The sequence below is a fragment of the Ctenopharyngodon idella genome, chromosome 13 (genome assembly GCF_019924925.1).
Source record: "Ctenopharyngodon idella isolate HZGC_01 chromosome 13, HZGC01, whole genome shotgun sequence".
Taxonomy (NCBI): Eukaryota; Metazoa; Chordata; class Actinopteri; order Cypriniformes; family Xenocyprididae; genus Ctenopharyngodon; species Ctenopharyngodon idella.
The window spans coordinates 13,748,144-13,811,589 of record NC_067232.1 but is presented as its reverse complement, the minus strand read 5'-3'; the positions used below and the strand labels follow the sequence as shown (position 1 = coordinate 13,811,589).

Here is a 63,446-nt window from a genome sequence, read left to right as displayed (position 1 = left end):
AAAATGTATAACTTGATTTTTCTTTAAGCCGCTTTAGAATGTATAGCCTAAATGTAAATCAAATTCTTCTTTTCAGAGCATGCTGTGAATGTCCAAAATTTTTCTGGTCAAAAGTTTTAATTTGAAAAATTACTTGATGATAATCGTTTTGCCACAACAGCTGTTGATGCTTTAAATTCACACCTGTGCTTGAGGGCTATAGAATGGTATGCAGAAAACTGTAAATACATGCCAGGGTGGCATTAATAGATTTTGCTCCTTATTGTTTGAAAGATATCTATGGGTGTGTATGAAAGTACTAGTAGTGCGTCAGATTGCATATTTGTGTGAGTGCTTTCTTAGATCTGCCGGCAGCTGATAATGAGATCTAGTTTTAAAACTTGTTATATCTGCCGGCAGCTGATAATGAAAACTAGTTTTAAAACTTGTAAATCTGGCATGTTGTATAACACTGATTGTTTGCATGCTTAGTAATTAATAAATCACTTTTATTCTGTATAAATATAAGGGAGACAAGGGATTGTTGAAATATCTTTTTGCTTATGTCTGGGCCTCAGTTTTATTTTTATTTTTATTGTATCCCTGAACTGAAAATTGATCCCTAAACTGAAACAGAAACTCTGTTACTCTATTTTTTTTTTTTTTTTTTTAAGGGTCTTTCAAATCTTCTATTAACAGCATATGCGACATGCTAAACTATTATATTTTACATGTGGAAAATTGTACAAAATATTGGTGTGTTGTTTGGTAGACCATGCAACTGTTTAATATAATGTAATTTGTGATTCAAACAATGCCACTGTAATGTATAATAAAGGAGGTGTGCCTAATTTTTCCACATTGAGTGTGGAAATCCTTGTGTTTAATGTGGTGACACTGAGGCACATTCTTCACAATGTCTTTTGTATAGTTTTCATTACATAAGTTGCCAGCTGATACTGAGAAAAAATTGTGAGACTAGTCTGTTTAAACTAGTTTGTACATGTATATTGTGTACTGCACATCTTTTACATTGTTCTTAGTGGTAAAGCAAGCATTATTGATATGTCTGATTTAAAAAATGCCTGATGGTCATTATGATTATTTTTACCATGATCATTGGGTGAACTTTTTTTTTTTTTTTTTTTTTAAGAAGGCAGGCTCTTCCCCTAGTGGCTTTTTTGATGGATGGATGGATGGATGGATAATCAAATTTCATTTTTGAAAGACACATATATTATAGTTTCAAGGTGATAATCCACTTTTAATTGTGCAGTTAAAGTGTTTTTCTTTTCAAAATTACTTTTCTCAGAGTCTTAGCATCAGTTCAGGTGGCAGGTGGCCACAGAAATGAAGGTTTGTAGTGGATGCAGAGAGAAACAACTTGTTCTACAAGTTGACTTAGGAATGAGGCTGAGAATGAATTTTGTTTTTTATTAACACAGGGTAATTAAGATGGAACATGATTGTCACAGATGATGGCATTTGGAGGGAATGTTTTAATATTTACTTAGTATGATCATGCGATAAAGAGTCTTTGTGTGTTTAAACACATGAAGCAAGGGTACTGTACGAGTCTTTCGAAAAGTCTAAAGCCAGGGTTTTTTAATAATGGAGTCCCCGCAAGAGCGTTTCTAGGGGTCTGTGAAAAATTTGAAATATATTTATTGTGAAACCTACTGTACTATACAAGAAAATAATAATTCAAATTATTTCTTTTTAGTCGTATACATACAGTAACCAGTTACTAAAACTAATAACAATAATTTGTTATTTGAAATAAAGCTGATATGAAATTTAAATATTAGATTAAAAAAAATTAATTAGAAATTAGAAATTTTGCCTTGGCAAATACATAGTTCTGCCATGAAACTCTGTTGGCGCAGGCTGATGGGTCTTAACGCAAGCTGATGATAATTAAACCGTTAACTACTGACACAAGCTGATTGGTCCATGTCACATCTGCAGCCAATGAGCTTGTTGCTCACACATTTAAATGGCTGGTTACATTCACTATAGCAGTTTGCAGTGTGCTTCAGAGTTCCTCTAAAACCCTTCACCTTCCCCAGCTCCACCTGTATAGATCTGCTGTGGGTTATTAGGGCCCGAGCACCAATGGTGTGAGGACCCTATTGTAATTGCTCGGTCAATTATTATTATTCTCCGGAATGAATCACATTTTTGAGGGCCTAAACATGCTCAGACTCATGAAATTTTGCACATGTGTCAGAAGTGGTGAAAATTTACATCTGATATGGGTATCAGAATTAGGTGTGGCAAAATGGCTTGATAGCGCCACCTACAAAATTTCAATTAAGCACCCTTCGCGCTACAATTCACGTACAAGTATGAAATTCGGTAGACACATGTAACAGCTCAATACCTTTTACAAAACACATTTGTAAATCGTTAGCATATACCACTCATTAATCATTTAGGAATGTATAGTCATGTTTTGTAAATGATTCGTTCATCATTAACTAATAATTTATAAATGACTTATAAATGGATTAATAAAACATTTATAAAATGTTAGTATATCACTTTTTAATCATTTATGATGTTTTGTAAATGATTAGTTCATCATTAACTAATAATTTATAAGTGACTTATAACTGAATATTATTATAAAGTGTTACAAAAAGAATACCCTGACGATCTACTTGTATTGTTTTATTAACTCCATATCATCTTATTACTCCAATGCATTATACCTTCTTTGGAAAATGAGTGGTCTCATCCTCTCTGTTACCATCTTGTTATTGCTAACTAGGTTAGGTTACCTCTCCAGCACTCTTAAATAATTTAGGAGCTGAGACCTATTCTTAACCCTCTGGTATTGTTCATTTGGGAGTAACACTTGTGTTGTTCGTGGTCAAAAGTGATCTATCACCTGAAATCAATGTAATATATTTTTGTTCAATAATATATATATTTTTTTATTTTGTATTTTGAGAGAATTTTATGTTGCTAATTAATTTGTATGCAATAATTATGATTAGGGATGCACCAATACCATTTTTTAAGGACCGAATACCAATATTTTTTTTTTGGTGATGTGGCAGTTTTCCAAGCACACCAAGCTCAGTGAGACTAATGAATGTAGGACAGCTTCTTTATTATTACTCCGATGAAAAAAGTACTAATTTTTATGTGCTTGTCACAAACTTAAAGCACAAGTTTCACAGTTCAATAACCTTCAAAGGGCATAATTACCAAAGTCATAATAAAAAACAAAAGCAAAGATCAAGTCTTTTTTAACCTGCCTTTCAAAAAGTGCTAAACAAATATTGCAGAACAAATGTTTATAACATAACACTGTGAACCAGTGTAAACAACCTAGGGTGACCAGATTTCTCCTGGTGGAATACGGGACAAGTGGGCAATATGACCATGAAATGAGAAATTTTATTTCACGATATTTATATAAATACATTTATTTAACATCTTTTGTCGTTTTACTAACACTAATGACAGACAAATATTTAATTAGGCTACTGTCATTTTAAGAGCGAATCGATGGATATAATATACTGACACATATCCTTTTTTTCACCTGTTTACATCCACTAAAGCCATAACTGACTGTATTTACATGAATACTCCACACAATGGAGAAAAGTTGCAGAAAAGTTGCATTTTCTTTACGTTTTTATGTATTTAGAAGGTAGGACCCACTTTGATACGACAATAGTTGGTTTAATTACAGGTAAGAGTCACTGTGAATTCATCTATATCCAATGGAAAAAGAGCCTAGTATTTTGCTAGGGGGGTGTTACGGTAATGGAGGCCCCTCCTCCATGCCCGAGGCCCTAGGCAACTGCCTGCTCTGCCTATAGGTAGCGCCAGCTCTGCGTGAGGTATCGGTCTTTGGTATCAGGGGTATTTTTACGAGTACGAGTACAAGTACATGAGCTTGGTTTTGGGCCCAATACCAGTATCGGTGCATCCCTAAGATTTTTTTTTTTTTTTCTACTTTTCTAAAAAATTATTAAATTAAAGCTGTATTTAATGTTAAAATAGATACAAGGCCTTTAAAATCCATTTTTTGAAGGCAGATTAGTATCATCTTGTGGAAGTAAAAAAAAAAGGAAAACATCTGTAATGCCATTGTGTAACCACTATATTTCTCTATAGCTCTATATAAAGAGGCTTGTAAATTCTAGAATTGTTTTTATACATAAAAACATACTTTTATTAGGTTCTGGTTTTGGATATATATTTAGACATTCTCAAAGACTTTTTGTCAAGGTTTAGATAATTATTATTATTTTTTTTTTTAATGTTGATTTGAAATGTCAGTTTTTCCATTAATTTTACTAGGCCTATAGTCACACCTGAACATTGAGAAAGACATTTTGTTACAAAATCATAAAAATGTAAAAAGGAATTCTTTATCAGAGCTTAAACAATTTGGGTCTAATCTGTTTTCATTTCATTTCATTTATTATACAGGAAAGGTTAAAAAGTAACATTAAGGTACAATTTAAATGGGCCTGACTCAGTTTAAAAACTGGTTTCCAGCAGGTTCCTGTTCTGCAGAACATAAAACATAAAACACAATTTACAACACAAGGTCAAAAAACATTAGCACAGGCTAAACAAATACAAACAACTAAAAACAACAATACAAACAGTGCAAACAGAAGTAGGGCGATAAATAAACGATCAATGAGTACAAGTGTAACTGTTTAGAAGAAACAGTTTGTATGCCTTTTTGAAACATGTGATGGATGGTATTTTTCTTATGTGATGTGGAATATCATTCCAAACTTTGGTGTATGTATAAAAAAGGATTTCTGACCATAGTTGTTTTTATATGGAGGGACTGGTATAAGCGCCTGTGAAACTGACCTAGTGAGGCGTACTGGTCTCATTTTGTATGACGGATGAAGTGCAGCAAGTGTTGGTGAAGTGGCATTTTGAATTTGAAAATAAAATGTAATAGCGTGACAATTTTATATAGTGCTGAAAAGTCAGAGCGTTTGAACGTCTAAGTGCAATGCAATGATGAGTCCATTTTGGAAGATTACTGTGGATCTTAAGAGCTCGATTGTATAATCGTGCTATTGGTTCAGTAATTTCCTTAGTGGTAAGAGACCAGATTTGAAGACAATAAGACATTGTTGAAAACACAATTGCATGTAGATAAGTTTCAGAAACAGAAAAAGAAAGATATGATCTAATATTGCTAAACAAGTTTCTGATTCAGTTTTTTTGTTAAATTAGAAATGTGATCCCGGTTAATAAGATGTGTATCAAGTAACACACCAAGATATTTATAAGTCTTTGTAGTGACAAGATATTGATTTGCAAAAGTAATAGAATCAGCATAAGAAAGACTTTTTCTAGTTGAATGAAAGTACATACATTCAGTTTTTTTTACACTGATGGTCAGGTGGTTCTTTTTTAACCAATCATGTAAACACTGAAGATCAAATGTTAATTTAGAATTTATGACATCAGGATTTGAGTCAGAAAAAAAAAAATCACAGTATCATCAGCATACAGTAAGCATTCTGAGCATTTACACACTTGAGGAAGATCATTAATGTGTAAAAGAAAAAGTAAAGGTCCAAGAATACTGCCTTGTGGAACACCCATATCACAGACTAAAGATTGAGATGTTACATGATTAATTTTAACAGCTTGCGACCTGTTTGTCAAAAAAGAATAAAGCATTTCTATCACAGATGCAGACAAATCAAATGAATAAAGTTTGTTAAGCAAGATCTGATGGTTCACTGTGTCGAAGGCTTTACGAAAGTCAATAAAAACAGCTCCAGTGATGTGACCTTTATTAAGAGCGTTACGTATTTGTTCAGTAAAGAGTAGTAATGCCGACATGGTAGATCGCTTAGCGCGGAAACCGTGTTGACAGTCGCTGAGCCAGTTATTAATTTCTAGATAAGAAATTAACTGGTGCAAGGTTTTTTCAAGCAGCTTCGACATTGCTGAGAGTATTGATATAGGTCTATAATTTGAAACAAGAGTAGGATCATCAGATTTATAAATTGGATTGATTTGTGCTCTTTTCCTATCAGTAGGAAAGATCGAAAGCCTGATGCAAAGATTAATTAAATGCTGAAAAAGAGGTATAAGGCTATCAGCATGAGTCTTCAAAAATAAAGTATTTAAACCATAAATATCACAGGCATGAGAATTTTTTAATGTGCGCAATATTCTTATTACCTCGTTCTGCGAGATCTCAGAAAATGAGAACTGATCAGGTGTTAGAGAGAGAACAGGTGAGAAGAAATAAGTTGTAAAATTGGTTGCCAATTCTTTAACAGATGATACAAAATAATCATTAAAAGCACTTGCAATCTTTTCTGAATCTGAGATAAGAGTACCCTGTAGGGAAATTTTAATATTGACGTTCTTTTTCTTCTCATTTTCGCCGGTGATGACTTTAAGGGTCTGCCATAACGTCTTTGGGTTAGTAACGGATAAAGTAATCTGTTGTTGGAAACAGTTACGCAGTTCAGCTGTACATTTATTTCTAATTTGTATGAAATTATTTTTACTCTCCGGTTTTCGACTTAACCTGTATATTTTAAGGAGAGAGGCCTTCTGTTTAAGGAGTTGCAATATGTCAGAATTTATCCATGGTAGTTTACGCTGCCTAGGTTGAACCTTGCTGGTAGTGGTATATTTATTCTGTATTTTCTGAAGTTTAGTGTGAAATTGCGTTAGATTTTCCATTTCAAGACATCTCTCAAGATATCTCATTGCTCTCATGTCTTAAGACATCTCATCGCTCCCATCAGTAACACTAAATTCTGCATTAAATTGCGGTAATTTTGAAGTTGGTATTTTTGGTACAGAGTGAGGAGCATGAGTTTTTGAGGATTTTAAGATTGTCCTAACTGCATAAATGAGAAAATGATCTGAAATAGCCAAATCTATAACACCAGACTGTAACAACTTGTTTTTCTTTTACTGCATTGTGACTAAATTATTGGTTTTATTTCACACATTTGCAAAAACTTGTTATAGTCACACCAACATATGTTTGACCACGATCAACACAAGTTTTACTTTTTTTTTTTTTTTCTTTTTTTTTTTTAACAACAATTTAGATTTTTCGAATCAAGTCCACATTTTTTTTTTTTTTTTTTTTTTTGTGGTCACATATCGACTGCCACTAAAGTCACTAAGTTTTGTACCATTCCGATGAAGTAGTAATTTTTAAAAATTCTATTTTTTTTTTTTTCCTGTCTAAAAGGACTGAACAACACTAGAGGGTTAACACATATAGGAACCTTTATTAATCACACTTATTCTTAGGACTAGGTATAAGACTAAAATTTCATCATTCTTAGAATTTGCTCTGAGCAGCTTTATACATATGGCCCCAAGACAAAGAAATAGTCATTTAGGTAATGATTTGATTAATTTCACCTTTAATACCTTAAAATCAGCTTTTGCCTTAATTTCTTTTACGCTTTAAACCTTAAAACCAAATTTAGCTGTCCTGACCTTATAAAATACATTATAGAAGAAAGTATTGTGCTACACCACCTGCAGGGCAGTGCATGTCATGCCTTTACAAATCAAATCAGGTTTAATTCTCACTCATTTCTCACACCATAAGGTACATGAGCACCAATAACCCCATTTTGAAGGGCTCCGTCAATGTGTGGAGTCTGGTCGTCAAAGAAAATGTGAGGTTTGATTGCTTTTAGCACAGGCCCTTTATGGGCACCACACAGAAAGAATGCCTCATTTATCTCCAGCTTATCCCTCTGAAGAGTCTTCAGGGCTCTTAATCCAGGACTTGATGTGCCACGTGATGTTACCAAGTAGGTACGAATCGGACAATTTTGCAGACCGAATTTCTGCTGGAGATGTACCAATGCTTGAAAAAACTTACTTAGTGGGCCCTGAAAATAATTCCACACAAACACATTATTAGCATTTTTTTTAGAGAGAGTTAATTAATTATTACATTAAATTGTAGTGTGTTGAATGAAAGAACTAAATGTTTCAACCTAATATCTACAGTATGTATAGCATGTTTTTGATTTCCACACACAATTTCAACTCTCAACTTACATTGTGTACAGTTAAAATGATTCTAATGTCAACAAACTTTCAGAAGAAAGTTCCTTTAAATATTCTTTTAAATAACAAGGCTGTGTGACGTGTTGTGAATGTGAAATATAACAAGGGTTAACTGAGCAATCTGAGATTCAGCAGTACTAACATGGACCACATTCTTACCTGTATCAAAGGTTCGTCCTCATTATCACGTTCATTATCATAGAAACTTTGTAGCCCTTTCTCTTTGTAGACTCTCTCTGACTCGTCTGAAAACAGGACTCCATCACCATCAAAGGCCACACGTAACACTTCATCACTGGGCTCGTGGTAATCTCCCTGGAACATTGTGGCTGCTCCATGTCCTGAAAAACAATGCCATCATCATTTAAAAGTTATAGAAGTAACACTTGTGTTGTGTTTTATACTATAAGTACTACATGCAGGCAAAAGCCCTCTTTCTCACCTCATTCCACAGATTTCCCCCCCAAAATTAGCTTAGATGCAGAAAAAGCCAGTCTTATACATGGTCACGATCAGTGTTGGGGGTAACGCATTACAAGTAATGCTAGTTACTTAATCAGATTATAATCAGATTACTTTTTATGCATTGCTTTTAAATTTACAAAAAAATATCTGAAATACTTTTTCAAATAAGTAATGCAACTTACTTGCTTTCCCATTTATTAACTGACACCTGTACTGTAACTCATTGCTTTTAACTTAACTTTAACTTTCCCCAACACTGATTACAAGTACTTGAAAAAATGGCCAAAAAGTGAAGACATTGTTTTGAGGAAATTCTTTAATATTGCAGCGATGTGACATAAATGGAGAAAAAAAATCTTGATGCCTCACCTGCAGTGATGGCCTCTTTCACATTCTGTGGATTTGTGGACAGGTAGAGAACAGGCTCGATCTCATTAAGAAGATCAAGGAGGGGTTTTTCACCAGTAATCATACGGACTCGGTCACTTTTCAGCCCTGCACAGACAGCATCACAACATTGTGTTTAGTAGAATAACATTACAGACATCTTATTTTATTTATATTTATATTGAAATTAGGTGTTTTAGGGTCTGCACAGTAAGGGATAGTTCACAAAAATGAACATTCAGTCATTACTCAACTTCCAAATCCATACAACGTCATTCCCATGTCACAATGTCATTCCAAATCTATACAACTTTTTTTTTTTTTGGACCACAACAAAAAAAGTTTTGCAGAATGTTAACTCTGTTCTTTTCCATGTAATGAAAGCAGGCAGGTAGTCAATACAACTGGTGCTTCACTATACAGTAAGTGTTATAAGTAGCTTTGCGATATTTTAATGTGAATAGTTTCTATAGTTGACAGTCACTGCATGCATTTATTGTATGGGAAAGATCATTCTTTAGAATTATAATAATACAAAATAGAAAATCACTCCTCTACTCTTACCGTATTTTTCAATGTTCTTGGTCAGGTGATCAATGTCCTGACCATCAGAAGGTATCAGCACAATTTCAAACTGCTCTTCAGTGGCTTGGTCCAGCTCAGTCAAACGTTGATTCACCATTGTAAGAGCCTAGTGCAGAGTGATCAAAATACACTAAATACTAACACCTATGTCAAATTAAACAAATTAGTGGACTTAATCTTTGGGGATTCTTGCTAGTTATAACCAAGTTACAGTACTGAATTCTCAGTGAAAATAGATGCACATGATACAAAAAACTTCCTCTTTGCTTAAATGTTTAATATTAGTACTAGTGAATTACAAACGACCTTTTCGTTTCTAAACTGGGTTTACAGGTAAAAGTAAATGCATTATTGATTAACAAGGGAGAATAAGCTGCATGTTAATATATAGAGGAAAATATATTTCACTGAAATTCTGTTACCTTGACAAATGGAAAAGCAACTCCTTTATCCCCTGTCTCTTGTCTGAATAATGCACGTGATGACACTGCAATGGTGAATGATGTCACTGAAAACAAATGTACAGAGCATTTAAAGAAGAAAAATATTTAATTAAAGCTTAACTGTGAAATAATAGATTTTAGATGATAAGAGACAACCATATTTTTTCCTTAGATGTTAGGAAACTTGAACATACTTGTGAACTCAGAAGATGCGGTTGTTTTCCTAATTTTGTCTTTCCTGCTTTCAGTGCTTGACGAACGTTTTCTCTGTGTGTGGGCAACAAAACAATTATTCCATGCTCTAAATTAGTAGTTATTTCATAAAAGTTTTACTTTTGATAGGTCAGAACTATTCATGTAATCCTTGATTTGTTTAAGGATATGTTACTGATTTTCCTCAAACTAAAACATAAACATTGATATTGTACAAGAAATAGACATGAACACTGAAAGCATTTAAACAAATAAAATGTTTAAAAAAAACAGTTTAGATGGTAAGGCACAAACGTGACATTTGAGTGACCGATATTAGAAAAGCTTACCTTTAAATTGCTCATTATATCTGGTGTTTAACTGACACATCTTCAGTATTTATAGACAGTGGAACAATGCTTCTGAATCTTCAAAGAGTAGGCGTTTCATAATAATAATAATTTAGTCATTAGTTGGTTTAGTTCTTGTTTTACAGGATTGCATTACTTGCATTTGTCCTTTAATTGTGATACAATAATTATTCTTACTGCTTGCAGTTTTTATTAATCATTTCTTTTGCCTTTTACTCTTTTTAGTAAAAAGACATTGGTAACACTTTACAGTTTCATTAGTTAACAGTTAACTGCTTTAGTTAACATGAATGAACAATACTTCTACAACATTTATTAATCTTAATGTTCATTTCAACATTTATTAATATATTATTAACATCAAAAGTTGTGTTTGTTAATATTAGTTAATACACTGTGAACATGAACAACCAATGAATGACTGTATTTTTTATTAACTAACATTAATAAAGATTAATAAGTACTGTAACAAATGTATTGCTAGTTCATGTTAGTTAATACATTAAAGGGTTAGTTCACCCAAAAATGAAATTTCTGTTATTACTTGTGTCGCTCCAAACCCGTAAGACCTTCGTTCATCTTCTGAACACAAATTAAGATATTTTTGATGAAATCCAAGAGTTTTTTTTAACCTTCTGGGGTCTGAGGATTTTCGGGGCCCTGGAGAAGTTTTGACATGCCTTGACATTTGTGCTTTTTTCAGTTGTTCATAAACATATTAATGGAAAAAGTGTCATTACACTGTGTTCAGCACAAACTAGGCTACAATAATATGTGAGGAACATGTATGTACATGTTTGTGTTTTTGAAGGAATAACGTTTATGCGTGGTTATTGAAAAAACAAAAAACTTAAGTCACTGAAATAAAGCCAAAAAAATATATTACATCTGTGTTCACAAGACTTCTGGGTATTGGAGGTTGTAGACTAGAGTTTTTGCTTCAAAATTATGTAAAAATTATCCTGCCTACTTGTTCATATAAAACAATATATTGATTTAGTTTTTGTAAGACACGTTTTGTCAAGAAACACAGTATGCGTGGAGGCATGAATCATCATGAATAATGAGGTAATTCACACCTGAGAAGACAAAAGAGTCGCATAAAGACCTCTAATGACCTGCATAATAATGAGGCCTTTCAGTCAGGTAGGCTGTGAAAAAACCCTCTGTGATCATGTCTCAAGCTCATCATGGTGTATATCAAACATACAGAAAAAACAGCAATACTGTGAAATATTATTACAATTTAAAATAATGGTATTCTATTATATACTTTAAAATATAATGTATTTCTGTGATGCAAAGCGTCTGAACGTTCATGTTACCTCTATGGCATTTCATATAGCTTTTAGCTTAAAAGCATGCACATTTGGAGAAATATTGATGGATTCTCATATGTTTATGTCGATTTTCTATACAGAGGAGTAATATTTATTCAATATTTATTGTCATCACTATGAACGCTGGATACTGTGTTTTCAATTCATACTTGCAGCCGGAGGGCGCTCTGTACACCTTTAGTCCACAAATTACTCTAAAGAAGAACAGGACATTCCAGGAACTAACCGTCTTCCAGAGGTCTCTAACCATGTCTTTAACATACAGATAAACACTTTTCAAGACAATAAATACATGATTGAGATGATATATACATGTATTGCCTCAGAATTTGCGTCTGAATAGCGCTCGCTTCGTGGGCGTGGCCGCATTAGTGGATAATAAGCTGAATCACGGACTTCTGACGTGTCTCTTTTCATACAGATTACATAAACACAGAATTTTTGTTTTCGATTTGACTTACACGATTTAAAACCTGACATTTCAACGTTTCTTTAGACATAAGTCTAATTGTTTTTGTGATTAGTATTCACTAAGCATCATGTTAGTTTTCTTTATTTTGCAAAAAGCACAATATTTTGTTTTTACTCTGAGTGTACACAAATAAAAGAAGATATTCCACAGATTAAAATGGTGTATAACTCTTAATTGTATGTGCAACATTGACGGAGTATTTTGAGTCTCTTTCACACTGGTAAGAAAAAAACCGAGGTGGTATCGCTGGCGTGATCGCCGACCAGAGGGAGTTAATCCCCCATAGAAAGCAATGTAATTTCCGTCATTCAAGGTCCAGAAAAGTAGTAAAGACATCGTTAAAATAGTCAACGCGGCCAATACTGAGCCGGCATTCTGACGTAGAACCTGGAAGTGTTGAACGTAAACAGCAGAGGAAAATGACAGGGTAGAGAAGACATTGTTGAATAAAGTCATTATTTTTGTTTTGTTTTTGTGCACAAAAAGTATTCTCGTTGCTATATCTTAATTTGTGTTCCAAAGATGAACGAAGGTCTTACGAGTTTTGGAACGAATTTTTGGGTGAACTAACCCTTTAACTATTAACAAATGAGACCTTATTGTAGTGTTACCAAAACATTTTGAACTCATGTGAGCCCAAAGCCGTCCAGCCTGGCATTTCAACACAACATCAGTTCAGCTATATATGCTTGACATGACTTCATGAAGTAATGTTAAAAATGTATAACTTGATTTTTCTTTAAGCCGCTTTAGAATGTATAGCCTAAATGTAAATCAAATTCTTCTTTTCAGAGCATGCTGTGAATGTCCAAAATTTTTCTGGTCAAAAGTTTTAATTTGAAAAATTACTTGATGATAATCGTTTTGCCACAACAGCTGTTGATGCTTTAAATTCACACCTGTGCTTGAGGGCTATAGAATGGTATGCAGAAAACTGTAAATACATGCCAGGGTGGCATTAATAGATTTTGCTCCTTATTGTTTGAAAGATATCTATGGGTGTGTATGAAAGTACTAGTAGTGCGTCAGATTGCATATTTGTGTGAGTGCTTTCTTAGATCTGCCGGCAGCTGATAATGAGATCTAGTTTTAAAACTTGTTATATCTGCCGGCAGCTGATAATGAAAACTAGTTTTAAAACTTGTAAATCTGGCATGTTGTATAACACTGATTGTTTGCATGCTTAGTAATTAATAAATCACTTTTATTCTGTATAAATATAAGGGAGACAAGGGATTGTTGAAATATCTTTTTGCTTATGTCTGGGCCTCAGTTTTATTTTTATTTTTATTGTATCCCTGAACTGAAAATTGATCCCTAAACTGAAACAGAAACTCTGTTACTCTATTTTTTTTTTTTTTTTTTTAAGGGTCTTTCAAATCTTCTATTAACAGCATATGCGACATGCTAAACTATTATATTTTACATGTGGAAAATTGTACAAAATATTGGTGTGTTGTTTGGTAGACCATGTGACTGTTTAATGTAATGTAATTTGTGATTCAAACAATGCCACTGTAATGTATAATAAAGGAGGTGTGCCTAATTTTTCCACATTGAGTGTGGAAATCCTTGTGTTTAATGTGGTGACACTGAGGCACATTCTTCACAATGTCTTTTGTATAGTTTTCATTACATAAGTTGCCAGCTGATACTGAGAAAAAATTGTGAGACTAGTCTGTTTAAACTAGTTTGTACATGTATATTGTGTACTGCACATCTTTTACATTGTTCTTAGTGGTAAAGCAAGCATTATTGATATGTCTGATTTAAAAAATGCCTGATGGTCATTATGATTATTTTTACCATGATCATTGGGTGAACTTTTTTTTTTTTTTAAGAAGGCAGGCTCTTCCCCTAGTGGCTTTTTTGATGGATGGATGGATGGATGGATAATCAAATTTCATTTTTGAAAGACACATATATTATAGTTTCAAGGTGATAATCCACTTTTAATTGTGCAGTTAAAGTGTTTTTCTTTTCAAAATTACTTTTCTCAGAGTCTTAGCATCAGTTCAGGTGGCAGGTGGCCACAGAAATGAAGGTTTGTAGTGGATGCAGAGAGAAACAACTTGTTCTACAAGTTGACTTAGGAATGAGGCTGAGAATGAATTTTGTTTTTTATTAACACAGGGTAATTAAGATGGAACATGATTGTCACAGATGATGGCATTTGGAGGGAATGTTTTAATATTTACTTAGTATGATCATGCGATAAAGAGTCTTTGTGTGTTTAAACACATGAAGCAAGGGTACTGTACGAGTCTTTCGAAAAGTCTAAAGCCAGGGTTTTTTAATAATGGAGTCCCCGCAAGAGCGTTTCTAGGGGTCTGTGAAAAATTTGAAATATATTTATTGTGAAACCTACTGTACTATACAAGAAAATAATAATTCAAATTATTTCTTTTTAGTCGTATACATACAGTAACCAGTTACTAAAACTAATAACAATAATTTGTTATTTGAAATAAAGCTGATATGAAATTTAAATATTAGATTAAAAAAATTAATTAGAAATTAGAAATTTTGCCTTGGCAAATACATAGTTCTGCCATGAAACTCTGTTGGCGCAGGCTGATGATAATTAAACCGTTAACTACTGACACAAGCTGATTGGTCCATGTCACATCTGCAGCCAATGAGCTTGTTGCTCACACATTTAAATGGCTGGTTACATTCACTATAGCAGTTTGCAGTGTGCTTCAGAGTTCCTCTAAAACCCTTCACCTTCCCCAGCTCCACCTGTATAGATCTGCTGTGGGTTATTAGGGCCCGAGCATCAATGGTGTGAGGACCCTATTGTAATTGCTCGGTCAATTATTATTATTCTCCGGAATGAATCACATTTTTGAGGGCCTAAACATGCTCAGACTCATGAAATTTTGCACATGTGTCAGAAGTGGTGAAAATTTACATCTGATATGGGTATCAGAATTAGGTGTGGCAAAATGGCTTGATAGCGCCACCTACAAAATTTCAATTAAGCACCCTTCGCGCTACAATTCACGTACAAGTATGAAATTCGGTAGACACATGTAACAGCTCAATACCTTTTACAAAACACATTTGTAAATCGTTAGCATATACCACTCATTAATCATTTAGGAATGTATAGTCATGTTTTGTAAATGATTCTTTCATCATTAACTAATAATTTATAAATGACTTATAAATGGATTAATAAAACATTTATAAAATGTTAGTATATCACTTTTTAATCATTTATGATGTTTTGTAAATGATTAGTTCATCATTAACTAATAATTTATAAGTGACTTATAACTGAATATTATTATAAAGTGTTACAAAAAGAATACCCTGACGATCTACTTGTATTGTTTTATTAACTCCATATCATCTTATTACTCCAATGCATTATACCTTCTTTGGAAAATGAGTGGTCTCATCCTCTCTGTTACCATCTTGTTATTGCTAACTAGGTTAGGTTACCTCTCCAGCACTCTTAAATAATTTAGGAGCTGAGACCTATTCTTAACCCTCTGGTATTGTTCATTTGGGAGTAACACTTGTGTTGTTCGTGGTCAAAAGTGATCTATCACCTGAAATCAATGTAATATATTTTTGTTCAATAATATATATATTTTTTTATTTTGTGTTTTGAGAGAATTTTATGTTGCTAATTAATTTGTATGCAATAATTATGATTAGGGATGCACCAATACCATTTTTTAAGGACCGAATACCAATATTTTTTTTTTTGGTGATGTGGCAGTTTTCCAAGCACACCAAGCTCAGTGAGACTAATGAATGTAGGACAGCTTCTTTATTATTACTCCGATGAAAAAAGTACTAATTTTTATGTGCTTGTCACAAACTTAAAGCACAAGTTTCACAGTTCAATAACCTTCAAAGGGCATAATTACCAAAGTCATAATAAAAAACAAAAGCAAAGATCAAGTCTTTTTTAACCTGCCTTTCAAAAAGTGCTAAACAAATATTGCAGAACAAATGTTTATAACATAACACTGTGAACCAGTGTAAACAACCTAGGGTGACCAGATTTCTCCTGGTGGAATACGGGACAAGTGGGCAATATGACCATGAAATGAGAAATTTTATTTCACGATATTTATATAAATACATTTATTTAACATCTTTTGTCGTTTTACTAACACTAATGACAGACAAATATTTAATTAGGCTACTGTCATTTTAAGAGCGAATCGATGGATATAATATACTGACACATATCCTTTTTTTCACCTGTTTACATCCACTAAAGCCATAACTGACTGTATTTACATGAATACTCCACACAATGGAGAAAAGTTGCAGAAAAGTTGCATTTTCTTTACGTTTTTATGTATTTAGAAGGTAGGACCCACTTTGATACGACAATAGTTGGTTTAATTACAGGTAAGAGTCACTGTGAATTCATCTATATCCAATGGAAAAAGAGCCTAGTATTTTGCTAGGGGGGTGTTACGGTAATGGAGGCCCCTCCTCCATGCCCGAGGCCCTAGGCAACTGCCTGCTCTGCCTATAGGTAGCGCCAGCTCTGCGTGAGGTATCGGTCTTTGGTATCAGGGGTATTTTTACGAGTACGAGTACAAGTACATGAGCTTGGTTTTGGGCCCAATACCAGTATCGGTGCATCCCTAAGATTTTTTTTTTTTTTTTTCTACTTTTCTAAAAAATTATTAAATTAAAGCTGTATTTAATGTTAAAATAGATACAAGGCCTTTAAAATCCATTTTTTGAAGGCAGATTAGTATCATCTTGTGGAAGTAAAAAAAAAGGAAAACATCTGTAATGCCATTGTGTAACCACTATATTTCTCTATAGCTCTATATAAAGAGGCTTGTAAATTCTAGAATTGTTTTTATACATAAAAACATACTTTTATTAGGTTCTGGTTTTGGATATATATTTAGACATTCTCAAAGACTTTTTGTCAAGGTTTAGATAATTATTATTATTTTTTTTTTAATGTTGATTTGAAATGTCAGTTTTTCCATTAATTTTACTAGGCCTATAGTCACACCTGAACATTGAGAAAGACATTTTGTTACAAAATCATAAAAATGTAAAAAGGAATTCTTTATCAGAGCTTAAACAATTTGGGTCTAATCTGTTTTCATTTCATTTCATTTATTATACAGGAAAGGTTAAAAAGTAACATTAAGGTACAATTTAAATGGGCCTGACTCAGTTTAAAAACTGGTTTCCAGCAGGTTCCTGTTCTGCAGAACATAAAACATAAAACACAATTTACAACACAAGGTCAAAAAACATTAGCACAGGCTAAACAAATACAAACAACTAAAAACAACAATACAAACAGTGCAAACAGAAGTAGGGCGATAAATAAACGATCAATGAGTACAAGTGTAACTGTTTAGAAGAAACAGTTTGTATGCCTTTTTGAAACATGTGATGGATGGTATTTTTCTTATGTGATGTGGAATATCATTCCAAACTTTGGTGTATGTATAAAAAAAGGATTTCTGACCATAGTTGTTTTTATATGGAGGGACTGGTATAAGTGCCTGTGAAACTGACCTAGTGAGGCGTACTGGTCTCATTTTGTATGACGGATGAAGTGCAGCAAGTGTTGGTGAAGTGGCATTTTGAATTTGAAAATAAAATGTAATAGCGTGACTATTTATATAGTGCTGAAAAGTCAGAGCGTTTGAACGTCTAAGTGCAATGCAATGATGAGTCCATTTTGGAAGATTACTGTGGATCTTAAGAGCTCGATTGTATAATCGTGCTATTGGTTCAGTAATTTCCTTAGTGGTAAGAGACCAGATTTGAAGACAATAAGACATTGTTGAAAACACAATTGCATGTAGATAAGTTTCAGAAACAGAAAAAGAAAGATATGATCTAATATTGCTAAACAAGTTTCTGATTCAGTTTTTTTGTTAAATTAGAAATGTGATCCCGGTTAATAAGATGTGTATCAAGTAACACACCAAGATATTTATAAGTCTTTGTAGTGACAAGATATTGATTTGCAAAAGTAATAGAATCAGCATAAGAAAGACTTTTTCTAGTTGAATGAAAGTACATACATTCAGTTTTTTTTACACTGATGGTCAGGTGGTTCTTTTTTAACCAATCATGTAAACACTGAAGATCAAATGTTAATTTAGAATTTATGACATCAGGATTTGAGTCAGAAAAAAAAAAAAATCACAGTATCATCAGCATACAGTAAGCATTCTGAGCATTTACACACTTGAGGAAGATCATTAATGTGTAAAAGAAAAAGTAAAGGTCCAAGAATACTGCCTTGTGGAACACCCATATCACAGACTAAAGATTGAGATGTTACATGATTAATTTTAACAGCTTGCGACCTGTTTGTCAAAAAAGAATAAAGCATTTCTATCACAGATGCAGACAAATCAAATGAATAAAGTTTGTTAAGCAAGATCTGATGGTTCACTGTGTCGAAGGCTTTACGAAAGTCAATAAAAACAGCTCCAGTGATGTGACCTTTATTAAGAGCGTTACGTATTTGTTCAGTAAAGAGTAGTAATGCCGACATGGTAGATCGCTTAGCGCGGAAACCGTGTTGACAGTCGCTGAGCCAGTTATTAATTTCTAGATAAGAAATTAACTGGTGCAAGGTTTTTTCAAGCAGCTTCGACATTGCTGAGAGTATTGATATAGGTCTATAATTTGAAACAAGAGTAGGATCATCAGATTTATAAATTGGATTGATTTGTGCTCTTTTCCTATCAGTAGGAAAGATCGAAAGCCTGATGCAAAGATTAATTAAATGCTGAAAAAGAGGTATAAGGCTATCAGCATGAGTCTTCAAAAATAAAGTATTTAAACCATAAATATCACAGGCATGAGAATTTTTTAATGTGCGCAATATTCTTATTACCTCGTTCTGCGAGATCTCAGAAAATGAGAACTGATCAGGTGTTAGAGAGAGAACAGGTGAGAAGAAATAAGTTGTAAAATTGGTTGCCAATTCTTTAACAGATGATACAAAATAATCATTAAAAGCACTTGCAATCTTTTCTGAATCTGAGATAAGAGTACCCTGTAGGGAAATTTGAATATTGACATTCTTTTTCTTCTCATTTTCGCCGCTGATGACTTTAAGGGTCTGCCATAACGTCTTTGGGTTAGTAACGGATAAAGTAATCTGTTGTTGGAAATAGACCTCCTTAGCCTTACGCAGTTCAGCTGTACATTTATTTCTAATTTGTATGAAATTATTTTTACTCTCCGGTGTTCGACTTAACCTGTATATTTTAAGGAGAGAGGCCTTCTGTTTAAGGAGTTGCAATATGTCAGAATTTATCCATGGTAGTTTACGCTGCCTAGGTTGAACCTTGCTGGTAGTGGTATATTTATTCTGTATTTTCTGAAGTTTAGTGTGAAATTGCGTTAGAATTTGATCCGGATTTTCCATTGACATCTCATCGCTCCAATCAGTAACACTAAATTCCGCATTAAATTGCGGTAATTTTGAAGTTGGTATTTTTGGTACAGAGTGAGGAGCATGAGTTTTTGAGGATTTTAAGATTGTCCAAAATGCATAATTGAGAAAATGATCTGAAATAGCCAAATCTATAACACCAGACTGTAACAACTTGTTTTTTTTTTTTTTTACTGCATTGTGGCTAAATTATTGGTTTTATTTCACACATTTGCAAAAACTTGTTATAGTCACACCAACATATGTTTGACCATGATCAACACAAGTTTGACTTTTTTTTTTTTTTTTTAACGACCATTTAGATTTTTCGAATCAAGTCTACATTTTTTTTTTCGTGGTCACATATCGACTGCCACAAAAGTTTTGTACCATTCCGATGAAGTAGTGATTTTTAAAAATTCAATAATTTTTTTTTTTTTTTTCCTGTCTAAAATGACTGAACAACACTAGAGGGTTAACACATATAGGAACCTTTATTAATCACACTTATTCTTAGGACTAGGTATAAGACTAAAATGACATCATTCTTAGAATTTGCTCTGAGCGGCTTTATACATATGGCCCCAAGACAAAGAAATAGTCATTTAGGTAATGGCTTATTGATTAATTTCACCATTAATACCTTAAAATGTGCCTTAATTTTTTTTACACTTTAAACCTTAAGAAACAATACCACCTACAGCGCAGTGTGTGTCACAACTTTACAAATCAAATCAGGTTTAATTCTCACTCATTGCTCACACCATAAGGTACATGAGCACCAATAACCCCATTTTGAAGGGCATCCTTAATGTGTGATGTCTGGTCGTCAAAGAAAATGTGAGGTTTGATTGCTTTCAGCACAGGCCCTTTATGGGCACCACACAGAAGGAATGCCTCATTTATCTCCAGGTTTTCCTTCTGAAGTGTCTTCAGAGCTCTTAATCCAGGACTTGATGTGCCACGTGATGTTACCAAGTAGGTACGAATCGGACAATTTTGCAGACCGAATTTCTGCTGGAGTTGTACCAAGGCTTGAAAAAACTTACTTAGTGGGCCCTGCAAAAGAATTGCACACAGACACATTATTGACATTTATTTTTTTAGAGAGAGTTAATTAACTATTACATTAAATTGTAGTGTGTTGAACAAAAGAACTAAATGTTTCAACCTAATATCTACAGTATGTATAGCATCTTTGGCATGCTTTTCTCCTGCCGCCATTCGGCGCCTCTAAAATAGCATATTTCCGCGGTTTTACGACCGCTTGCTAAAAGAGTTTTTCCAGCGGTTCTCACCGCTCTAAAAGAGCCCCACAAACGCCGTTTTCATGGCGGCGGCATTGTTGCAAATGCCGCGCCACAGCTGTGGCACATGCAGGGCCCCTCTGCATGACGATGACGGGCACGGTGAGTGCGTCTTTTGCCTGGGCAAGTCCCACGCTGAGGCGGCGCTCACCGGGACTTCATGCTCTCACTGCGAGAGCATGAGTCTCGCCTCTCTGCGCTTGCGGATCACTTTCTTCAATGAAAGCGGTCCCGCCCCTCGCGCCCTCCCGTCTTCTTCCTCCCGCGAGCCGGCTAGGAAGAGAAAGCGGGGTAGAGGGGTTCAGTGCCCGGATTTGGGTGAGCTCTGCCGGCTCAGCACCCGCATGCCTCATCCTCTCCCACGAGAGAGCCGTCCCCCGTCCTGTTCTCCCGCCCTGAGCAGCGTCCCTCGGCTGAAGCGAGTGACCTCGTCTCTTTTGGCGGTTCAGAGGATAAGCCGCTTGATGACTCCATGTCACTGGCCCCTCGCCAGCACTCTGCACCGTTCTTCCCTGAAGTTCACGACGAGCTGACCAAGTCATGGCGCGCCTCCCTACTCGGCCCGCTTACGCACTGACTCTTCCACAGCTCTCACTTCAGTTGATGGCTCTCAGGAGAAGGGCTATGAGTGTTTGCCGCCCCTGGATGAGGCCGTAGCCGCTCACCTCTGCCCCCCTGCAGCTGTGGGGTGGAAGAACAAGAGAGCCCTTCCTTCCAAGCCCTGCAGGACGACCTCCGCCATGGCTGGCAGAGCCTATTCGTCAGTTGGCCAAGCTGCCTCGGCGCTACACACCATGGCCATTCTCCAGGTTTTCCAAGCTAAGCTCCTCCGCTCCATGGACGAGTCTGGTATTGACGCACCTGCCTTTCGCGACCTCCGCAGCGCCACGGATTTGGCCCTGCATGCCACGAAAGCTACGGCCCAGGCCACCTCTGGCTCAACTTGACGGAGATCAAGGAGGTTGACAAAGTGGCCTTTCTCGACGCCCCAGTCTCTCCAGCCGGTCTCTTTGGGCCAGCCGTAGAAGGGTTCACCGAGCGTTTCACTGCAGCACAGAAGTTGTCCCAGGCCATGCGACACTTCCTGCCCAAACGCTCCAGCTCAGCCTCTGCCTTGAGTCACCCCAGGACTGCGCTGACTCAGCATCAGAGCAAGCCTGCCCCTTCTACCTCTCAGGCAGCGCCCCCTAAGGAGCAGCGCCAGCGAGCTCGCACCGCTAAGCGCTCTACCTTACCGAGACGCCAGGGCCCCCTGCCAAGGATTGTGCTGGACCCGACGCCTCCAAAGTCTTCCTGATCCCACGGGAAGAAAGAGGAAGGGGCAAAGTCCCGCCACGACCGGACCACCCCAAAAGCTCTCTCGCCTAGTTCCCCCGCCACCCCGTTCAGTTCTGGGTGCTGGGGACCAAGTGTTTGTTCTGCGCCCTGGGCCCACTGCTGTTGCGCCCACGCAAAACGCCGTTGTTATGGCGAAAACAATAAATATATATAAATATAAATATTTTACATTCTCAAAAAGAGAGAGATTTTCCTCTTCCACACTCGTCAGCGTTTGGTCCTCTGAGCTATTCAGGCTTTCCACGACAGCCCCATGGCCGATCCCCCCGAGACGGGACCTCCTCTCTCAGGCGAACAGGACAATCTAGCATCCTCAGCCAGAACTCTGGGCTCTGCACCGATGGTCCCTCGATGGGAGCCTTTAAACCTCCCCGGGGACGTGCTAAATACCATTTCTCAGGCGAGAGCCCCGTCAACGAGACGCCTCTACGCCCAGAAGTGGTCAGTCTTTGTTGACTGGTGCTCTGCATGAAACGAAGACCCTGTTGAGTGTGGCGTATCCCCGATACTGTCATTTCTCCAGTAGCGTCTGGACAAGGGCCTCACCCCTTCCACGCTCAAGGTGTACGTAGCAGCCATTACAGCGTTCCACGCTCCAATTGCTGGCCATTCAGTGGGCCGAAACAGCCTCATTGTGCGTTTCCTGAGAGGTTCTAGGCGGTTGAACCCCCCACGTCCTCTCACTGTTCCCATTTGGGACCTTTCCACAGTCCTGAGAGCACTCAAAGGCCCCCCCTTTGAGCCGCTGCGGTCAGCTGACCTTCGGCCCTTAACCCTCAAGACCGCTCTGCTACTTGCACTAGCATCGGTCAAGCGTGTTGGCGACCTGCAGGCCCTCTCCGTGAGCCCTGCATGCCTTGAATTTGGGCCCAACAACTCGAAGGTCATTCTAAAGCCCAGGCATGGCTACGTCCCTAAAGTGCTCTCGACCCCATTCAGAGCACAAGTCATTTCCCTCTCAGCGTAAGGGTTCAACGGATCCAGCCTTCTCACTTGTCCCCTGGACCCCTACGGTGTCCAAGATAAGTCCAGTCATTCCCTCCCGTGGCACGGCGCGGTTGAATTCGTTCCCCATGCGCAGTACGAGTGAAGTATCGAAAGGGAACGTACTCGGTTACGAACGTAACCTCGGTTCCCTGAGATACGGAACGAGTACTGCGTTCTATGCCGTGCCACGAGGCTGCGGCTTCAGTGTCATCGCTTCAATCGAATGACCTGAAATCCTATGGCGAAATGCCCGCTTATATAGCCAGACGCCCCGCCCATTTTAGCTATGCTGTGCCGTCATTGGTTCAAAAAGTTTTCCAGTTTGAACCAATGGCCGTGCAGTTACACTGCGCTATTGAAAAAGGCTTCAGCATCGAGTAAAAAGGAGCTTTTCCCCATACACAGTACTCGTTCCGTATTTCAGGGAACCGAGGTTACGTTCGTAACCGAGTACGATTTCCACACACAATTTCAACTCTCAACTTACACTGTGTACAGTAGAAGTGCTTCTAATGTCAACAAACTTTCAGCAGAAAGTTCCTTTAAATATCCTTTTAAATAACAAGGCTGTGTGACGTGTACCTTGTGAATGTGAAATATAACAAGGGTTAACTGAGCAATCTAAGATCCAGCAGTACTAACATGTTGGTTTCGGACCAACATTCTTACCCATTTCAAAGGTTCGTCCTCCTTATCACGTTCATGATCATCAAAACCTTCTAGCTTTTTCTCTTTGAAGACTCTCTCTGACTCATCTGAAAACAGGACTCCATCACCATCAAAGGCCACACGTAACACTTCATCACTGTGCTCCTGGTAATCTCCCTGGTACTCTCCCTGGTACATGGTGGCTGCTCCATATCCTGAAAAACAACTTGTGTTGTGTTTTATACTGTAAGTATTGCATGCAGGCAAAAGCCCTTTCTCACTGCAGCACTGGATTTATGTAATGGTATTTCTTTCCTTTGCCTCATTCCACAGATTTTCCCTCAAAATCAGCTTAGATGCAGAAATTATACTGGTCACAAGCAGTGTTGGGAGTAACGCATTACAAGTAATGCTAGTTATGTAATCAGATTACTCTTTATGCATTGCTTTTAAATTTACAACAAAATATCTTTTTCAAATAAGTAACGAAAATGACTTGCTTTCCCATTTATTAACTGACACCTGTACTGTAACTCATTGCTTTTAACTTAACTTTAACTTTTAACTTTCCCCAACACTGGTTACAAGTACTTGAAAAAATGGTCAAGAAAAGCGAAGACATTGTATTGAGGAAATTCTTTAATATTGCAGCGATGTGACATAAATGGAAAAAAAACAAAAAAAAAACTTGATGCGTCACCTGCAGTCATGGCCTTTTTCACATTCTGTGGGTTTGTGGACAGGTAGAGAAAAGGCTTGATCTCATTAAGAAGATCAAGGAGGGGTTTTTCACCAGTAATCATATGGACTCGGTCACATTTCAGCCCTGCACAGACAGCATCACAACATTGTGTTTAGTAGAATAACATGACACCTTATTAGGGGTTCAAGCACAAAGTGCTGAAACCATCTCGGATTTTGTCCAAAACCTACTTTTGTGAACTAGTCCTAGGTTTTTAGTCTGGAACCAAACCAGTTCAGAAATATTCTCTAAAGTCTCAATATCAATAATTATCAAAAAAAGTTAAAATTTAGCTTCACGGTCGCTAAGGGGCACCAAAACGTTCGAAATGGGCGGGGCCACTTATACTAAAATGGCTATAACTCCATACTCAATACACATGTGTATGGGCTCAATCTTTGGTCATGATAAAAAAATTGCATCAATTGTACATTAGGTGGCACTATAACAGGGAAAAAATCATGAAAACGGCTATAACCACCTGACTGTTAGTCCGTTTGACTTGAAAATTGGTATGCAATGTCTTGGTCCAAGGGGGCATGATAGTCTATGAGCACATTGGCGTATCTCAAAAAACATGGCCGCCATTGGCCAATGAAGTTTGAGTACCTATTACACAAGGTTAACGGAGGCCGATTGGAACGAAACTCGGTGGGCATGTTCAACTCATGGTCCTAGAGGTCTGTAAGAATTTTGAAAGAAATTGGCCACTAGTTGGTGCTAACAAGTTTTACGCTTCTGTAATCATGTGGTGTTTCACAGATCCACACAATATGCATACCATTTGATAGATCTCCTAATACTGAACAACTTTGCCTCAAGAACCATTGCTGTCAATCAAATCATTCATTAAATATTCGCGATTATGTGAAAAACATACTTTTGCAAACTAGTCCTAGCTTTTTTGCCAGTGCAGTACTATTCTCTGGACTCTCTAGGTCAATAATTATCAAAAAAAAGATTTTTTTTTTAATTTTACCCTTTGGATAGCTATAACATGGTCATTTACAAAATGGGCATGGCAAAATATACTCAAAAGCCAATAAATCCTTAACGAAAACTCAGAATTTCAAGAAATTAAGTGAGCACATGCAGCATATGACTCTAAAGAAGCATGCCAACTTTTATGGAGATCGGACCATAGATGGTGCTATAACTGTTAAAAAGCTATAAAAAACATATATTTTTAATGGTTTTGGCTAAAAATGTATATAACTTTGGGTGTGGTCGAATTATTTTCACGTGAGTCATGTCCTTAGACTCCTGAAACCTTGCCGAGTCCAATACCAGACAAGCCAGGTTTCGGCTTATGGTTTGTGCAACGTTGTGATTTAGCGCTTAAAAAACCTTTGCGAATATATTCGAAATGGTTAGTCCGATCGAGACGAAACCAGCATAGGAAACACGGAACCTAAGTTGGTTAAATAAATGTAATAGCCCAAATGTCAAAATTTTGATAGAAAGTGGCAAAAAAAATCCAAAGTCACTCATGGGTCATTTTATGCTCTCATATATGTGTCTATAACTTCAAAACGAAATTAGATATTTTCACCAAAATTAACATGCATATGTATGGGCACACTCTGAGGACATCCAAAAAAAGTGGTGGAGATTGGGCAATAGGTGGCGCTATAAGTGTCTCAAAAAACCTTTTAAAAAATATTTTTCCTTAGTAAATTGCCTGTATTGGCTGTAAATAGTCTTTTCCATCTATGATCTCAGTGCTTACGTGCTTGCTAAATAAAATATAATACCTTTTTATGTGCTCAAAGGCCTTAAATGCTTGAACCCCGATAAATGCTGCTTGCAGGTTTAATTTTATTTATGTTTATATTAAAATTAGGTGCTTTAGGGTCTGCGGTAAGGGATAGTTCACAAAAATGAACATTCTGTCGTCATTTACTCAACTTCCAAATCCATACAACGTCATTCCCATGTCACAATGTCATTCCAAATCCATACAACTTTTTCTTTCTTTTTTTTTTTTTTTTTTTTGCATGGACCACAACAAAAAAGTTTTGCAGAATGTTAGCTCTGTTCTTTTCCATGTAATGAAAGCAGGCAGGTAGTCAATACAACTGGTGTTATAAGTAGCTAGGCCTATGTGATATTTTAATGTGAATAGCAGGCTGAAATGTTGTTTCTATAGTTGACAGTCACTGCATGCATTTATTGAATAGGGAAAGAGCATTCTTCAGAATTATAGTAATAAAAATAGAAAATCACTCTACTCTTACCGTGTTTTTTAATGTTCTTGATCAGGTGATCAATGTCCTGACCATCAGAAGGTATCAGCACAATTTTAAACTGCTCTTCAGTGGCTTTGCCATCAGTCACACGTTGATTCACCATTGTAAGAGCCTAGTGCAGAGTGATCAAAATACACTAAATACTAACACCTATGTCAAATTAAACAAATTAGTTGACTTAATCTTTGGGGATTCTTGCTAGTTATAACCAAGTTACAGTACTGAATTCTCAGTGAAAATAGATGCACATCATATGAAAAACTTCCTCTCTGATAAATGTTTAATATTAGTATTAGTGAATTACAAATGACCTTTTCATTTGCAAACCGGTTTTACAGGTAAAAGTAAATGCATTATTGATTAACGCAGAGAATAAGCTGCATGTTAGTACATTTTCACTGAAACTCCGTTACCTTGACAAGTGGAAAAGCACCTCCTTTATCCCCTGTCTCTTGTCTGAATAATGCACATGATGAAACTGCAATGGTGAATGATGTCACTGAAAACAAACATACAGAGTAGTTAAAAAAAAAAAAAAAAAAAATTAATTAAAGCTTAACTGTGAAATAATAGATTTTAGATGACGAGAGACAACCATTTTTTTTTTTTTTTTTTTTTTTAGATGTTAGGAACATACTTGTGAACTTGTCAACATACTTGTTGTTTTCGTAATTTTGTGTTTCCTGCTTTCAGTGCTTGAAGGATGTTTTCTCTGTGTGTGGGCAACAAAACAATTATTCCATGCTCTAAATTAGTAGTTATTTCATAAAAGATTTACTTTTGATAGGTCAGAACTATTCACATAAGCCTTGATTTGTTTAAGGATATGTTACTGATTTTCCTCAAACTAAAGCATAAACATTGATATTGTACAAGAAATAGACATGAACACTGAAAGCATTCAAACAAATAAAATGTTTGTTTTTTAAAAAAAACAAAAAAAACAATTTAGATAGACACAAACGTGACATCTGAGTGACAGACATTAGAAAAGCTTACCTTTACACTGCTCATTAGATTGGTGTTTAACTGACACATCTACAGTATTTATAAACAGTGGAACAATGCTTCTGAATATTCAAACAGTAGGCGTTTCGTTGAAAGAATTTAGTGTCTTTTGTTTGGTTTAGTTCTTGTTTTACAGGATTGCAATACTTGCATTTGTCCTTAAATTGTGATACAATAATTATTCTTACTGCTTGCAGTTTTTATTAATCATTTATTTTGCCTTTTACTCCTTTTAGTAAAAAGACATTGTAACACTTTACAATAAGTTTTCATTATTAACAGTTAACTGCTTTATTTAACATGAAGTAAAAATGAACAATTAAAAACAATTTATTAAAATTAGTTAATGTTCGTTTCAATATTTACTAATATATTATTAAAATCAAAAGTTGTGTTTGTTAACATTAGTTAATACACTGTGAACTAACATGAACAATGAACGACTGTATTTTTACGGGTAACTAACATTAATAAAGAATAGTAAGTACTGTAACAAATGTATTGCTAGTTCATGTTAGTTAATACATTAGCTAATATTAACAAATGAGAGCTTATTGTAAAGTGCTACCAAAACATTTTGAACTTATGTGAGCCTAAAGCCATCCAGCCTGGCACTTCAACACAACATCATAGTATGCTTGACATGACTTCATGAAGTAATGTTAAAAATGTATAACTTGATTTTGATTTAAGCTGCTTTAGATACATGCATACATGTAAATCAAATTCTTTTTTTTCTGAGCATTTTTTTCTGGTAATAAGTTTTAATTTGAAAAATTATTTGATGATGATTGCTTTGCCACAACAGCAGTTGATGTTTTAAATTCACACCTGTGCTTGATGGTTGTAGAATATGGGTGTGTATGAAAGTACTAGTAGTGCGTTAGATTGCATGTTTGTGTGAGTGCTTTGTTTGTTCTGCTGGCAGCAGACAATGAGATCTAGTTTTAAAACTCATGTCGTATAACACTGTTTGTTTGCATGCTTATTAATGAATGAATCACTTTCATTTTGTATACCTTGGGGAGACAACGGATGGTTTAACCCTCAACAGCACAGCGTTGTCCTCAGGCAACGGAAAGTTTTCTTAAGCCCTATGTTTAGTAAATTTTTTTTTAAATGATTACAACCAATTAGAAAGGTCGAGAAAGTACCAAAGAACAGTCCAGTAAGGTGTTGGAGTCAATCAAGCACCATTTCAAGGTGGGACATCCTGTTCTGACACATGGTCACAGGAGCACATGGTGTGGGAAGAAGGCAAGATTATTTGCTTTAAAAAAAACAATTGTTTTATCAATAGAATGTTCCCAAATGAACCAAAAAATTATGTGGAATATATATATTTTTTTTTCCATGTGCCATCAGCGTGTGCAGTAGAGGGTTAAACATCTTTTTGCTTTAATGTCTGGGCCTTAGTTTAAAAAAAAAAAAAAAAAAAACTATATTGTATCCCTAAACTGAAAATGTATCCCTAAACTGAAACAGAAATTCTGTTTTTTTTTTCTTTAAAGGTCTTTCAAATCTTCTATTAACAGCATATGTGACATGCTATATTACATAGCATTTTACATCTAGAAAATTGTACGATATATTAGTGTGTTGTTTGGTGAACTATGCAACAGTTTAAAGTTATTAATGTAATTTGTGATTCAAACAATGCCACTGTAATGTATAATAAACAAGGTGTGTCTTATTTTTCCACATTGCAGTTGGAAATCCTTTAATGTGGTGACAACGAGGCACATTCTTCACCACGTCTTTTGTATAGTTTATATAAAACTATACAAAAGACATGATGAATAGATTATTTTTACCATGATCAATGGGTGAAGGGCAGGCTCTACCCCTGGTGGCTTTTTTGATGGATGAATTGGTGGATATTCAAATTCCGTTTTTGAAAGACACATATTATAGTGTCAAGGCAGTAATCCACTTTTAATTGTGCAGTTAAATCTCAGAGTTTTAGCATCAGTTCAGGTGGCAGCACTAAGTGCACTGCATTTACAGCATTAGTTGGGAGATATTCCTGAAGAAAAATTGAACTGAAAATTAATTGACTAATTTCAATAAATACATAAAAAATCATTGATATGAAAAAAAAAAAAAATCATTAGTAGCAGCCCTAAACATGAGCCTTTTTCTACTTTAGCAGACTAGCAGTGGTTCGTCTGATCATGCTAAAGATAAACAGAGCACTTTATAGGCTCTTTATGGCCAACCAAAACACTCCCAAAATTTAGCAGTCACACTGGACCCCAGTGCTGGTGCTTTTCTTGTCAAAGAAAAGTACCAGTTTCTGTGTGTATGTATGTGTGCATTTGGAGAGTTATTATATGTTATTAGTGAACTTAAAGTTCCAGTAAACTCACATCTGGGTAATATTGTCAGAACATGTAAAGAGACTGTATTGCATCTTTGGCTTTTGATATTGAGTGTGTACTTACTGTGTTTTTCCACACAAGACCATACTCTTTCTTGGAGGGGATTTAAGCTGTACTCTCTGTTAAAAATGAGAGCTCTCACATCACTGTTTTCTCAGACTCAGAACAATGATGTAAGTACCCATAATCCTGTGGGGTATCTCTCACTTCACACACACTAGCACTCACTTACACACCTGGGAATCTCTTACACATAAATGGGGGCCGATTTCTGTCATCAGTCCTGATTCTGTTTCCCCGCTACATAACACCCTCTGTGGTGCAGCCAGCAGCTGCCGTTTATTTAACTTGTGACTAAGGCCACAGAAATGAAGTTTTGTAGTGGATGCAGAGAGAAAAGGGCTGCTCTACAAGTTGACTTAGGAATGAGGCTGAGAATGAATTTTGTTTTTATTAACCGAGGATAATTAAGATGGAACCTGATTGTCACAGAGGATGGCATTTGGAGCGTTCTAGGGAGTCTGTGAAGATTTTGAGAGAAGGCTAAGTTCACTGGAAAATTGCTGTGGAGCAATATTCATTGTGAAGCTTACTGTACTATACAAGAAAATTTGAATTAAAATGATTTCTTTTTAGTCGTATGAGACCTTATTGTAAAGTGTTACCAAAACATTTTGAACTCATGGCACTTCAACACAACATAAGTTCAGCTATATATGCTTGACATGACTTCATGAAGTAATGTTAAAAATGTAAAAAAAAACCAAAATAATGTCTTTTCAACAATATAGTGATTTCAAAACACTGCTTCTGAGCTTTACGAATCTTTTGTTTTGAATCAGTGATTCGGATCTCCTATCAAACGGTTAAACTGCTGAAATCATGTGACTTTGGTGCTCCGAGTCACTGATTCGATTTGTAAAGCTCCGAAGCAGTGTTTTGAAATCGGCCCATTACTATATTGTTGAAAAGTCGTTATTTTTTTTATTTTTTTTCGGGTGTGGAACGACATGAGGGTGAGTAATTAATGACAATATTTTCATTTTTGGGTGAACTAACCCTTTAACTACTGACACAAGCTGATTGGTCCATGTCATATCTGCAGCCAATGAGCTTGTTGCTCACACATTTAAATGACTGGTTACATTCACTATAGCAGTTTGCAGTGTGCTTCAGAGTTCCTTTCCACCTTCCCCTCCACCTTCCCCAGCTCCACCTGTATAGATCTGCTATGGGTTATTGATATATGCTATTTGTGCAGCAGCACTGTCTTACTCACAGCAGCGTATCGACGTATGTATTGGCAGTAGCAAGTTCCTGTACTTGCTCTGCAGCAGCAGCAATAATCTACAGCAGCAGCAATTCAGCAGCAGCGTAGCAAATCTATTCCACCAAGAGCAAATATATTGACATTGTCATATCCATTACCATGCTAACAATCTTCCGAGAGTTGTCATGATAGATCTAACTGAAATAAAGTACTGTAATTTGAAGTAGCTAAATAATAAAACTGAAATACAAATAAATTTCAACTTAATAGAAAAACAAAAATAACCAAATAATACAGTAACAGTATAGGCCGTTAATTCATTTTGTAAACATGTTGTCTGTATCACATTTTTTTTTCTTACACAGTATAAATAGAATAATATATAAAGTATATAATATATATAGTTGTCTTGAAGGGTAATAATTTTTGATCTTTGGCATCAAAAATGCTAAAAACCACTGGTAGAGAGTAAATAAGATGGTTAGGATAGTAGGGCCAGCTTTTGAGTCATTTTTGGGAAGGTCAAAGGACACATTAAATCTAAACTCTCATCTTCTCAGAATAAGTGGAGTTGACAACTTACTGCATTAACCGGCCAATAGAAGTTGATATATCAGCCAAAATCACTAATGTCTTTATTCTTTTACAGTGTGTAAGATTTCAAAGTCCCATCCAAGTCACAAGCGGCTGCCTTTGAAATCATATTCAGAGTATGTAGCTGGTCTTCATCAGAATTTGTGGAAAACCTTTGTAGTGTTTTCACCCTTCATCATCTTAGAACTCATTTGTGATAAGTTTGATCAACTGAAAATTCATAACATTTAAAGAACCACCTTGAAATCTGCATGATTCCCACGATCCGCCCAATGTTCTCTCATGAGGATGAAGAACCCGAATACGTAAAACAGTTAGAAGTCGGTTTGTCATGTAGCTAATAAAAACCAGCTTTAGCTGAGTTAACAAATGGGCTGGTTGACTGAAGTGGTCATGGACTGTCAGTGACTCTGGCCGGAGCTGAGCTGTGATTAATGATGGTGTTTGGTGGTTTTCTAACCCTCTCCTCACTTCTTGTTCTCCTATTTAACTTCTCAGGGTGAAGAGTGCTGGTCTGGCATCTGAGTTTTCAGTTTGTGTCCTGACAAACATAATCATATAGACAACTGGGAGCTGATTCTAGATCCAGAGCGGATGCTTGACAGATATGAGCCCAGTACTGATGAGGATCAACAGTGACCCTGTTAGCACTCCGTCCTCTGTTGTCTTTAATGTCCACTGGAGACTGTAGGCCTAGTGTTGATTGTTGAATGGTTTATAGTACTGGCGAAATGCAGCCTTACAAAATCAACCTTTTTGAAGGCCTGGAGTTAGTAAGTAGTAGTTTTGGAGAGTATGGATGGACAGAATAAGAACGTTTTTTAACATTGTGCAATTATTACATTATATGCACAATGTTCCCTTATATATTTACTTTTTATAAAACGGTTAGTTCTTGTCCTTGATTCTGATTGGTCAATAGCTGTGTTTTTTGTTCACGATAAAACACGGCTATGACCGCTTTACCCAACGGTTCTGTGTATCAGTACACAACACCCTTAGCAACCACTCTTAGCAACGTAAACTGTATGGTCTCAATTGATATTGTTCATTGAAGCTTACTGTATTATGTAGAAGAGTATTGTGAGAAAGAGATCGTGAGCGAGTTTAAATCTGCATTCAGATTTAGCATTTTCCTTCAGGTCAGTCCTATGTTCATAATAAAAAAATCTGTTTAAATGTCCGATGTATTATCTTGTCCTTTTAATAGTTAAGGGGTTTTCCCGGGACTGACAGCGCTAGTCAAAGCATTTGTCAGTTGCATCTTGTTCCGTGTTCACAACAATGTAAAATGTATCAATGTAAAAGTCTTCGCTACTGACTGACACACTCATAAAGACAGTCTTTGCCGCCATCTAATGGTGTAATAGTGTTGCTGTTCACGGTCAGGGACTATTTTTTCCGGCGCGTCGTGCCTAACAACGCCCTTCAGCCGTGACTTATTCACGATACAGCACAGCCTCTCGTACCTTATTGCTTACGTATATAGTTGACAGTGTATCTTTTTTCTATCCACCTTAAACATTTTCAATTCAAGTAAATTCAAAGTTATTCATTTGTATAGCACTTATTACAATAATCGAGAAAAGTTTTACAGAAAATTGTACCTGTAAGATAAAATAATTTTTTTACCACTATGTACAGTATATGCAGTTGTTTTTATTTCTTACAGTTTAGAACCAAAGCTGTCAATAGAATAATTGCTTTTACATGGTTTGAATTTGAATAAATTTGAATTTGCTAAATGTTTAGTTGTTGCATTACACATTTAAATAATTGTTTAAATAAACAAGTTAACTCCGAGACTCTGATACCAGCCATTTAATGAGCTCATGAGCCTGTGGCGCATGTGTCAGTGAGTGCTTGTGGGGGGCCTTGGGGAATCTCCGCTCAATGTTTCATGGTCTGTTCTGCTGATTGCCCCTTGGCTTCTGTACTGAGAAGATGCTGCCAGGAGCTCATCAGCTTCCATGGGACTCAGAGGCCATAGCAACAACCTATTTCAGTGTGTGTGTGTTTACATCATGGGAAGATGATCATATCTGCAGATGGAATATGTACAGGTGACCATGCAGAACTGCACTGCTTTTTCTGAAAGCAGGGAGGTCTGGAGGAAAGAAGTGGAAAAAATGTTCATCCATTCAGAAGTGAACATATGTTGTAAGATAGTGTTCCTGCTCTAAATCATCTCATGATTGAACTCTTATTTAAAGGAAAAATTTCACACCATAGTGATTCTAGAGGTGATTCTATGGGACACTATATCTATATACCGGCTATGTTGTGCTTTGTATATTGCTGTCCCCATCAGGCTTTTTAACTAGCACATCTGGTCTAAGGTTTTTTTTTTTTTTTTTTCCTCCAGCAAGGAAGACCCAGTGTAGGGAATGATCAAAAACAGGGTTTAGAGGCAAAAACTCAAATAACATCATGTGCAAGACATTGAAAAGAACTGAGTCTTGGTGTGATGTGAATACTGTAGTAGAAGCCCTATAAAAAGCCCTCTAAAAGTTTGGAAAACGCTTTAGACAATATCTGTATAAATCCTTATCGTTTTGGAATAATTTTGCATTGATGTGGGACAACACAAACAATGACAATTTTTAGATGAGAAAAATAGCTGGAGTATTAACCTTTACTGACAATCTTTAAAGGTGTGATGTACCAATAATCTTCAAAAAAGAAAAAAAAAAAAAAAAAAATCAGGCATCACAGCTGCCAAATGGGCTTGTCTGACTGTGATATCTATATATTGCCATTATTATGTACTCTGAAAGAAAATCATTATTACTTGTCTTCAATGACGATTTCAAGTTACATTAATGCATTTATGCCAAGAAATTATAAAGATTTATGCTGATATTGTCCATAACCTCAATTTGAAACCTAGCATACTTCCAAGTGTTTGGAGGGTAGTTACATTTCTTTCTTGAAACCAACAGTGGAAGGATCACATTTGACAGTAAAAAATTGAGGGATTCCGGTGTGTGTAAGTCAAATGTGGAAAAGGAGTGTGTGTGTTTGACTGTGCGAATGTGTGAATGAGTAATTGTGGGAAAAAGAATCTCATCTCAATCACATGCTTCTGCTTCTCTCATTTTTCTGTATTTCTGACATAATGCTACACCTGCACACTCTGCTCTCTTCCTCGCTCTCCAACATCAACATCCCTCTATTTTTCCAGCTTTAGTGGGTTTAATAGATGATCCAAGCGGAGCAGCGCTGGGGAACTTGACGTAGCAGCACTGAATCTGATTCTCGCTCATCTTATTTCACTCCACGCAGTCCAGATTTCGTCTGTTTATTTCCCCTCTCTGGCAACAGGGCTTGAGGTAACGAGTGTGGTGTTCCTTACTCTAACTGTTTGTGTTGAAGAATGAGGGAGAGAACAAGAGAAAGAGAGATGGATTTAAGCAGGCATGATGTAGCCACATTTTCACCATCCCATGATCCCCCACTGTGAAAGCTACAGCCAAAACAGTGATGTAAGCAATCTGAGCAGCTACGTAAGTTAGAGGGGAAACATTTATGCCCCTACAACCCTACATCCAAAAAGCTTTCTGGCAAAACTAGTTGGGTATCAATTGTCTTTATCCTCAGACTTTTTCAGTATTTATACTCGCTGTATTATTCTAAAAAGCATATCTAGCAGATCTCTTCTTATCAAAGACATTGGAAAAAAAAAAGTTCCTGTTAGGTGTACTTGAACCTTTTGGTAGCTGGTAATTCTTATATTTGGCCACAGAGGGGCGACAAACTCTACATTTGTGTTAGTATTAAAGTAGCAGGAAAATGGGGGGGGAAAGTAACAACTTTACTAAGGACACCATTTTAGACCAGCATGAATTTCCATGATGGTTCTGTTAGGTTTATGCTGGTTTGATGCTGGTCTACCTGTTGGACTGATATACCTGTAAAACTGAACTATCAAAGCTTGTCAACCAACATCATTTTTTCAATGTAGACATAAGCAAATGTAAAACACTAGGGCTGGGACAATACATCAATTCTTGATTTGCGATACAAAGAATCTGGAGCGATTCTAATATACTTGCTTCTAGTGCCTTTACACACACCACTTAAACCTAAAATAATCATTCATAAAGTTCGAAAAGGTTGAAGCGAATTACAAGGATGTTCACAGTAGGCTGTGTTTACACAAATCTTGCGTCATAAAAGCATTCTGAGCTGAGGTGTAAGTATATTTAACCACTAACATGACATGAGCCGAACGCAAGATCGCTGCCCAGCACTCTTCTTCGTGAGCATTTGAGTGAGTGGTTAAAAACTAGCCTAGAGTGCCATCTGCTGTTAAAACTAAGCTCAGAATCGATTCAAGAGAGAAAATATCAGGATCGATCCAGATTCATTGTATTACAAATCGAGAATCAATGTATTGTCCCAGCCCTACAAAACACAGTAAATCTGGTCTGAACAGCAGGAAAACAAAAATCATGGGTAACATGATTTAATATAAAAGTGAAGGTTTAATTAATGTCTGGCTCTGCTGTAGGAAATCTGTTAGTTGTTAGAAGGTCTATCAACTTTAGAGCGTCATTTCCTCTGTAAGCACTTGCTCAGTGGCTTGTTGATCAAGATTAACCTGTACGTCATCACTGTGCTATTTGGTTATGGAGTGAGATGAATTATAGTTTTTATTATTGTGCTAGCATGTGTAAAGGTACATGTGCATGATGAAAGATCACAGATCTGCTGAGGTCAAAAGCTCAATTGAGTACAGGAGTGTTATAATAAGAGATTCACGTCAGTAGGGTACAGCGGAGGCTTAGAGGTTAGAGGTCAGAAATAAGACATTGCTTTACACCATCTGTCTCTCGACAGACACTTCACAGATTGTTTGCTTCTTTCTTTCTGCTCTTTTCTTTTCCAGATTGGTCTCTCACACACACATATACAGTGGGCTTCAAAATCTGAGACCACATTGAACATCTGGGATTAAAAAATATAATTTAAACCTGACAATAAACAAAATTTTGAAACGTTTCACATTTTGAGTTTGAATTGATTTTGATTGAAATTCAGCTTTGAAAAGTTGTAAACAAAGTGACCATGACCATGTGAACTCCACATTCTCAAACCATGCTGTGTAACATGATCATCAGGTTTTACATAAACATCATGCAGCTTGATGCTGTTGTGAAAGCAACAAATTTAAATATTAAAAACAACTTTTAAAATAAATGTTTCAGTAATGAACTTTAAATAATTATTTACATTTAAATAAAACTTGTAATCAAATTGAAATGCTGACCTTGTTAAATACATTTTTTAAAAAGCATTTTCCCTAGTGCACTCATACTTTTGGACCCTACTGTATATTTATCTCTTTTTCACCTTTGCTCATTCACTATATATTTTAATAATGCAAACTGAGCGTTTTCTCTTTTGTTGTCAGTCCTCACATCTTTTATCTTGCCCTCTCGTCTTTTCCCTCTCTCCCGCTCTCCATCTCTCTTCTCATAATAAACACTAAATGTTTTATCTTTAGCCTCCACCCCCTGCCCCATCTGCAGCTGCGTGTGTGTCTGCGAGGAGCATGGGAGGTGGTAATGTTGGTGAATGAGTGCAGGATTGTTGTGCTCTCCTGGTATGGCACAGCACCTGGATTATATTTGAGACGGGAAACACTGAAGTAGATGTTTCGAGGATGTGTACGAACCAAACTAAACATTCAGTCATACAGGAGACACGTGGAGGCCTGTCAGCCAGCGAACCCAAATCACTGCACACACCCACAACAGAAATGACATGCATACCTTACATGTTTAAAAAGACATGACTCTTTCATTCACCAATGAAGACAGACAAACACAAACATTATAGATGAATAATAGATAAGATACGTTGAGTAGATGATGTGGACAGAAAGACCAGTTTTAGAAGGTTAGAGGCATTAACATTAAAGTCATGAAATTAAAAATATTTGTATTATAAATAAATTATATCTATTTTCTAAATGCATGTTATTGATCTTATTGCGAATGATTCATTCATGCATAAAGTTTGTTTGATTTTCTTTTTAAATTTAAAATATTTTAACTCAATCTTCCAGTAAAATAACAGACTTCTCTCTGGTTATGTATGCTGGTCTTCACCAATCACTTATTTTGCTTAAAACGGCCCCTTTCTTAAATCTGACTGCGAGCTTGCATTCAGATCGGCCTCCATCCAAACATATCGATGGATAGATGGTCCCCGCCCTATTTTCTTTTTTCTTTTTCAATAATCCATTTCACTTGGATCACTCACATTGTTTTCTCATTTACTGACTACAGAAAAAATGACTTTGGAGCACTTCAGACCTAAGGCATCCGCCAGTCTTGGCAGACCATGGATCACGTCGGATGAGGGTCACCGGGGCGGCGTCAGTTGTGACTCGAAATTCTCTGCCGCTGAACTCTGAGGCAGGTTAGTTTGGCTTCTGGTCTTTCTCTGTAGCTGGAGAGGCCTTTCAGCACGGTCTGTCTGATGCGGTACAGTAGCTTTCCAAGAATGTGGGTCAATTCCGAAGGCCTTGAGATCTCTTTTGCAAACGTCTTTTTACCTCAGGTGGGGTCTGCCTGTTTGTCACGTTCCTTGTTACAGCTTGCCATACAGGAGATCGTTCGGAATGTGCCCATCATTTATTCGGGACAACATGAACCAGCCGTCGCATGCATCTCTGATTGAGAAGTGTGAGCATGGAAGAGATCCCTGCTCTCAAGGACAGTGCAGTTGAGAATCTTGTCCTGCTATGTAATGCCCAGGATGCGACAGAGGCCAAGCTAGTAGAAGGCCTTTAGCCTACTTTCTTGTTGAGCGAGCAGGGTCCATGACAGTGTTAATTTCATTGACAAATAATTTTTGACATAATTTTCACTGAAAAAAAAAATGAGACGATATAAGTTGGCATACACTTGCTGTATGTCACATAAAACATTCAAAAATGTAAACGTCTGGAAAAAAGAGCAAATTGACACGAAAAAGAGCTCAATTCAGTCCGGTTTTCTGTGTGCAGAAAGCTGCCTCTCAGACGTCTCTTTTGCATATTTTTGTGCTCAAACGGACAAATACACACTAAATTATGTCAAAATGTCAGTTTTGGCAAGTATTCACACAAACACAGTCGGTTATATCTTAAATGAACGTAAACATTAGGGAGAATATCAGATGTGTATCAGTGTATTGGATCTGTGCATTCAGCCTTAAAGTGACAGCAGTCTAATAACCTGCTGCTGTCCATCATTAATGTTAATCAAATAACAAAAGAAAAAGAGAAAATCACTCAATGTTCTTGACTAAATAACTTAAATAACAGCTTTAATAAGGATTAATCTTCATTTAATTTACAAATAAATATGTCTGCTTGAAAGAATAAAGAATGTTGAATGCAAATTGTTCTAAAGAGTGCATATATCATTAATTAAAAAAAAGAAGTTTTCTTCTTTTTTATGAAAAGTGGCTTTATTTAATTTTAAGATAAATAAAGACATGTTATATGTCACAGAAGTTAGACTAAATGTGTCTGTATTGCATGGTCAAACCTTAAAAGGGTTAGTTCACCCAAAAATGAAAATAATGTCACACTGTAAAAAATGAATGTGATTTTAGCGGTAAAATATTGTAAAAACGCTACAGTAAGTTCCAGTACTACATACTGCTAAAAACTGTAAAAGCTATTACCAGACATTTTATGTAATTTTCACAGTAAAGTGCTGTAAATCTTACAATTTTTAGAAGTAAAAAAGAACAAATTAATGTATAATTTACAGTCAAAAACTCTAAACTGATATTCCCACAATTCCCTGTGTGACACTCCACATTTGAAAGTATTTTGTTTAAATAATCATGTTTCTTAATAGTTTTTGTTATCAGTTATGTACATTAGGGTTTTATGTTAAAGTCTTCATCGTCACTTAGGAACCTGGGTGTGCTCTTTGATACCAATCTTTCATTTGAAGGCCATGTTACTAGCATCTGTAAAACCACATTCTTCCATCTTAAAAATATATCTAAACTACGACATATGCTCTCAATGAAAAATGCAGAACAGTTAGTTCATGCATTCATGACCTCAAGGCTAGATTACTGTAACGCTCTACTGGGTGGTTGTTCTGCTCACCTGATAAATAAACTACAGCTCGTACATAATGCAGCAGCCAGAGTTCTTACTAGAACTAGGGAGTATGACCATATTAGCCCAGTTCTGTCAACACTGCATTGGCTTCTTGTTAAACATCGTATAGATTTTAAAATCTTGCTAATTACTTACAAAGCACTAAATGGTTTAGCTCCCCAGTACCTGAGCGAGCTCCTAATTCATTATAGTCCTTCACGTCTATTGCGATCTCAGAATTCAGGCCAGCTGATAATACCTAGAATATCAAAATCAACCGCAGGCGGTTGATCCTTCTCCTATTTGGCACCTAAACTCTGGAACAATCTTCCTAGCATTGTTCGGGAAGCAGACACACTCTGTCAGTTTAAATCTAGACTAAAAACGCATTTCTTTAACCTGGCATACACATAACACATTACCAATTTATATTTTCAAATCTGTTAAAGGATTATTAGGCTGCATAAATTAGGTCAGCCGGAACCGGGAACACTTCCTATAACACCTGATGTATTCGTTACATCAGAAGAAGAATGGCATCTACGCTAATATTAGTCTTTCTGGTTATCCCGAGGTTCACCGTAGTCAACCGGATCCGGGCCGTATCCAGGTGAGACCAAGGACCTGCGCCTTGACACGACCACAACGCAGCCCTGAAGTATCAGCAGAGATTGAGTCAACTAGATCATCCACTGTGAGGGCCTCATCGACACGACAGCCACGACACAGTTCCTCAACAACCGTCCATACCGCCGTGATGAATACGATCCTCAATTGGATGGAACTGGAATAAATACTTTGAATGTTGCGATCCTGTCGGACTTATGATAGCTACCTGAATCGTAACAAAGCACTGTTGGCCAGAGGAGAACTGGCCCCCCGACTAAGCCTGGTTTCTCCCAAGGTTTTTTTCTCCATTTAAACACCTATTTGCCACTTGTCTGCCACCTGATGTCACCTGATGGAGTTTGGGTTCCTTGCCGCTGTCGCCTTTGGCTTGCTTAGTTGGGGACACTTGACATTTGACTTGACATTTGATATTCAACAGTGCTTTGATCTGCCTGCATTGACACTATTCTTTTAAGAGCTGCTGTGCAGCCGAATAATATACCAGTTATCAATGTAAAGCTGCTTTGACACAATCTACATTGTAAAAAGCGCTATATAAATAAAGGTGACTTGACTTGACTTGACATCTTCTGTTGTGTAATGAATGTTTATTGCATTATTTAAGTGTTGTGTGTTACCATGATGGTGTTTTGCATTTGTGTGAATCACTCTGTGCAACTTCTTTATATTAGTATATACTTCAGCTCGTGGAAAAGCTATTTGTGATGAACTCTGATTCTTCATGTAGCTTTCTCTTTTACCACCTGCATTATAATGGTGGTTGTCAGTATATGTTAAAGTTACAAAACAGATTTTAGTAGAAGTGTGCATTGTTGAATTTACTGGTTTACATTCAAATTTTCTTGTTTGTAAATTGTTTGTTTTATACTGTAAAATTTACAGTTTGTTCTGTAAATGTGTTTACAGTTTTCTTTTTTTTTTTTTTTGTGTATTTTTTACAAAATTATTCTGGCAACTGCAGCTGCCAAAATTATTTTGTAAAAACTATGGATTTTTTTTTTTTAACAGTGCATTTACTACTCACCCTCATGTCGTTCTACACCCGTAAGACCTTCGTTTATCTTCAGAACACAAATTAAGATATTTTTTATTAAATCCGATGGCTCAGCGAGGTCTGCATAGACAGCAATGGTACTTCCTCTCTCAAGATCCATAAAGGTACTAAAAACATAATTTAAATCAGTTCATTTGAGTACATTGGTTCTACCTTAATATTATAAAGCGATGAGAATATTTTCTGTGTGCCAAAAAAAACCAAAATAACGACTTTTGAACAATATCTAGTGATGGCCGATTTCAAAACACTGCTTCATGAAGCTTCGGAGCTTTATGAATCAAATCAGTGATTCGGAGCGCCAAAGTCACATGATTTCAGCAGTTTTTGCGGTTTGATACGTGATCCGAATCACTGATTCGACTCAAAGATTCATAACGCTCCGAAGCAGTGTTTTGAAATCGGCCATCAGTAGATATTGTTAAAAAGTCGTTATTTTGTTTTTTTTTTGCGCACAAAAAGTATTCTCGTCGCTTTATAATATTAAAGTAGAATCACTGAACTCACATGAACTGTTTTAAATATGTTTTTAGTACCTTTATGGGTCTTGAGAGAGGAAGTACCATTGCTGTCTATTCAGGCCTCGCCGAGCCATCGGATTTAATCAAAAATATCTTAATTTGTGTTCCGAAGATGAACGAAGGCCTTAGGGGTGTGGAACGACATGAGGGTGAGTAATAAATGACATTATTTTCATTTTTGGGTGAACTAACCCTTTAATATCATTCATATTAACAGGTTAATAGATGTTTTCTCCAGGAGTATGTAAGTTTGAACATTTTAGAGAAATGCTTAATTGATGCATTACAATTTAACTAAACCCATTAGATTTTAGTCGACAAAATCTACTGTCGATTTAGTCAACTAAAATCATATATTTATTCCACTAAAACTAGACTAAAACTAAAACAATTCAGAACGACTAAAATATAACTAAAACGAAATGACATTTTAGTCAAAAGACTATGACTAAAACTAAATCAAAATTTGCTGTCAAAAATTTGCTGTCCTTGTAGACCTGGACTGGGGTGTACTCTGTCAGCTTGTCACTGGTCCACACTCTCCATCAATCTGGACATGGCTGTGTTTGACAGTGTTTGTCATGTTGCTTTGCAGATTTTTTTTTTTCTTATCGAAAGCCTACTATATGTAAGGCTCACAACATGAAATTACAGACGTCCTATGTTAATAATTGTAACTTGAATGTCATGTGGACATCAAATCCCATTCAGTAAAGCAAAATACTCTCGGTGGCATTGTCTTACAAAGACATTTTTTAAAATAATATTTTCTGTTAGGTATACATGAAGTCAACCTACATATACAAATATTATACCAGCAATAAAATCTTTCATAACAACGAGAATGGCTGGACAAACAGAAATAACCCCTTTTCCTCCACACAGTTCTGTGATTCATCCATGTCAAATACAGCTGCCATACACTAGCATTTCCTGTTTAAGACTGACCGACCCCCTCCTCACAGAGCACTCTCCCTGTCAGCTTCAAAAAACTGCATCTGAAACATTACAAATACGCAGAAAATGGCTAAAACCGAGCAGTACATGTTTATCCGTCTAGCGTATACAGTATGCTCTTTTACTAGGCATTCCAGTGATTGAAAGTGTGGCACAAACTACATCTGCCACGGCTTCGTGAGGCGGGGAAAAGTACTGGCGGTCAGGCCCGGTGATCTTGGTAGTAATGTGTCAGATTAGCAAATGGAAATTCCAACGGAAAGTGTGAGATCAAGTAGGAGAGAGAGAATTGACAAGGTTAGTTGATGAAATAGGAAAGACGAGCCAAAGAGTAACCAAACCTTCCATAATCCTGTCCTGCTGCTGGCAGGCCGCGAGACTTGGGGTTTTCCTGTTGGGTTTTGCTTCTCTTAACCCCATGGCCTTCAACAGGCCCCAAGCACCTATCACTGCCTTTTATGAGATCTAATTGATTACATGTGACCACACCATTTATTTTTATGTCTGACTTCTGACCGGCGAGTTGCTTTTTTAAAGAAAACAGTATTTGTTAAACGGCTTGTGGATGAAGCAAATACGATGTTGGTGGTGGTTTCTGTGGTTAAATTATGTAATTGACAGTATGATGTAGTGCAGTACAGCTTACCTCAGAATTTCATTAAAGGATTTCCTTTGGAAAGACCGGATCAGATCCATGCCATTGGGCTCCATTGGGTTATATCGTATTTGCATATAAGAGCTCAGTTACAGTATTCCGGAAAACCATTTTTTAAATTGATATTAGTCTTCATATTTAATATTTGGTCAAGAATGACTACACAATAACTCTGAATGGTTGTATTAAGTAACAGATTTAAGCCCCTATGATGGACAGATGGTCAAGTAGGTGCCCAACCTGTATGCAGAGTTAGTTTGTGCCATGTCTTCATGAGATTTTTGGGTAGACGCCCAGGCTCAGAGGATTTCTGAGGTGAAATATGCAGACACGGATATTTCCCCTCCTCTATATTGCTGTGAGTAGATTCACCTTGCTGTGCATTTGTTTTCTTTGGAGCAGGACCCGTGCATTTAACCCTGACAAATGCTCATTCACGTTCCATGTCATTCTGCTTGCCAAACTTTTAGAGGAATTAAGTACATGGTTTAATGGCGCAAAGTCTAAAACAACCATTTTGGGACTGTTTATTCAGTCCGAGTTGTTGTACAGGTGTTACACTGATGTGTTTGGTCAACTGAAGACATAGTACAGAGTACAGTACAGAGAGTATAGAAGTAAAGTATAAAAACACAGAGCGTGTTCAGCAGCACATAGCTTGGTAGCTTTTGGGCAGAATTTAAGTTTTATGCAGGATGGTGGTGAATTCTATTTAAGCCAGTAGTTCTCAAATTTTGTCACCCTCTTAATCGGTATTGTCAAATGTTAAATGAATGATGGAAAAATATTCGCAAATGTCTTTGTCTAAAGCAATGTAAAATGAAGAAAAATGCAAGCAATTTAACTCTCAGTATTTTAAATTAAAATACTGTTAAAGCTTTTTATTTTTAAAGCTGTGATTTTTTTTTTTTTTTTTTTTTTTCCTTGAATGAAGGTGTTTTAAAGTGACAATGAAAACTGTATATGTTCTATTAGTTTTCTTGAGGCCAGGGGAGAGTGGTTAACTCCCACAGCTCTTACTAGCTGGCCTCCGTTATACTCACCCCCACTAAACCTCACTCCTCACCAATGTAACCCCTCCGATTCTACTGACACTGCTCCTAGCTGGATTCGAACCATCGTTTCAGGCATTGACGGTAGGCGCAATAACAAAGACGCTAAAGACAGCACCTCTCGATGCCAGGGGAGTGAGGTTCACTCGCACAGCTCTTACTAGCTGGTCTACAAATGCATAAATAAAATTTATTGTCAACGTGACGCATATTGAATATGAGAACTTGAACAAGACTTAAAGGGATAGTTTACCCAAAAATGAAAATTCTGTCATCATTTACTCCCCCTCAAGTTGTTCCAAACCTGCATAAATTTCTTTGTTCTGTTGAACACAAAGGAAGTTATTTTGAAGAAAGTTTGTAACCAGGCCACTTTGGGGCACCATTGAAAAAAAATACTGTGGAAGTCAATGGTGCCCCAGAATTGTTCCGTTTCCCACATTCTTCAAAATATCTTCCTTTGTGTTCAACATAACAAAGAAATTTATACAGGTTTGGAACAATTTGAGGGGGAGTAAATGATGACAGAATTTTCATTTTTGGGTGAACTATCACTTTAAGAGCTAGGTCATCCCACACTTTGAAAACCACCTCCTTTGGCTTATTACACCTCAGAATCTCAGGTGAAGCTGACAGGGACCTGGCAGTGGTCTTTACCCATTATTTATTGTTCTGTCGTGATTGCAGATAGAAATGACCATATGTAGAAACAGCATCATGAATCCAGGAGCTTAATTCTTTGCTTTCCTCTTATCATTGAATATGAAAGGATTGAGCTGCAGCATCAAACTTTTGCTTGTCTGGGCTTTATTTAAAAGATGAGGATAAAAGATTTCAAGAGAAACCTACAGCAAAGTAAGTAAAAAAGGACTTTACATTACTGCCCCCTAGAGGGGAAAATGTCATAGACACACAGAATAAAGTATTCTGAGAGTGTGTAAATTCTGTGGGGTCTTCCTGTAGCCATTAACTAAAACTCATTAACAAAAAACATTGCACAATCATTTCTGCAGTGGGTGGTTGGTGAACCGTACCTTTAATCTAAACTGGATAAAAATGTACCATGAACCGCTCTGGCGTCTGCCGTTTCCTCATAACCAGCTTTCACATTATTACTGCTGCAGTTTACAGAAATTTTATGATTAGTCATGGATTCATGCTTGCTTCTTCTCAATGAAAAGAAATCCCACCCGGCAGTCTGTGAAATGTACTCTGAAAAGCAGTGGACAGATCTTTATCTGCTCACCCTTGTGGTTACCACCCTGAAATTATCAGAGCTGATCTTATTTTCCATAGTTTTTCTTAGCCTTGTGTGGTGGAAAGTTAATTAAACCGAGAACTTCACTGTTATGAGTAAGAAAAGTATTTGTACAACCTTTATTTAGTTTCTGCTTCTGCATCACCTAGACATTTTTGTGTACAGTATGTGTGGCAGAGATTAAATGACTAAAAAGAGCTATGCTCTAAACTTAGCTACATTTTTCAGTAGCATGACAGTAGGTTACACTTTTGCCAATTGAGGAGCAGTGTATGACAAAATGCTACAGTACATCAGCTTTCATTAGTTATACTTAATTTACAGTTGTTGTTGTTTTTTATTACATCAACCATAATGCTTCATGAGTTTGTAGTTCATCTGACACCTGATATATTTGTCTTGGTCTTTGCGTATATGTTTTTTGCTTAAAATCATAGATTGTAATGTTGTGATTCATCTCAGAGTTGTCTGGTTTGGTTCATGACTTAGAACTCTTTATTGAAGATGTTTTTAAAAATCCTTAGGAGAAAATGAATAGAGAAGAATACTTCCAGAACGTATATGTGTAGCATTAGGAAGTCCGATTAATTTTAGTGAACTGGTGTGTTTGGATAGTTCTTGTAAATGAACTTGCTCAAAAAATGATTCACAGATAACTCTGGCAACAGAGTCCCTGAAGCATTTATATCATCATTTTATAGGTGGAGCCGAAATGCTACTATTCATAATGTTTTCAACTCAGAAATTGGTTTATCTATTTAATTCTGTCATCCTAATGGAGGTCCTCATTGTTTCTCATCACTTTAACCCCTTAGAATTCCTGTAAAATTTGCCTAAAATTCCTAAAAAAGGCATACCCAAAGTACATTGCATGCTGTTCTTGAACCATTTGGAGCATGGTTTTGGTCTCTTTTGAAAGGTATGTGTACCGTGGGCGGCACAGTGGAACGCTAACAGTTTAATGTCTGCAATTACAGCAGCTAGTTTTAGTTAACTTTCAACTGGTACTTTTTAACCACTCCTTTTTTAAAAGAGTAGTATTTTTTAGCTATAAAGGTGGCTTGTGATTGCTCTGCAAACTGATAGAGATGTCCAAATACAGTATAGTGAGGAAACTCTTTGTTTGATAAAGCCGGACATTACGCAGCTCTGGTCGGCGGAGCGTGCAGCCCATCTTAATCAAATCCCGTCTCGCTTGTGAAAGTGTGCTGTAAACGGTAGAAACACAGACCATCCATCCACTGGTTGAAGCACACACCTGCTTACAGAGTCTCTCTCATAAACCTCCGACCGCAGGCATAGTTTACCGCTCCAATCCTCTTCTGCTTTATCCTTTTTTCCGGTGTCCCTACAAACACGCATCTCTGTTATCCGATCCCCACTGCATGCATGCAGCGAGGGTTCAAAAAACGCCCGTGTCCGTCTGGTGGTTGATGTGGATGTGTATGTGTGTGCCAGGTTTAGGGAAACAGTGGAGAAGAACACACAGGATCTGGCTTTGATCTGACACAGATGGTCCTTCTGGCCCACTGCAGAGGAGTTTTACTGCTCAGACATCTCACACACACTCAATGTTTCCTTCCTGCATTTCCGGAGCTATTGCTTTTCTTTAAGTGATGAGCAAAGATGTGACATGTCATCACCGCCGTCGCCAAGGCGACCGAGGCATCCACAAGGGCAACCTGCTCAGAAAATGGAAACATTTAAAATGATAAATCACACTTGTTTAAGGAACAACAGGATCAATTTGGACTGTTTGCTTTTGGTGGGGGCCGAGGTTCTGGAAAGTCCTCCTGAAGCACTCAGATTTTTTGTGAACTGGGTAATACAACTCAACAAAATGGCATTTGAACAAACCCGACTGAAGCATATAATGTGTTTTCCTTTTTCCCCACCTAAATAGCTTGAGAACCTGTAAAGATGTTTGTTCTGAAAACACAGAGGTGGAATGCATCGTTAAAACAACAGCATTCGCGAGCCTCTGCGTCACTTTTCGTATTTGGTTTTCAGTGTAACATGACAGAGGGTTGTTATCGAGTCTGTAAATCCCTTTGAAATATGTTTGGGAGTCGTAAGGTCTTGCAGGGGGGCTAAACACCATACACACAGACAGCGGGAGTCACTGCCAAATAAGCATTGCTACCTCACACTGATATATGGCCCTCCATTTCAAATCTATCCCAAAATAGACTTAAAAAGAGATTATTGCGTATTAAGGCATGCCCGACCGCAAGAGTCGGAGGCAAAATTGAGCAAATGATGAAAATACACCACATTCCATTCTTTCACAAACCCATCGGTCTGTTTGAACGGTTTCACACAATTACAGACGTATTAGAGATATTTCGGAGCCGAGAGTCGTGTAATGGTTTTCCCTGCGGTTGTGATTAAAGGTAAAGAGGCCAGGCAGAGGTCGGCCATTTTGAGACGGTAATGTGGGGTTGAAAGTTGACCTTTGACAGCGATGGCGTAGTTTATGTTTGGTTCAGCCGCTCTCTGATTGAGACCCAGTTCATAGAGAGTGCACCAGTTTTTATTGTCGTAGCTCGTTTGATGAACGATAACAAAAAAAAAAAGAACAAAAAGAGGAGTGAATATTATAAGTTGAAAAAAGCAAAAGGCCACATGAAGGGGAAAGTGCATAAGATTTTACCTCACAACCTATGAGTTTACAAAGCATCTTATGTTAATTAACTTGCAGTGCCATGATATGTAAAGTATGGAAGCTTGTTTCCACCTCAAAATGAACAAATATAAAGGTAACTGACTTTATATCTCACACACTAGCTATGTTTCCATCCAAAGTTGCAAATTTAACTTATGCGCAAAATTGGAATATCACATAAAACCTTTGCGAATAAAGCAGCGTTTCCATTCCATGTGTTTAAAGGGTTAGTTCACCCAAAAATGAAAATAATGTCAATTTATTACTTTATTACTTTATTACTCACCCTCATGTCGTTCCACACCCGTAAGACCTTCATTAATCTTCGGAATGCAAATTAAGATATTTTTGTTGAAATCCGATGGCTTCGTGAGGCCTACATAGACAGCAATGACATTTCCTCTCTCAAGATCCATTAATGTACTAAAAACATATTTAAATCCATTCATGTGAGTACAGTGGTTCAATATTAATATTATAAAGCGACGAGAATATTTTTGGTGCGCCGAAAAAACAAAATAACGACTTATATAGTGATGGCCGATTTCAAAACACTGTTTCATGAAGCTTCGGAGCGTTATGAATCAACGTGTCAAACCGCCAAACTGCTGAAATCATGTGACTTTGGCGCTCCGAACCACTGATTCGACACGCTGATTCTTAATGCTCCGAAGCTTCCTGAAGCAGTGTTTTGAAATCGGCCATCACTATATAAGTCTTCTTTTTTTTTTTTTTTGGCACACCAAAAATATTCTTGTCGCTTTATAATATTAATATTGAACCACTGTACTCACATGAACTGATTTAAATATGTTTTTAGTACATTAATGGATCTTGAGAGAGGAAATGTCATTGCTCCCTATGCAGGCCTCACGGAGCCATCGGATTTCAACAAAAATATCTTAATTTGCGTTCCGAAGATTAACGAAGGTCTTACGGGTGTGGAACGACATGAGGGTGAGTAATAAATGACATTATTTTCATTTTTGGGTGAACTAACCCTTTAAGAGAACAAAATTGTTACTTCCTGGGAAATTGGCACAAAATATCTGTAATAAAAATTAAAGTTGCTGAAATCAGGGAAGCACCTGTGTCTCAGAGCATGCAGATGAAACGCAATAAATGCTGTCATGTTATCTTGTGTTCGGATGCCTGATGTTTTGAATACGATCGTTTGAGACACCTCTGGGAGGTCATTATACCAAATAATTTTGATGACAGACTTTGGCTCAGGCATTTCAGAATAAATAAAACAACATATGAGATGCTAATGAAAGTGATCTGCTGATTTGTCCAGTTATCCAATCACATCCTCTGTTGAGGCAAAGTCACGTGAGTTTTTTGTTGCGCATTACGGGATTTATTCTGTAAATGTGTTTCCATCATAGTTTTTGCGCATGTCTTATTGGATAAAAAAATTATCCACCTCAATTGAGCACATACGCTTTTTTTATGCGCCTTTTTTTAGAATTTATGTTCATCTTGCCATTTCCATGCAGTGTTTTTTCATGTGATATCCTAAAATGCGCATAAAAATTGGTGAATGGAAACAGCTACTGTGACTATTTCTTATTTTAAACTTTTAAACAACTACATATTTAAATTATTTGTTATTTTATACTGTTGTTACTTATACATCACAATGTGACTTTATATTTCACATTTGAATAATTTTGAAATTTGTCTCACATTTACCTTATTTTTACATTTATGAATAATAATTGTGACTTTATATTTTCAAATCTCAGTTACCCGTTTTGTTAATTTGAGGTAGAAAAATGTATTTCTATTTTTATTATTATTTTTTTTAAATCCTTGAGCAAGACATTTTTAAATAATGTATTGCGCACTATAGGGTCTGTAAGATATTTTTTTATTTTTAGAAATTTGTACTTTCATTCAGCAAGAATGAATTAAATTGATCAAATGTGATGGTTAAGACATTTAAAATTTTACAGAAAATTTCTATTTCAAATAAATGCTGTTATTTTGAACTTTTGAATAAAAATATATATCACTATTTCTACAAAAATATATAAGACATATTAGAATGATTTCTGAAGGATCATGTGACACTGGAGTAATGGCTGCATCATAGGAATAACTTACATTTTAAAATATTTTAAAATACTAAAGTTATTTTAAATTGTATTACTGTTTTTACTTTACTCTCGCTCAAATAAATGTAGCCTTGGTGGACAAAAGAGTCTTCTTTCAAAAACACAAAATCTTACTGACCCCAAACTGTTAAATGTTAGTGTTCAAAACAAAACGTCTGCAAAATGAAATAAGGTCATTTTCTTTCACACCCCCTTCATGTTTAATAATGTTCATCTTTTATCTAAGCAGTTTTCACATATTACTCCATAGTTTTCAGTTTCTCGTTTTTAGTTTTGCTTGGATCTCCTTTCTATTTCAGATTCTGAATTCCATTCCGTACTACACAGCAGATGTTATGATTCTGATGAAGAATAAAGTAATAAAGAAATGGAAAAACGCTTTCTCTCTTCCACACACACATACACAGATGCTTACCCAAGCAGCTGTGTTGCGCCTGATGCTGTGTTGTTTGATTTCTTCCGCCTCCCTGATGCGGAGACTGGGAGGTCACCAGCTGCAGACCACACCAAGGTGCATTCACACTGACTCCATTTGCCTTTGAGTTACTACCTCAAACAAGTGTCACTAGCAAAAACTAAACAGTAAGACTGGTCGTAGCCTCCAAGGGTCAGAACTCTAATGAACGTGTCCGTTTCCTCCTATTAACACGCAGACAAAGGCAGGACCTAACAAATCACATCTGTATCAAATACACATGCTCTCTTTTCCTCCATATTAGTTCAGTCTTTTCTTCCTCTGCCAGTTGGACGGTCCTCAGCATACAGAAAGCTTTTACTTATTTGAGTTGCTTGTGAGGGTTTTCCAGCTCTTAAAGCTGGAGCTACATACACATAGCATCTGCTAGAGTGTCCTCAACTTCTACCCATCTGTTCCATGAGCAGTTTATCATCTGGAGTGCTTCGTACAAGTTGTATCTCACTTTCTTTTATTAAGTCAGTGATTATTGTCTTCTCTTTAGGAGGCTCTTTTTAGGATCTTGAGCAGTTAGGCCCTTAGAAAATGACCTCTTACCAAGGAAAGCTTGTTCTGTCCTTCAAATCAGGCCTTATTTTTTCTCATTTTAAATTTAATATTAGGTTTCTTTTGTACTATGATTAAGACGTCTGTACATCCATGAAATTATTTAGCATAGTTGAGACAAATTCTGAGCTGAGCACCACGATCATAGACATTTCTTTAGACTCAATTTGATGAATTTAATTTAAACTTTCTGTACACTGCCCATAGCTGTGCCATTATATATACACAAATGCTTCATGTTATACCTCTTTATATATAATATTTATATTGATGAATTGATCAAAAGTGACAGTGAAGACATTTAATAATGTTATAAAATATTTCTATTTCAAATAAATGCATTTGAACTTTAATTATCAGCACCAAATCAGTATATTAGAATGATTTCTGAAGGATCTCGTGACTGGAGTAATGGCTACTGAAAAATCAGCTTTGCCATCACAGGAATAAATTACATTTTAAATATATATTTGAACAGAAAAGTTATTTTAAAATGTAATACTATTTCTCAGTATTGTATTTTTACTGTATTATTTAATCAAATAAATGCAGCTTTGGTGAGCATAAGAGACTTCTCAAATCATACCAATCCCAAACTTTTAAACAGTAGTGTACATATTTTTCACTTCCAATTTGGTTTCTCTCTTCCTTACACTGTCTCTGATATGTCTCTCTGCATTAGCAAGACTTATTTTCCCCCCAAACAACATTATCATTATTATTTTTTTAGTTTGTTACCATATCTTCAAAGACACTGCAGAATACAAAAGGCATTGTATGTGTATCACACTATCTGCCATTTTATTTTTGTAAAGAGAAGCTGAAGCAAACGATCCTGCCATGGCACTCTGGGTGAACTCATCACAACCGTTCCTGAACGGGATCTGACAGGCTGTGGCTCGGCTCTCAGATTCTTCTTTTCCATCTCCCCATCATGACAGCCAAGCAGGGAGGCCCTCCGTTCGCCTCCTTCACACGGTGACTCATTCTAACCTTGATAGTCTGGGCCAATTCCCCAGACTCTGGGCTTTCCCCTGACGGGACAAGCCAGCGGTGTGATCCGTAGATTCTGTGGGTTCTGCCAGAATGGCGAAGATCCTTTTGGGTTTTGGAACCGAAACGATGAATCTGGTTATGTAAGAGTACTAGAAGTGATATAGTTGTTTTGGGCCCTTTGAGTAGTTCACCGATGTAGCCTGAACAAGAATGTCGTCTAAACATAAATAAAGCGCTCTGACCCTGAACTTTGAACCTGAAGGCGACTCCTTTTTCTCTCCACTAAAAATATACAGAGCGTTTGAAGTGCCTGGCGGGAAACTTGATAAGAAATTGGCTTAAGAAGCGGGAGTGTGTGGGAGTGTGTGAAAGCACGTCGAGGCTGAATGCATCCACTTCAGACCAAACAACTACCACCAGCCATTAGACCTGAGATGTCTGAAGTGTTAGAGAAAATCTCGACTGCTGGTCATCCATCCAGAGGTGTAGGACAGACGGAGGCCATCTGGTTCATAACCGGGGCTACTCGTCCCTATAATAATGTCCTGTGTGTTTAGATGAATGAATGTGAACTGGAGTGCTCAGTATACATTAACTGTTGACATGAACTATCTGTTCTCAGGAAAAGTAAGCAGGGGGTTTGCGTAGACATTGAGGCAGTTCTCTGGCATAATTTTTATATATATATATATATATATACTATGCCAGATGGGCTTTTCTGAGTAGTTCAGAAACTGCTGATCTACTGGGATTTTCATGCACAACCGTCACTAGGGTTTGCACGAAACGGTCCAAAAAAGACAAAATGAAACTGAAAGAAAGGCAGCAGTAACTCAAATATCCACTCGTTACAAACAAAGTATGCAGAAGAGTATCTCTGAACGCACAACATGTCGAACCTTGAAGCAGAAGGGCTATAGCAGCAGAAGACCACACCGGGTGCCACTCCTGTCAGCTCAGAATAGGAAGCTGAGGCTATAATTCACATGGGCTTACCAAAAATTTGACAATAGAAGATTGGAAAAACATCACCTGGTCTTGAGTCTTGATTTCTGCTGCGACATTCAGATGTCACAATTTTGTGTAAACATGAAAGCATAGATCCATCCTGCCTTGTATCATCGGTTCAGGCTGGTGGTGTAATGCTGTGGGGGATATTTTCTTGGCACATTTTGGGCCCCTTAGTACCAATTGAGCATCCTTTAAATGCCACAGGCTATCTGTGTATTGATGCTGACCAGGTTGAGAAGAAAAGATATTAACTGCAAAAGACTTTAAGAATTGAGGTGAAGAATTAGGTGTGAAACCATCAGGAACTTTTTAGTCTCCAGCACCACCATTTTCCAGAACTGCAACCTACTTGGAGTCTCCAGAAGTACAAGGAGTCAGGTTCTCAGAGACTGCTAAGATAAGAATCCTGAAACATGACACCAAATTAATAAGAATCACAAGCTGAAGTGTTGTGAAATACATGAAGACTCAGTCTTAAGGGAACAGCAGCACTTCCTCGTGTACCACTGGCCGCGTTTCCACCAAAATTACCTGGAACAATTTGTCCCAGGATTTTTTTTCCCCCCAGACCTATATTGCTAGCTGCGTTTCCATAGCAGTCTAAAGTACCGTGAAGATAGTCTGGTGACGTAGAAATGTGTGCATCTTTCCAGTTCCCTGCTGGATTTCGTACTCCGCATATAAACTTAAAAAAAGCCTGAACCTCGTTGTCGGTCCATTGGCCGTATTTTTAAACTCCATTGTTGATTTGAATAGCAAACAACTCTTAGTGCACACACCACAACAGACTTTAAAAAAAGATGGTTGAAATAAAATGCTGCGTGAACCAATCAGGATCTTCAGCGCCCAAGTCCCACTCCTGAAAGTTCCGGAACTTTGAAAAAGTACTACCTAGCAAGCAGGTACTTTCTGAAGGGGAATTTTTTACCCAGAACTTTATTTAGACTCTGGTTCCTGCGGTCGAAACACACAGAGTACCACCCCTAGTCCCTAGTTCCTGGGGGAAGTTCCTGTGGTGGAAACGTGGCTACTGTTTGAAGAATTTATCTTCCAGAATCTGGCAGTAAGTTTTGGGAGTTAATTTTTTATGTCCATCTTCTACCCTGAAAGGTCCGTCTTGCACATTATTAGTAATAGCTCACACCATGACTCCCTCACAACTTTGCTGTTGTGACTTGAACTGGTGCTGGTACTGTGCCTCAAGAGTCACTCTCAACCTATATGTTCATAAAGTTTCTGAGAACCTGACACCTTGCATTTCTGGAGGTTGCACTCTTGGAAAATGGTGGTACTGGAGCCTAAGAATTAAGGCGAAGAATTAAGTATGAAATCAAAAACTCTTTTGCAAAAAGTCTTTTATAGTTAAAATGCCACTTTTCTTCTTGACCCGTTTTGTGTTTGTGTGTGTGACCCTGCTGACCCAATGAACATTTCTTGTCCAATGGTCACACCTTAGTTTTGCAATTTCTATAGTATTACATTCTTCTCAAGGGCATTTGATAATTTTTGACTTTTCAGTGCGAGTCAAATCTCTTTTTTGGCCCTTTTTACATGTAAAAGAAAATCTGCTTAATAATTATGCACATCTGAATAAAAGGTGTTTTTCACTTCCAGCCCTCCTTAACAATTATATATCACTTATATATCACTTTTTATACAAATCATAATTATTTAGTTGTGTATTAAATTATATTTATAATAGCAATTGTATTATATTTTACCATTGATGTACAGTGTTATCATGGCAATGTTTGCATTCTCTCATAAAGTTGATCAAGTGACCACAATGTTTAATTTACTCATCAAAGGTGCAGAATAATAAAAATGATAGAAGAAACATTCAAAAATGTGTTTACTAAAGTAATTTGTGGAGCATTTCAGCAGAGGTCTGCCTTGTAATTGTGATCCCTGGAAAATCAAAGGTCATGTGACTTAAAAACAGCATATTATTGGTATTGTGAAGATTAAAGACTTCCATTTTATTTACGAGAATGCATTTTATTGTAATATTTAAAAAATTTTAAGGTGAGAGAAATGAACAAAATATGTTGACACATTACTACACTGTACCCTACAGGGATAAAGAATGTGTATATTGTAATAAATCAAGTTCAAGTTACTTTTACAAATGTATTTTATTAGTCTGTGTACAGCGGTGTGGTCCATTCCTTCAGCATCAGAATAAGATTTAGTTGAAATAAAAAGAATGTCTTGAAGATGACAAGATCTTGCCCAGATGTGAGTACACAGTTAGACGATTGTAAATGCTTTAAATCACAGACTTAGTCACCTTGGACCTGAAAAGACATAAATCATATGTAACCAAGGAGCAAGTTTAGCAAGCACACCAAAGACAAGGTTTACCAAGCTCCAAGTGGAAAGAACATTAGAAAGAGTGATGTTGTTTATGTACACTGTGAGCCGGTGTGTGTAAATGAATTGAGATTCTGTCGCCGGCGAGTTTCTCATCTGACCAGAGGGGTGATTGTTGCTGTTTTCGTTTCCATAAAGCACTAGTGTGAAGGGGAACGTATGCGTGTAAATGAATCTGTTAAGATGGATATTCCGCTTGGCTTTACCACTCGGACTTCTATAGCATTATGTTTCTGTCCACAAATGTTCCTCATTTTCTTGGCAGTGAGCGAGGAAACAATGTGCTTGACTGCTTCAGAGGAGGTGGGGGGAGAGGAAAAAAGAAAGTACATAACTCTGTTGCGACCGTTGCGGTGTTGTTGTAGGTAATTGCAATTTCGCGGCTTTAGAAAAATACAATCACTGTAATTGCAAAATTAAAAAATAGACATATTTTAATTGCTTGCAGGCCGTTAGAGATGGAGTGATATTTCAGCTGCCTCTGTCTCGGCGCACAAAGTGCTCTGCGTATGTTGAGGTGTTGTAATTCTGCCACCTAGCTTGACTTGAGTTGAACCCTAATGTAGGTTCAACTCACAAACCCATGTAGGTGCGTTCATGGAAACCGCCACTTTGCATGCTCAATCGCGTCTTTACTGCGTTTCTGTGTTTGAGACAAATTTGCTGATAAATCTTATCTGATTCTTCAATGGAGGCCTGAAAGCGTAAAAAGGCATTTTTGTGTTGCACGAGCAGCAGTTTGAAATGAGGCAGTCGATCTGTAAGAAATATAATGCTATATGCCAGGGGTGCCCAGTCCTGTTCCTGGATCTCTACCTTCCTGCAAAATTGAGCTACAAAGCTTATAAAACACTGAACCAGCTAATTAAGACCTTCAGGAACACTTGATGATTTTTGGGGGGAAACATCTAAGCTGGTTAAAGATGATCTTTTGTGGTTTAAGATGGTCTCCCAGACTTTCCAAGCTGGCCTTTAGCTGTTTTAGATGGGTAACCAGCTGAAAAGTGCCCAAACCCCTCTAAATCCAGCACATAGCCTGACCAGGCTATAGATTGATTTGCTATTTGCTAATGTTATTTGGGAATACTGATATATGAACCTTGTTACAAATAGGCAAGTCCTGACGTCAACAAGTTTTTATTATACTGAAAAATTCAAGTATAAACATGCATTTCTTTTAGAAAAAAACTATCAGATGGAGGAAATGAGAAGAAAAGTGAGATATTGAAGTATAACGTTGCCTGGCTACTGTTCAGAAGACGTCCGCTGCAACAGCTTGGACATGTAATAACATGCGTCAACGATATTTAAAACAACGGCACTGCTACCGCTGCTGATGAGCTCTCTTGTCCTCAGCGTGTTTACATCAGCCAGACTGTTCCCGCTCATTTCGGCTTCACGATTCATGAGTGGAACCGACACATTTTTCACTGTGTCCTCTGAGTTCATATAAACGCTGTGGATGTTTGGAGAGCTCTGGTGGAAGAGGTCTTCCTAAGATCCTTTAAATCCAGGGAATTAGGAATACTTGCAGCTGACACTGTGGAATCTCACACTTTATATGTTTTACTCAGAGATTACTTTGGACTCCGAAGGCAGAAGTTTTATTAACAGGCTTCTAAATATGCAATTTACTAACATTCTCGACTGTTGTTGAAATTGTGTATTAGCTTGTTAATACAATACTGACTATAAGAGTTATTTAGTAAGTGGTTTTACTTATTTTACATATCAATAACTTGATTACATTTTAGTCTTGGACCTATTAATGAGTGTTTTTGAGTGCAACATATTTTCTCTCACATTTTTGTCATGTATAGTCATAGATGACAGTTTAAGTTAAACTGTTCTATCCAACCATGCAATAAAGCTGGACAACCTAATGCAGAGAAAGCCCTTGGCTTTCCTAGCAGATCTAATGGGGATTTATATCTCTGCTAAACTGCAGACAGGTAGTGTAGAGCCAAGTTAGACAGTTGTATGTACTGTAGTTATAAGACACAACTGACATCTCCCATCAAAGTGTCTCCAAAAAGTGAACATAATACCAGGGGTCTAAGACTGTCAGAACAAAATCAGCCTTTCTCTGTAAACTGGAGAGAGAGTGACAGTGACGGACTCTGATCAAGACCGGCTCACATCTGAAAAATATTTGGCACATCTGAGATTCTATAAAACTGTAAAAGTTCAGCTAGTAAGCCATCACTCCTCAGCGATGCTCTGTGGAACTGTATCTCCTCTACTAGGTGAATTGAGAGACAGCAGTAAAAAAAAAAAAAAAAAAACTCACTATTATAGCTCCTGTTTAGCTGCAGGTTTGCAATTGATTACTGTTAAAATGGCAAAGTGGGAAATGCACACCCACAAATACAGAAAAATGATGCAAGTGAAATGTCACTTAATATAAAAGAAATGTCAATTAATATACACTGATCAGGCATAACATTATGACCACCTTTCTAATATTGCGTTGGTCCTCCTTTTTGCTGCCAAAACAGCCCTGGCCCGTCGAGGCATGGACTACACTAGACCCCTGAAGGTGTGCTGTGGTATCTGGCACCAAGATGTTAGCAGCAGATCCTTTAAGTTCTGTAAGTTGCGAGGTGGGGCCTCCATGGATCGGACTTGTTTGTTCGGACCATTCCTGAACCATTTTTGCTTTGTGGCAGGGTGCATTCTCCTGCTGAAAGAGGCTACAGCCACCAGGGAATACTGTTTCCAAGAAAGGGTGTACAAAGGGTGGTACTTGTCAACATCCACATGGATGGCAGGACCCAAGGTTTCCCAGCAGAACATTGCCCAAAGCATCACACTGCCTCCGCCAGCTTGCCTTCTTCCCATAGTGCATCCTGGTGCCATGTGTTCCCCAGGTAAGCGACACACGCACACATGCAATTTATCTCACAATTCTGTTTTTTTTCTCTCGCAATTGCGAGTTTACATCTCGCAGCTCTTTTTTTCTCTCAGAATTGCGTGACATAAAGTCAGAATTGTGAGATGTAAACTCTCAATTCTGAGAAAAAAAGTCTTCAGAATTGGACTTTATTGGACCTCTTTAGCAACCTTTCACTCAATGATCCAGTCAATTCACGATGGATAAAATTAAATCCCATCCTACATTTTATTTCTTGTTTGAAAAGCTTTTTTACATAGATATGTCACAATAGGAAAGATGCAATCGCTGCTTCTGTTTGATGCCAACTTCAGTTTCATTTTAGATTTTATTAACAATAACAACAGTGTTTCAGCCAAACAACTGCAGTCAAGTTCAGAGAAATTGACCATTCTTCAGGTCAAGCACAGCTGCTCTGTGGTTTGAAAGGCATGTATTAGTTTTTAATGTGAATGTTAGTGTTTGATGCGCCACTGTCTCATAGTTTGGTGCCCATGTCAAACACATTCTTATGATCTTGGGTGCATGTGTCTTGACTGGTTTACTCCAGATTCTGGTCTGTCCTTTTCACTTTCCATGTGGGAACATGATCCTTAATTAGAAGCAGCAGGCGTTAAACTGATGCTCAGACGCTAGTGAAAACAATGCTAATCTTAGCTGGAACATTACATGTTAAGTACTCTGGGCTTGGAACACAATGGTGGGTTTTTTATCTTTCATTGGCCACTCTTCTCACATCATGTTGGTGTAAACTGTTCTCAAGAGTGAGGTAAATCTTTCAGCCAAACACGCAGTCATACACAAGCGTCTGTTCAAGGTCACCATATCTGAACAATTCTATTGAAAATAAACGCCTAAATAAATAAGTAAAAGTAACGATTGCTTGTCGCTTGAAGGAATTGATTCTGTAAACATAAGGACTTTGGAAAACCCCTTCGTTTAGCTTGCCGCCATTTTCTAATATGCATAGACTTTTTTTTTTTTGGAAATAATAATAAATGACAGAAATCAGACTTGAAGAATTGGCTGCCTTTTAATGAATAATTTGGCATTTTAATTGAATTCGCCACTCAGGAAGTTGAATTGGAACGATAAGAAGTGGAATTTACTGAATTGTAATTCAAAGAAATGGGGCCCTGATCCACATACGCACCAAAAAAAACCCCTATAAAAATGATTATGATAAACTAAATAGTGTGTATATATATATATATATATATATATATATATATATATCCCCAAGGCATATAAACCTGTAAAAATAGCTATGAATTTATTTGAAGTTCAATGTATTTTGATTCTACCTACATTCACAGTTGTGCATTGTGGAGTACTTCAATTCAAATTCAGGAGTTTTTTTTTTTTTCTTCAGAATTAAGACATTCTCAATTGGATGGATGGATGGATGGATGATAGACAGATAGACAGATAAAAGAAACCGATTTGGGAAAAAGGGAGAGAGTATGTTTAAGTAGGAGTGCACTCTGATGTGTTTTGGTAAGGGCTCTTAGGGACCCTGACAGTCTCAAACCATCTTTTTTGCCATAAGTCAAACTAAAATGAACTGGAGCTGGTGTTTATGTAAAGCATTTATTCCACCTGTTCACCATTTCACAACTGAGAACAATTAAAACTACAGAGGAAGCAAACTCTGCAAACAGATGCAGACATCAGCAAAAGGCGCATGAATAAGAGGCTTCCAAAAACAAAATGGTCTTCTTTACAAGAAGTTATATTTACTTTGAAAACAAAAAGCCAACAAATATTTTGGTGGAGGGTGAACTTGCAGGGCCTTACTCAAAACGCTGAACAAATTATGATCAACTGGAAACAGCTGGTTGCCACGACATCTACGCAAAACCAGCCACATCCAGATATTTCCGTTCATTTCCCTACGCACAACACACTGCAGGCAATTAAAACGGCTGATCTGAGCGAGGAAAATACGAACACACTGCGAAAACAACACATCCATCATCTCTAATAGAGGTCATTACACATACCGAAACCACAACCTTCACAAAAGCAAGAGGACTTGTCATATATTTCACATTCATATAGGGAAACTATAACGCATATTCCAGTTGAACTGGGCTCCTTGTGGCAGTTGAGACCATTTGAGATAGATAGGCCTAAGTGAGATGATAATGAGTATTTTTTTGAGTATGTTCAAATTCTTTATTTAACAGTATTTAACTTGATTTGTTAATGTTTACACTACTTCAAGAAAGTTTACCCAAAAATGAAAATTCTCATTTACTCACCCTCATGTCTTTCCAAATATGGCTTTGTTCTAGAACACAAAAGAAGAAACTTAGAAAATTGCGGATACTATAAAATTCAATGGGGTCTAGTTTTGTTTTACACCCCAGTGACTTTCATTGAATGTACAAACACAGTTAAAACATTCTACAAAATATCTTCTTTTGTGCTTTGTAAAAGAAAGAATGTCATATGTAATCAGAAGTCATTTTTGAGTGCTCTCTTTAATTCAGCATTTATTTGCTACATGCAAGAGATTGGTGTCCATATTTTGTTATTTAGTTGAAATGTAAAATGTCTCTGTTGTGAATTTTCTAAAATGTGATGACGGCAGTTGGGTTGATTAAAGCGAAAAGCGGAGTTTTTGAATTTGACGGCAGTGTGTCTGGGGGCCACATGCTGCAAGCACGTAACTTTTTAGACTCGTCACTGTCTTTTGTGTTTTTCTTCTGTTCCACACTGAGCTCCCCAAAATTTCCCTCTCTTTTCATATAGCTGCCCATCGGCAAGTACTCGCCCTACTTCAAAGATCCTCTGTGTATGTTTTCTTAATCCTTGCTCTCCATGGAACCGTTGTTTTCTCTGCCGTTCCAGCCGGGGGTGTTTTGGGGGGTTGGTATGGGCTCTGGCAGCTGTGGGCCTCTTAGAGTGCCACTCTGCCTCAGGCACCATGTGGCCCACTGCCACGCCAGCTTCATGTGGGCCGACTCCCGACGAAGGGAAGCTGAATAAACACAAACTCTGTGTTTTAAGAGTTGGCTTTGCTGTTTCAATGGAAAAAATGGCCGTTGCGTAGCAGAAGCAGAAGCAGGTGAGTAAATGAACTAGGACAAAATGACTTCCTGCTCCCAAAGGGAAGTTACATGGGGCACAGAGGTCAACAGGGTCAGCGCTGTGTTTGTGGATATTATCTGCCGGGAGGCTTGTGCTCCTGCATGGACCTCAGTGTGTGCTGATGTCTTGCAGCCATTCGTGAACATGAACTTGAACTAGTATGTAGTTTAACTGAAGTGCTTCTTTTTCTTATGAAATCCCTGATTGATAGTCTAGAACTTGCGCCTGGTGAGAATGGCTAATAGCCTGACTTCAGCGTTGACGCTCTGGGGATGCATTTTTCATGGGTGATTTTTAAGGCTGACAGCCAGTTAGCTAAGATCATCAAGGAACGTGGATCATAATTAATGAGTTAGCACAGGTGTGTTTTAACGGGTACTTTGCCATGTTCCCAGAACATCATGCTCTCTGAACCATACCCTGCTTATTTCAGCCATTCATTCGTTAAGTATGTTGCAATGTGTGGTGTGTGTGTGTGTGTGTGTGTGTGTTTATAAAATGGATATTCAGTGTTAAAGGTAAAGTGTTATTTATTTATTTTTTTTAGTTGATGAAAATAAATGTGTAAATGTGTAAAATTAAACCAAATATTCAAACATTTTAGATATTAATTTAAACAAATTAACATTTAGCAAAGAGAGCATATGAAAGCTGTCATGTGTAAACAAGCTCTCAAAATATTAACATTTCAATGAGTATTTTATTGTAATACAATATTATGAATTTCTTATGATATTGCTATCTGTTAGTGTATTAAGGAAAAGCACATTCACAGTGTGATTTATAAATTCTGATTAA

The 63,446-nt window shown here is 37.0% G+C and overlaps 1 protein-coding gene and 1 long non-coding RNA gene across 2 annotated transcripts; both read right to left on the bottom strand.

The window, feature by feature from the left end:
- Positions 1–7,227: 7,227 nt before the first annotated feature.
- On the bottom strand, positions 7,228–10,180 carry LOC127525522 (cytosolic 5'-nucleotidase 1A-like). Its single transcript, XM_051918133.1, has 6 exons — positions 10,121–10,180; positions 9,906–9,991; positions 9,463–9,589; positions 8,881–9,006; positions 8,206–8,387; positions 7,228–7,865 (listed from the first exon to the last, which is right to left on the bottom strand). Coding segments are annotated over exons 1-6 (834 nt in total). The 5' UTR covers positions 10,122–10,180; the 3' UTR covers positions 7,228–7,553.
- Positions 10,181–18,883: 8,703 nt separating this feature from the next.
- On the bottom strand, positions 18,884–27,887 carry LOC127525524 (uncharacterized). Its single transcript, XR_007933359.1, has 6 exons — positions 27,635–27,887; positions 27,391–27,476; positions 26,966–27,089; positions 24,687–24,812; positions 24,008–24,201; positions 18,884–20,765 (listed from the first exon to the last, which is right to left on the bottom strand). It is a non-coding gene; the product is annotated as an uncharacterized LOC127525524 (long non-coding RNA).
- Between the last annotated feature and the right edge of the window lie 35,559 nt (positions 27,888–63,446).

Excerpts from the sequence above, each read along its gene's own strand:
- LOC127525522 (XM_051918133.1), bottom strand. Across the intron at positions 9,590-9,905 it reads TTGCTTTTCCATTTGTCAAG|GCTCTTACAATGGTGAATCA; the intron begins GTAACAGAATTT and ends ACTCTGCACTAG. Across the intron at positions 8,388-8,880 it reads GAAAGAGGCCATCACTGCAG|GACATGGAGCAGCCACAATG; the intron begins GTGAGGCATCAA and ends ATTGTTTTTCAG.